The sequence below is a fragment of the Marmota marmota genome, unplaced genomic scaffold, assembly GCF_001458135.2.
Source record: "Marmota marmota marmota unplaced genomic scaffold, marMar, whole genome shotgun sequence".
NCBI classification, from domain to species: Eukaryota; Metazoa; Chordata; class Mammalia; order Rodentia; family Sciuridae; genus Marmota; species Marmota marmota.
In genome coordinates this window covers 20944713-21007291 of record NW_025999960.1, presented here as the reverse complement: position 1 = coordinate 21007291, position 62579 = coordinate 20944713, and the positions used below count along the sequence as shown (strand labels likewise).

Genomic DNA, 62579 nt, shown 5'->3' with positions numbered 1-62579 from the left:
GCTGCCCCGCTTTGGTCGCGGATCCCACTTACTTGGGACTAACCCCGCGTTGGTCGCGGATCCCACTTACCTGGGATTAACCTGGTGCACCACCCCTGACTGCTGAAAGTTCTGGTTCCCGGGTTTCGGCACCACTTGTCGCGACCCCTTGCCCGCAAGGAAGACGCAACTCAGGAATCTTCTTTCAGCAGTTTATTCAGGCCTTGATTCATGTATCTTTTTTTAGTGACCCCGCCCAAGCACAGCCTAATAAAGCCTCCCGCATACCAATCCCAAGCTGCCACGTGGACCTTTCTCATAGGGTGGGAAGGGATTGCATGCCAATTCTCCATATTAGGAGTTGTTTATCACAGGCCACAGTGGAAGCCGGCGCCATCTTCTAATGGCGGCCACGGTCTAATTAGAACGGCTCACCACAAATTGTTTCCATTGGAGTTCAAGTTTCTCAGTTACCCTTCTTAGCCAACAGGTGGAGTTGTCTGTACTTTCCTGGTGGCTTCACCCTCAAGTTGCTAGGGTTGAAGGGTTAGTCCTGGAAGTGGAACTCATGGAGGTAGGGTATAGCATTTGCCACTCCATGCTAGAAAACTGCTCCCCAGGAATCTCCTTTGTGTTCCACTTGAATGATGTAAAAGCCTGATCTTAGCCCTTATGTCACCTGTGGACCCCACAATTCCTGGTCCCTGATATAGTCTACAAACTTGATCTTTCCTGCTCCCACCCTTTTGAATTTCCAGATAGTCACTACTCTCCAAGGTGGTCCTGATGGCTGAGCACTGAGACTTCTGTGCCTGTCTCAGAGAGCTGTTTAGTATTGGGTAGATAAAGACGAGGTGATGAAAGCTGCAGGCTGGCCATGTAGCTGCAAGCACTGGGCTGGGTTGGTGGCTAGGGAGGGTTAGGGGGACTGGGGATTGGTTGCCAGACTGATGCTGAATCTGGCAGGGCCAAGGGATTGGTGGATGTTGGGCTGGGGAGGAAGATGGGGACTAGTGTCAGGGTCCATTGAGTGCTGCCCTGAGTGGGCCCCAGGAACCCAGTTGGTGCTAGACCAGCTAATTGGGTGAGCCAAGAGCCTCTTCTAACCTTCCAACCCACTACAGGCAGCCTGTCTATCCCCTTGCACCTTATGACTTGGGTTTTTGGGGAGAGTCTTCCTGTCTTTAGCCTTTCTAACCTGTGTTCCCCTGGGTAAAATGCTGCCAGCATCTGCCTTTTTTCAGGATTGCTAGACCCACATAGACTTAGCTGCTAACTCACAGATCTGGGTTTCAGTTTCTGTATGCTCCACTATGCTGCAGGCCCAAGGTCTCAAAGTTGTTTTAATTTGCAATGAGAGATACTACCAGGGATATGCTAACATAAAGAAGTGACCATGTGAAGAAGCAACACAATGGTGGCTATTAGCACACCTAGCATTATTAGTCTATATAATTTGTGAATCTTTTAATTTTAAAATTTTAGCATTTTATATGTATGCAAATATTACATACTTAGCAATAAACTTTAGGATCCTAAATATCAAATCTACTTAAAACACATTTATTTGGACTTGCATTTATTTTAATTTTCTTTACTTTTTAATTATATCATGTCCCTTATTGATAATTGTAATTTAAAAAAAAAAAACTTTAGATATAGAAGATTATTAGTGAGCTAAATAAATTGAAGAATATTATAAATATTTTTCTTTTGGGTGTCAAGAGATAGGTGCTCATAAAATTTTTTTAAAAAACCATATAGCATCATTTAGAGTGGAAGAGGAACTGAGAAATCTATATGAATTATTTTCTTAGAAATACAAGTACATACAAGCTAAGCTATTTATTTCCTTGTTGGGTTTTGCTTTTGTTTTATTTTGCTTTATTTTATTTCTTCTTTCTTTTATTTATTTATTTTTTGGGGGGGTAGATTAAAAGTAGTGAACCAGGTTTACATTAATTACAAAAACATTATCACTCCTTTAGATTGGGAACTTAGCTTGAAAAGGGTTTGTTTGAAGGGGGACTAAAGGAGTGAATTTATGTGATGGAGACTATTTGTTCTGGGTGTAAGAAATATTTGAGAAAGTTTATGTGAATTGAGTTCAGATCAAGCATAGATAAATAGATAAGGAATTTAATGGTTTATACTTAGTTAATATTTTATTTCTATATTTGAACATTTTCTTTCCTCTTTGAGACCAAAGCAAGTTTTTTGAAGGAATCACTGAAAACTTGTCTTACCTGTTTGTTTCTCAGAGTGTAAATGAATAGATTCAATATGGGAGCAATGGACGTAATTAGCACTGCCACATCTTTATTGATAGCCACACATTTTTTTACTGAAGGTTTGACATAGATGAAGATAGAGCTTCTATAGGTGATGGACACTACAATCATGTGAGAAGAACAAGAGGAAAAGGCTCTTTTTCTTTGCTGGGCAGGGGGGAATCCTAGATTGGTCTTGATGATGTATATGTAGGACAGAACAACACACACAAGGGTCAGAATGAAGGTCAGCACGGCACAAACAATCACTAACTGCTCTATGAGCCATGTGTCCGAGCATGAAATCTTCGAGATAGGAGATGCATCACAGAAAAAATAATCAATAACATTTGAATCACAATATTTCAAATTTAGGAAGAGAATAAGTGGTGGGAGTATGGTCAACAAACCATCCACCCAACAGCAGAGGACAAGCTTCCTGCAGACTCTGTGGCTCATGATGGTGACATAAAGCAGGGGTTTGCAGATGGCCACATAGTGATCCTAGGACATAATGGCCAGAAGAAAAAAATTCTATTACTCTAAAGACGTCAATAAGAAACACTTGAACGACACAAATATTATAAGTAATGGACCTGTCATTGGTTACTATGTTGTACAAATATCTAGGGATACAAGCAGATGTAAATGAAATTTCTAATAGGGCAAAATTTTGTAGGAAAAAGTAAATGGATGTTTTAAGGTGGGGGTCCAATAAAGTGAGGGATATGATGCTCAGATTCCCAGTTATACTCAACATGTAAGTGAGAAATAGAAATGCAAAAATTGGAATCTGAAGTTGAGAGTCATCTGTTAGTCCCAACAGAGTGAAGGTTGTTATTGTGTAGTTTTTCATTCTAACTATTGAGGTTTATTTAGTCAAACTTCATGTAAAATTTAGAGCTATTTTATCTGACAAGAGTGACATGAAAGCCTGACAGAAATAGTCACTACTAGAGACAGAAAACTAATGCACATATAGTTTCTTCTGTAAGTTGCAATTGATGTTGTCAATACCCTGATGGGCGTGGCTACTCCTTTTATGCTTCATTTGTAATTTATATCTAACTGGATTATTCTGCGTTGTTGGCTTTGGCTCACAATCTCTTGTGATTCAATAAAATTATAAATTCTTTTTATGGTTAAGATCTTCTGTATTTTAAAGGTGAATATTTAAATGTAATTATTTTTTTCCAGTCTTTCCTAGAATATTTGGTCTAAAATGTAAATATCTAACATCTCATCTGGACTTCATGAATAGGTTGTCAGTCCACTATGACCTGAATCTCATGTTTTGCCAACTATGACAAAGCCTGTGTGTATGTAGTTTGTTTTGTATTTTAAAATGTAACTGCCACATTGTTGGCTCACTCCTTTGATTCTCCTTACATTTCTCTGCTAGTGTGTAATTTATTGCAGTGTCCACTGGGATACAAATGGGGCTACAAGTGAAGAAATGCTTGATTGAAGGATATACAGCTAGAAAAACATTACTTGTATACTTTCAGCTTGTTAAGGATCGGAAATATCCTAACCCCTTGATAACAATAAGATCAAGTAAAACATCAAATTCCAAATGCTAAATAAACTCTCCACAGTCTGCCTGTGTACATTTACTTATTGTGATTTTCAGTTTCAGCATCTGCTCTATTGGAAAGTCTTCTAAAAATCTATGTTAACTGTTCATTTTTGTTCCTGTGACAAGTAATTTTTATTTCAATTTGAGCATTTCCTCTGAGAAACTGAGTTTGTTGAAATTAGGATGTTATCTTTTTGTTTAAACTAGGATATCTACCCAAACTAACACAATCCTAGATTTATGATCAGTTGTGTAAGAAATATTGTATGAATAGATACATATCTATATAATTTGCCTACACATTCAAAGCTAGCTTCAGTTCTATTTGGGCTTCATCTTGAAATTACTTTGTCATTGATTTTAATTATTTAAATTTCATATGTCCCGGTATTTGACATTTTTTTTCCTTTGCTAGTGAATAAAGTCATACTGTGAAAGTATCACTCATGTGCTTATGATGTTATGTTCCATGCCAACCAAACTGTTGATTGTCATCTTTTCCTTGTTTTAGCTCTTGAACAGACAAGTGTATCTTTGGTGAATTTTTGTTTTCTTGAGGCATCTGTCAGTAATGTATTCAAACCAGAAGGCAAGAAATTTGCATAGCTGAATTCACAATGTTACATGCTAGTCATCTTAAAATGAATATTTTAAATACTTAAAAAGAATATTTTTACATATCTATAAGTGCAATTAATTCTAATTTCAGCCCATTGTATGTTTGTTATCAGTTTATAAATTTCTTTTTAGTTTTGCGAATTCTTATTTTTTCAAAATTTCACCTATATTAAAATAAACTTAAGAAATATGCCACAAGTTTTAAACCAATTCCTAACACAATATTATACATCTTTTTGTTTCTACAATTGTTAAGAAGTCTAAAATAAGCATATGTTTATAAACATTTCATGATTTGCAAAATACACAATTTCATAATTCTCAGGAATATAATTTCAAAGAAAAATAAAATATATATCTAATTTTCTTCAACTCTGCAACACTCAAAGCACTGTATCATATGGTAGATCTTTTTGAAAAATTATTGACACCTTTAGTTGATACAGGTTTTGGTCACATTTGGTTTTAATTCATACAATTACACCATGGTTAATACTCTATTCAGTTTATATTTAAGGATTTCATCATTGTCTTCTACAAAAAATTTTCCCCTAGATTTTTTACTTACACCTCTTCAATCAATATTTTAATAATATTTCACAATGAGAGTTAAGGAATTTTTAGTTCTTGAATAAAGTTTTCTAGAGATTTTCCTCAGCTGTGACACAATTTTATTGCCATATTCAGGTTAATATCTCCAGTGTTTATCTTATGTAGATGAACGGGAACAGCCTCCTGCCCACCACCATTTTCTAACAAGACTCAATAAGCATATTATGTGAATGTCATTTGTTTTTAAAAATAGTCACTATTTCAAGAGATCAGGGTGGATAACCTCTTAATTATATGACCAGTTACTGCAATTAAATCCCAAGTTTTGTTGCACCACCATTGAGAAGAAAAGCCAACAAAGACTATTTGAAGACCTGTGTTATTCCTATGAACTATGGGACACAATAACTACAATGGATCATTTGTATTGAAGGGAAGGATACTCTTTTCAGCTTCCTTCTTCTCAACCCAGTTGCTCCTAGAGGTATCATATGGTAGTAAGCTCTTTCCTGAACTCTTTCCTGCATGTTAGCCCTTTTCCCCAAAATGTCCCTTACTTATTCCACTCATTAATACGTCTTGTTTTTAAGAGGCAAAGACTAGGGAAATGGTTGTAAGTTTAAAGATTTTTATATTTAAAAATGCAGGTATAACTAATTTTTTCAATAGCAAATAAAATGTCACATTGGATATTTTTAGTGCAGATACTCATTTTTTTTCCTTTAAAAAGGAAAGTTAGGGTGTGAAAATAATAATGTTCCCTCATCTATAATTTCATATTATTGTTTCATAACAATAAAAATCAGCATTCCAAAAGACAACCCAATAAGACCTGTGAATCTTTATATAATAATTCAAATAACTAATCAAATGTAATTTGGTTAAATCATGTCAAACCAGCTTCTTAGAGAAAATCATTATACAAATTTATAAAAGATGAACTTAAATGAAATAAAATAGCCATTGTATTTATTCTTCTGAGACTTAACAATAGCTTGAACTGATTCTTTAGCAAGAGTCCTAATGGCTAATTTGATGAAGATGACTTAATAGCAAAAGTTTATGAATGGTTTTCTTGTCTTAGTGTATGCCCTCTACCCCCATTTCCTATGATTGGTGCTTGGAAAATGTTAGAATTCTTGACTGCTATTTTTTTTTTGTACAAGTGATTGAACTTAGCAGCACTTAAACACTTAGCCACCTCTTTAGTCCTTTTTTATTTTTTATTTTGAGATAGGGTCTCACTAAGTTGCTTAGGGTCTCACTAAGTGTCTTGCTAAGTTGCTAAGACTGGCAAATTACAGTTCTCCTGCCTGAGCCTCTGGAGACACTGAAATTATATGTGTGCATCACTATGCCTGGCTTCTTCAAGTGTTTCATCTCCAACAAACTGTAAAGATTTTCTAACCAATAACTTTAGTCCAATTTTAACTAGGAAATATTTTCTAGTTCTCTTTGGATTAAAAATAAAATATTGTTTCAAGTATTTCCCTCTCTTGATTTCAAGGCATTGGTATTGTGCTCTCTGGATGGGGTGAAGGCTTTTTACACTATTAAAATCTGCATTTATTTGTTAAACCTAAAACTAAATAAATAAATTTCAGAATAAAAATATATTCACATATTGAGGCTTTGATATTAATTTACTAAAGTACTCTCAAAAAGGTTAAACCAAATTATACAGTTGAATTTTATTCATGACCTAGCTATGTAACACACTTAATCTAACACTTATGACTATCTCATGATCACATACAATGTGATAATTTTTCATCAGTTTATCATTTTTAAAAATTTGTTGTTTATGTTGTTATGATGTTTAAAAACTCATGTTTTGGATTTTTTTTATTTTTCTAAACAGTATGGTTTCATGTTAATTTCTATGTCCTAAAGCATAGGACACAGCAAAACATAAGACACAGTAAAAATTCCACATACTTAGAGCTGTCTGATACTTAACAAAGGTGCCCAAATATACATGTTGAAGAAAGATTGACTGTTTCATAAATGGTTCTGGGAAAACTGAGCATCTATATGGACAAGAATAAAATTAGATTTCAATCTCTCACCCTCCACAAAAGTGAAATCAAAGTGGATCAAAGACCTAATTCTGGAATTAAATTAAAATTTCTGCAACTGTTAGAATAGAACAAAGAGTTAACACTCCAACATATTGGTACAGCTTCCAATTTCCTTAACAAAACCACCAAAACTCAAAAAATAAAACCAAGAATCAATATGTGGAATGGCCTCAACTTAAAAGCTTCTACATAGCAAAGGAAATGATTAAGAGCATGAACAGAGAATCTAAATAAAGGGAGAAAGTCATTGTCAGCTTCTCTTCTGATAAGAGATTAATATCTATAATACATAAAGAACTCAAAATGCTTAACAACAAAACAAAATAACCAATCAATAAGGGGGAAAAAGAACTAGACAGAAATTTCTCAAAAGAAAAAACACAAATGATCAACATATGAAAAACTATTTAAAAACTCTAGTGATCAGTAAAATGCAAAACAAAACTACCAGAAGATTTCATCTTACTCTTGTTGTAATGGCAATATCAAGAAATGAAATAATATAAACACTAGAGAGGATGTGGTGAAAAAGGTACAATCATATATTATTGGTGGAACTGTAAAATAGTACAACCACTTTGGAAAGCAGTATGCAGATTCCTCAAAAAATCAGGAATGGGCCACCATATGACCCAGCTATTCCACTCGTTGGTATTTATTCAAAATAACTAAAATAAGCATATGATAATGATATAGTTTCATCACTTTTATAGTATACAATTTACAATAGCCAAGTTACAGAAGCAGTGCAGGTCAACAAATGAATATGCTAAGAAAATGTGGTATATATACATAATAAAGTTTTACTGAGCCATAAAAAAAGAATGAAATTATGGCATTTTCTAGTAAACTAATGTAGCTGTATAACATCATACTAAGTGAAATAAGCCAGACTCAGACAATCAAGGTTGGATTTTTATTTTTATTTTTTCATATGCAGAAGCTAGAGCAAAATAAGAAGAAAATGTAAGGGGTCATAAAGGTATGGGAAAAATTTAGTGGAGGAGAGGAAGATGAGAGAGAGAGAGAGGGAGGAGGGAGAGGAGTGATAGGAAAAGGGGAGGAAATATTGAATGGCGATATGAACTGGGTTCAAAGGGGCTGACTGTATCAATAACTAATAAAAGCGTGAAGAAACCACACAGCACACAAACCTAAGTTTCTAAGGCAGGATGGCTCAGCTCTGCCAAGTGACCCCAAGGGTCAGCTCCAGCGCTGGAAGAAGCAAGACAGCAAGCACACCTGAAACCTTCTATTTATTGGGGAAAAGACATTCAAAAAAGTTCCAGCCAAATAAGGCAAGGTTTCAAAGCAAGCAGTCTTGTTGGTGATGTCTTGTGATCAGCAGTTTGACTGACATCTTTTAAGGCCACACCCATCTCAAGTGTTGTGTGGGATCAAAGGCAGAGTGAGAGAAATGGCACACATAGGTCGCACAGCCCAATTAGGCAACAATTTCAGTCCAGTTCCCTCATACACTGAAATGCGCAGAGCTCACACACACAATCCATGGATGGCTTGCAACAATGTACATGTATAAATATACCACAGTAAATTCCACCTTTATGCATATCTATAAAGCACAAACAATAATAAATAAATAAGTGAGGGAAAGTAAAACCAGAAGGGAAGGAGAAGGAGAATAGGGGAAGGGAGGAGAGTAGGGAATGGGGGAGGGGGCACTCGGGACTGAAGTGGGATAAATTAAATTCCCTGCAGGTATGATTGTAGCAAAATGAACCTATTTACAACTATAATTGACTAATAAAAATAAATATTTTAATTACTTTGAAAATTACCAAAAATAGGAAAGATACATTATTTTTATAAAGTGAGTGCTTTTTCTTTAGCAATCTATCAATTTTTACTACCACTCATGAGCTTTTCCAACCTTTACTACTAACCCATTGGAAGTCAGAAATACTAAAGGAATTGCCCTAAACAGCCTCAGGTGTCAGGGATAGAGGGGAGAAAGAGGTAGAAAAATACTATATCTTGGAAGGCTGGAATCTGAGTTCTATATCATGTGAACTTCTTGTAAAATTTCATGATGGTTTGGTAGATCTGAGTGTTGTTTTATGACCTTTGTGCCTTTATTTATTTTTTAAAATGGTAAGTTTTTATCCTTTGAAAATGATTTGGCCAGGTGAGTGGTACATGTCTGTAATCCTATAAATTCAGGGGACTGACGCAGAGGATGATCACTTGTTCAAATCCAGCCTCAGCAATTTAGTGAGACCCTTTCTCAAAATAAAAGATAAAATGGGCTGTGTTTCAATCTCTGCTATCAAAATAAATAAATAGATAGATAGATAGATGATAGATAAATGATTGGGGATAGTTCAGTCTTAAAGTACCCCTGAGTTGCATCCACAGTGCCAGAAAAAAGAAAGAAAAAAAGCAAGCAAGCAAGCAAGCAAGAAAGAAAGAAAGAAAGAAAGAAAGGTAAATTGTATTGCCATAGATATTTCCGTAGAAAGGAATGAGAACATANCAGTTTTGAACCCATTGCATTTTCTAGGTCAGAAAACTACATATTCCTCTGTGCTTAGTTTCACCATTTAGAAGTTAAGAGAGAGATTAAAAGCAAAACACCCTGAAGTCACAAATTACATTTTCATTAAAGAAACAAGTTATGGTTTCTATTGAAGAAACTTCAATTACTTACAGATGTGAAAGGTTCTTATTTTATAAATATATATTACATTATTGTTACATAGTGGAAAAGTTTTTTAATATACTTCAACTTTATTGTGTATATATTTTCTTCTTAAATAACTCACTCCTTTTTGTTTGACTGTTTGTTACTGATTAAATCTGTGAAGAAATGTGGAAGGAGATGTGAGAGAAGACATCAATAAGTACAGGAGGGGTTCATGAGAGCATCAAAACAATAAACAATTCCATAGAAATTCTTCACAGACCAGAGAAAATACTTGAAGAAACTTTAGTAGCAGATGATCTTTAATAAATAATTAAGGGTGAAATACTATGCTTTTCATTTGCCAATATTAAATAAGATTAATAAATTATGAGCATTTATACAACTTTTATGTTTAATAAGGTGCATGTGATTTTCAGCCTTTAACTATTTCAAGAACTTATTTGTGTAACACATGATATATATCTCCAAGCACTTAACTCATCATTCCAGCTTTCATATCTGATATGGTTTATGTTATTCAATCCCATTTTCTTTAACCCATTACATCAGAATGACTTCTTATTTCTCCTTCAAAGATCAGACAGATCCCTTTAATCATTTAAAATGAAAATTAATAGTGATATTTAATATTTGTAAATAAGAGGCAACAAAACATGGTCAGGACTTTCCAATTCCTTCTTAATGCTTACCATCAAAAATAATATTAACAATGGTCCTCCAAGTAGTTTAGATGAGATGTGGGCAATATATTTGATGCCCAATGTGAAAAAAAAAATCTCACTAAAGAATCCATTATGTTTTAGTGCCTCTATCAGAGCTACCAATCTAGCAGGTTCTGGTCAGGGATGAAGGGGGATAAGAAAAATAAAAACTCACAGATGCATATTTTGAGATAATATCTGGGGTCAGGTGGAGTGCTGCTCTCTGATGGAGAATCAGGTTTAAAGAGTTATGCCAGCAATTTTTATTTATATATGTATCATTATTAGGTTTAAGACTATGTAAGCATTATTCTTTGTATTTAGGAAATTTATAGCATTAGCAACTTTATGCAACTTTCTCAATGTTGCATTCTACAGTTGCAATGTGCAATATTAGAAGCTTTGTGTAGCTCTCAAGAAAGTCTGTTGTCTGAAGTTAACTGTTAGGCAGGCAGGTTCAGGAGCAGTGGAGCTGGTGAAACATTGTGATTGTCTAGCAAGAAAGTTCCTCTATTCCCAGGAGTTGTGTGCCTGACATCAAGGTTGAGGCTAATAAGACTCTAGCACAGAGCGGAGGACATTACCATAGCAGCTAGGTATCCTGCACTTTTGCACAGAAACTTTCCCAGGCACCAAGCATGCCACAGCCATGAGGTCATCAGAGACCCCAATCTCAGACACTGCTCTGCTCTCCCATTCTTTATCATCCCTGTCCACATTGGGTATCAAGGAGATAATTTAGAGTATCAAAGAGATTCTTATCTTTAAAGACTGTGATAAGACACTTTGGTTCCATTTGATTTCTGATTTCTCTCTCTCTCTCTCTCTCTCTCTCTCTCTTTGTAATAATTTTTTTGTTTTGTTTTTGCACGGGGTTCAAATCTTTCTTAGCAATGCAATAACTTAAATGCTACTTTTAAAAACTGTTCAGAGTCTAGGTTAACTCATTAGAGAACAGTCTAATTATTTAATACAATGTGTGGGCAACTCTAGATTATCTTCATAACCACACTAATATGCACTCCTGGCATTGCTTAGGCATTCCAGGCTCTGGGCCATGCCATGGGAGTTGGTTCCTTTGAGAATGTCTGTCAGCATGAATAAAGCAAAAATTCCTCAGGAGCACTGATTGAGTACTTAGAAGACTTATTAGAATCCATTTTTTACTGTTCATCACAATAATTTAGGTGACTTTCTGTAGATAAATAAAAATAATTTATATTTATTAATTTCGGTAATGATGGGCACGTTTAATTCTCTGCATTTGTAGCAGTGCATATAAAAACAACCCATGGGAAAAATAGATTATCAAATAACATATGATGATTATTTCATATATATTAACACTCATATATGTAAGGGATCATACTTTTATTCCATTAATTAGACATCTATAATTTAAACAAGAAAGGAAGGGGAACTAATAATAAAATTATCATATCTAAATGTGCTAAATTTCGCATTTATGACATAAAGCCATTTTTTTCATAGAAAGTATTTGTGCTTTTCTGTTAGAGAGGCATAGATTTAAAATACAAATGTACCATGCAATGGATTTGTTACTTTGAGTTACTTAATTTCATTAAGCTTTAGTTTCTCTCTTGAAAAATGTAGTTGGAATTTTAAGAGTATTTTTGATAATTAAATGAATTATATAAGCAAATGTGCTCCATAAATCATGTGACACTTAGATTCTAAGAGTAGATGTGTTAATTATTTTATTTTTCTTTTAGCCAGAAATAATTCTCAACTCTGGAAAGTGAATTTGTTGTACTTGTGGTTTACTAAATGCACTATTTATTCCAGTGACTGAAAACTTATATTTTATCTCAATTCATATAAAACAATATGAAATTGTTGTCCTTAAAGCTAAATAAAGTATTGAACTTCATAGATATGTAACTTCCTTTAATTCACATAACTAGCAAATGTCAAATATAATCTCAGACTATCCAAAAGTAAAGTCTATATACTCTTAAGCACAGTATTACAAGTTTGTATTTAATTAAAAACACAGAGATACAGATAGTGATTTCCAGGTTTTATCAATGGAAAATGAATAACCTAATATAATAAAAAATACTAATCATTTTATTATAATTTTTAATATATTATTTTAAAATATAACCCAAATATATTCTATTTAATATGATTGAATGTAATATGATTGAATGAATGTTATTGCAACAGTGCTGAAATTTGAGTCTTCTTCTGCCTTCTATATGTTCAATTTACCTCTGATTTTCTTGTAATTTCACTATTACTCAGAATGGCTCTTGAACAGTAGAAATATTAAACAATGCCATTAATGTAATCTAGTAAAACTAGCAGTTCTAAAGTTCTAAAAAATGTTCCCTCTTTCATCAATGCTTTTGGCCATCAATGTTTTTATCTTTGTTTTTCCATTTTATTCAGAGTGCATCTATTTCTTTGGCTTTGGAGATTAAGAAGCAAAAATATAAAATACAGAAAATATCAGAATGTGTTTTAAAATTATTTAGCATGTTTTATACATAAATTGTGTGAAGCATGAGCTACTTAATGTTTTATCCATGTTATCTCCACTGGCTCAAGGGACTCATTCAGTGAGTAAAAATCGGAAGAAGAATGTGCACCATACTCAAAGGACTATAAAGCATAATAAAAATTAGTACTGAATTTCAAAAAGGGAGCTGGGGAACAGTGTCCAATGAGACAGAAAAAAAATGATAACAAGAAAATAACAATGTCGGGGGGCTGGGATATAGCTCAGTTGGTAAGGTGCTTGCTTCACATGCACAAGGCCCTGGGTTCAATCCCCAGCCCCTACAAAAAATAAGAATAATACAACACAAAGTCTGATAATTTTTTCCCTTGATGATATTTTCTGGGATAGAGTCAGCAACAAAATACGGAATCTTAATTCCTACTGTGATTTCTACTCAATGTCCATGACACTTTTCAAATTGAGGAACTGCTATATTTTACTAAATGTATTTATTATATTCATTATTTTTAATCTGTCTTAATTTAATAATTTTAGCTATCATAATAATGTTCATAATTTATATATTTTCTTGTTTATTTGATTGCTCATTAGCACTAAAGATTTTTTTGATTGATTAATGCTGTAATTTATAAGTTAAGTATAATATTTTAAGCTAGTATCCTCTCTGAAACAACTGTAATATAGTCATGCTTAAAAGAAATAATAGTCATATTTAAAAGAAATGAAATGATAGAATAAAAGGAAAAAATAACAGTACACAATATACAAATATGGCAAAGACTGTTTTTATTTGTTTGTTTTTAAATCAGGTTATTTTATTGGCTATTATTGCTCAATAATCTTAAGTAACTGAATTCTTAAAGCATCAATATACATATTTATAAAAAGGACATAACCTCTTCTAAATTGCCACATAACTGTGATGATTGAGTAAGATATGATACAGAACATAGTCCAAAAAAAGATATGAAATAGTGTGTTTTGTAAAATAGCAATTCTTTTATAAATAAATTTCTATCTTATCTAAAAGGAACAACAATAAAAAATAAATAAATTTCTATCTTATCTAAAAGGAACAACAATAAAAAATAAATAAATTTCTATCAGATTTGCATGTTGCATAAGAGCAATGGTGGCAACCTAAACATTCATTTTTTATATACAGATTTGAAGAACAAATATATAAAGGAGAACATATAAAACTGCATAGAACATATACTATCAGGATAACTAGGAAATACAGAATATTTTCCAATTACTTCTAAGGGGAAAAACAAATGCCCAAGTCCATTAGTGTCTGGAAAGATTTGGACAGATGCAGAAAACAGCATGAAAATAGATTGTGACAGACATTAATTTCATAGTTCATGTAAATTTAAAAAGGAAACTGTATGCTTGTGACAGAAAAAAGAAACTTTAAGATTATTAAAACACCATTGAAATATAAAATATTTTCATTATAAGAATAATTAGGGGGGCTGGGGCTGTAGCTCAGTGATAGAGCACTTGACTAGCATGTGTGAATCACTGAGTTCGATTCTCACCATCACATATAAACAAGTAAATAAATAAAGGTCCATTAATAACTAATAAAAATACAAAAAAAGAATAACTAGCAAAGTTATTTAAATTCTACAATTGCTGGTTTTCTATTCAGAATTATAAATCAACGATTACATAGAACCCACAGATAGATCTTCACACATGCTAGGCAAATGTCCATTGGTTGATTTAAATATCCAGTCATAAAACTCAGTACACATTTGTATGTGAGATATATTTCTATTTTTTTTTTTTTTTTGCTTTTCCAATGGATAACCAATTTCCCTAACATTGTTAGGCTTGATACAATGGTAGAGTCTGGAGAGTGAGCTGCACAAGCACCAGTGTCATGTTGTGCTCTACCCCAGGATTTTCACAATAAGATCCATATTCAGTCTTATAGCTGGAGATGGAACTGAATCTATTGAAATATAACTTTGAGCTGAGACATTTATCTTTTTTTTGGCAGTTTTCTTTATTTTTTTTATTGGTTGTTCAAAACATTACAAAGCTCTTGACATATCATATTTCATACATTAGATTCAAGTTGGTTATGAACTCCCAGTTTTACCCCAAANTTCCCTTTTCTCTCCCTTTCCCTCCCACCTCATGGCTCTGTTTAATGTTAATCTTTTCTTCCTGCTCTTCCTCCCTGCTCTGTTCTTAGTTGCTCTCATTATATCAAAGAAGACATTTGGTATTTGTTTTTTAGGGATTGGCTAGCTTCACTAAGCATAATCTGCTCTAGTGCCATCCATTTTCCTGCAAATTCCATGATTTTGTCATTTTTTAGTGCTGTGTAATATTCCATGGTGTATAAATGCCACATTTTTTTTATCCATTCATCTATTGAAGGGCATCTGGGTTGGTTCCATGGTCTAGCAATTGTGAATTGTGCTGCTATGAACATCGATGTGGCAGTATCCCTGTAGTACGCTCTTTTAAGGTCTTCAGGGAATAGTCCAAGAAGGGCAATAGCTGGGTCAAATGGTGGTTCCATTCATAGCTTTCCCAGGAATCTCCATACTGCTTTCCAAATTGGCCACACCAGTTTGCAGTCCCACCAGCAATGTACAAGAGTACCCTTTTCCCCACATCCTCGCCAGCACTTGTTGTTGTTTGACTTCATAATGGCTGCCAATCTTACTGGAGCGAGATGATATCTCAGGGTGGTTTTGATTTGCATTTCTCTGACTGCTAGAGATGGTGAGCATTTTTTCATGTACTTGTTGATTGATTGTATGTCCTCCTCTGAGAAGTGTCTGTTCAGGTCCTTGGCCCATTTGTTGATCGGGTTATTATCTTTATCACTTTTCTGGAAAAAAGTTTCTTTTTTGCAAGGGCTTTGGCCTCTTATCATTTCAGACCATTTCTGTTATAATTGCCTTTTTAAAAAGAATATGTTTTTTTGTCGTAGGTGGACATAATACTTTCATTTTGGTTTTAGGTGGTGCTGAGGATCAAAACCAGTGCCTCACATGTGTCAGGAGAGAGCTCTACCACTGAGCCCCAGTCCCAGCCCCTAAAATTGTGTTTTGTAAGGCTGCAAATATACTATTCTTGAATCTATTTTTTGTTGCTCCCTACCTATCACGAGGTAATATGCCAAAATATGAAGCAATCTTTACATGAATTATTCCTAATTTCATTTTTGTAAACTACATGTGCTCATATTGCCTTAGAAAATTGAATGTTTCATTATAATCTATGACTTCACAAGGAGAAGAAACAAAAGTACAAAGTAACGGAGATTAACATTCTCTAAAGAGCAACACACAAAACAATGACTGGGCAAAGTTTTTCTATTTTAGGGAAAAATTAAGAATTCATTCTGATCATTTAGAATGGCCTAAAACAATCTCCATTAGTCTACATTATAAAAGATGTAAAAATTTATCTTTAAGGTTTTATATTTCCCCTGACTGATAACATAGAAAACTTGGTTATGATTATAATAATTACCATTTATTCATTCAATCATTCTTTTGGAATACTTCTTATGTGTTGAATTTAATCTTAGTTTGTAACTTTTTACTCTTATTAAAAGTAGTGAGAATTTTACATTATTTTTAAATCTCAGATTGACTTCCCCAACTTCAATACATATACTATTTCTCCACAAGTTATCATTGGTTTGACCTGAAAAGTCTTCATTCATATTATTATTTTGAGACTTTTATTTAGTTGGTATTTAACTCAGAGCCCCATATATTTCAAACTCAATGAAAATTTGGATTGATTATTGTTTCTTATTCAAAACACAAGATTACTATGATAATAAAAAGTGAAGAAATACAGAGTGCACAATAAAGAAAATCAACACAAAACCTATATTAAATTCTATGTACATCAAAATAATTTATCAAAGATAAAAATCTAGAACTTGAGTAATATGCCACAAAAATGCTGATATTTAATTACAATTATTATTGTAAGAATATATGATGTTTGTCCATAGGCCTAAATCATTTGTAATCATAAAGTATAGAGGACCTATTAAATGAAGACAAGTAGAAAACTTGTGATAATGTATATGATTGTTTATATCTTAACTTGATTTTTATCTGCAAAGTTCCTATTTCCCAAGATCATCTCCACAGTTTCCAAGAGGGCCTGACTGTCAAAGGGTATTACTAAACCAGTTCAGATTCCAATATCACACATATCATAACAATTTTAAGCAATAACATATATTTCTTTAGAATATAACAATTTATGTGCTTTCAAAATTTTTTAGCAGAATCTTCCTTTATTTTGACATTTTCCATAATGCATTATAGGAACACGCATAAATTTGGACAGAATATAAGTAATTTAATGTAGTAAATTGAGATTAAATACACAATTTACAATAAGATATAACTGAAGGGAGTACTGATGGTGGATTAGAGTAAGGGTGCACTCTCCAGTTGCTCCTCAATTTGAGATTCCAGCAGCAGTATTGCTTTTTGGTGAGGTGAATGCCAGAGAGAATTTACTGAAATTCAACCTTGGACAGGAAAACAATCATAGGGACAAAGACATTCAGAAGTTTTGAATGTAGAGAAATAAATAATACATTAGAGATATACTAGCTTTGCTAGCATTAGCATCAGTGCCATAGTTCACTGCAGAAGGGAGGGATAACCCAGTCAAAAAAAAGAGGAGAACCTTTGGAATAGAGAGGGATCTTAACCAACCCAGAGATAGTTGTCAAATTGATAATTCAAAAGTGATCAGAATGTCTTGACTTTTGAGTGGAGAGTCATGTTGAGAACCATCTACAAGTGGCCAGGTAGGAGTTTGCAGAGGTGGGAGATTAGGAGTTCATAAAGGGTATCAAGAAGAGTATGTCCCAGCACACTCTATTGTAGGATCCAGAATGTGCCTGGACCAGTGTGACTAAACCACTTTACAAGAGGATGATACCCAGAGAAATTCAGGCTTGAGATACGGAGGAGACAGAAGCTGAGTTTCTGATGTTGCTGGAGGCCAATGCAACCAGCTGGGAAGAGACCAGAAAACTGGACAAACAGCTATACTTGCACTCCAGGCCTGATCTTGGGAAAATTCACATTCATGGCAGTGGAGTAAGTGAGAGTTGTGGAGGGTTATTCTGAGAGTGGCATTTTAACAAGATTCCTGAGCCCCAGACATCTGGCAAAGATTGTTCTCTGCCCAGAAATAGTGCATGTGAATCTATCTCATATATCTTCTGACAAAGTTCCAAATGCTGACCAGAATTAAATCCCTCCTAGTGGAATTTCCCATTTAGAGCCCTAAATGATTCATGGTCTAGGAGTTTATTGATATATTTTATCCAGGTAAAACTTCAATTTTCAGTATCCTTTTAAATTTCTGTTAACTTTTCAAATATTTCAAATTTTATTTTGCCTTCCTACCTCATTTTCTCTGCACTTAAGGGACTATAATTTTACTGAATTATTTAATTTATATAATTCCTGTCTCTCATCATTAATGTTGTGGTGGTTATTTATATGGTGAACCTCGTAGTTGACAACTTCTGTTTAATGTTAGATCTAGTTCATAGCTGTTTATTGTTAATGCTGATGTTAAAGCTAAGCCCACCATTTTCATATGACAATTGTGATAAAGATGTCATAGTAAGCATTAGACATTTATTTTAATCTGTATATTGGTTGTTAACCCTTATTGCTATTCTTTGTTTCTTGGTTTTTTGTTTTTTTTTAAGAAGAGCTCGGATGTAATTGGGATGCTAAATATTCACAGTATAGAGATCCTACTACTGAGATACACTCACAACTGAATCAAGTAACAATATATTTCATTCCATTCATAAACTATCTCTGCTTAAGCTCTAACAATACTTCACCACATAGAATAAAAAACACAAATCGATGACCAGACCTTAAGTAGGAATAGCTAGAGGGGATTCCATCCTACTTCTTCACATGTATTCAAACAGCAAAAACAGAAAGAATTCTCAAGAATAAAAATGAAACTGTATACCAAAATTATGCATGCATAAAAAGGAATAGGAATCCATCTCAACAGATTCACAAGTCCCAAACCCCTGAAAACATGGAGAAAGAGACAAACAAGTCTCCCTCCCCCACCAAATGTACACTCTTCCAAGAAAGGAATCCATGAATATAAAAGTGGATGCCATTACAGAAAAAGATAGACATTTGATTATTAAAATGTCAGAGAGCTAGAAAAAGATCTAAGGAATAAATTAAGAAAGCAAATACAGGAGATAATGGATCATTTCAATAAAGAAATAGAAATACTGAAACTAAACTAATCAGAATTGGAAATGAAAACACAATGAATCAAATAACAAATTCACTTTACCCTGTCACCAACAGATTAGATTACTCAGAAAATAAAATTTCAGCCTTGAAGACAGAATATCAGACCTTGAAGACAAGGTAAGTAAATTTGAACACTCAGCATGCAATAAAGGAAAAAAGAACAGACATGAACTCTGGTACAACATCTGGTACAAATCATCCAGACCAAATTTTGGAGTTACTGTGATAGAAAAGAATATAAAGATACATGCTAATGGCATTAAGAAACTTTAAGTGAAAAAAAAGTTCTAAACTGAGAAATGAAATGGTCATCCACACATAGGAGGCATATAGAACCCTAAATAGAAAAGATCGAAACAGGACCTTTCCAAAACACAGCATAATTCTAATGCAGAATATGGAATATAAAGAAAGAATTAAAACATCTGTTCACATTTAGAGACAAACCAATAAGACTCATTTCTGACATCTCAATTCAGACTCTAAAATCAAGGAGGGCCTAAATTGAGATATTCCCAGCTGTAAAAGAAAACAATTGCCATCAAAGACTTCTAAATCTAGCAAAACTGCTTTTTAGAATTGAATAAGACATGAAAACTTTTCATGATGAAAATAAAGTAAACAAATTCATAACCAGTAATCCAGCACTACCAAAGCACATATAGATATACTACACACAGAAATTAAAAAACAAACTCCCAAATGGATGAACTGCTCCAGAAGAGCAACTAACCAGATAAAAATTAAGACCAAATTAATTATGACAAACTGACCAAAATGACAGGGAAAAATATACGTCTAGCTGTAATAATATTGAATGTAAATGGTCTAAATTCCCCAGTTAAAAGTAATTGACAGTTAAGACCAGAAAAGAAGACATTAACTAAATGTTTGCAAGAGACTCATCTTATAGGCCAAGACATCCACAAGTTGAAAATAAAATTAAAAAAAAGAAAAAGAAATCCATACAAATGGAGTCTCATCTCAAAATAAATAGTAGTAGTGACACTTATACCTGATAAAGCAAATAAATAAAGAAACAAATAATCAGAAGAGACAAAGAAAGCCATTGCATACTGGTAAAGGAAACAATCCAACCAGAAGATGTCATAATAGTAAATAACTATTTCACAAATGTCAGTGCACCTAATAATATAAAACAAATATACTTGATATTAATTCCCAGATGGACCATAATATGAAAACACTAGGTAATTTCAATACCCCCTTTCAATAATAGACACGTCTTCCAGACATAAAATTAATAAAGATAGTCTGGCCTAAATAACACTATCAATCAAATGGAATCAACAGATACCTACAGAATATTTCACAGAAAGACAGCTTAATTTATTTTCTTCTTAGCAGCCAGGGTAGCATTATCCAAAATGGACCACATTCTAAGTCACAATGTGAATTTTATCAAACTAAAAAAATGGTATAACCCCATTATCGCATCAGATCTTTATAGAATGAAATTAGAATCTAACAGCAAAAAAATATAGAGAGAGAAACTACATAAAAACATGGAGATTGAACCATACTCCTTTAAGTGAGAAAAATATATAAAAGCAATGAGATAAGAAAAAGAAATTCTTGGTAACAAATGAGAACAGACATACAGTATATAAAAATCTTAGAGATAATATGCAAGAAGTTTTAAGAGTAAAGTTATGTCACTGAGTATTTAGATAAAAACCAGAAAGATTCCACTAAATAACTGAGTGGTACACCTCAAATCCCTAGAAAAGCAAGAAGATACTCATTCCAAAATCAGTAGAGAAGAGGAAATAATTGTCAGAACTGAAATTAATAAAATTGAGAAAAAATATAAAATATAGGTGCAAAAAGTGGTTATTATTTGAAAAGATAAATGTAATTGAAAGAAAACCTTAGCTAAACTTACCAAAAGAAAGGCAGAAAAGATCCAAATCAATTAAATTAGATTAAAAACGGAGGTATCACCAAAGATTCAAAAATCCAGAGGATCTTTAGAAACTATTTTAAAACTTATATTCCAAACAACTAGAAAATGTAGTAGATATGGGAATTTCTAGATATATGACATTCCCAAATTAATACATGGGGATATAGAAAATCTAAACAGACCAATATCAAGCAATGACATTGAGCAACATTTAAAACCCTTCCAACAACAACAACAACAGAAAAGCACAGGACCAGATTGATTCTCAGCTGAGTTCTGCCAGACCTCTGAAGAGAAACTGATGACAATGTTTTTCAAAATTTTCCAAGAAATAGAAATGGAGGGAACAATTCCAAATTTATTCTATGATAACAGTATCACTCTGATACCATAACCAGACAAAAACACATCAAGGAATGAAACTCACACACCAAATTCTTGCTGAAAAACAATGTAAAAATTCTTAATAAAATATTAGCATGTGAATTAAAAAATGCATTAAGAATAGAGTAGTCAATGATCAAAAGGTTTTTATTCCCAGGATGCAAGTTTTGTTCAACATATGCAAATCAATCAATGTAATTCACCACATAAATAGAACTGAGGACAAGAATCACAGAACAATCTCAATAGAAATAGAAAACATTTCAGACAAAATCCAGTACTGATTTGTGCTAAAAATATTGTAGAAACGAGGGATAAAAGAGACTTACCTTAACATTATAAAGGCTATATATGACCAAACCAAAGCCAATATTATACTGAACATAGGAAAACAATGCATTTCATCTAAAATCAGGAACTCTCAATATTTCACTCTCAACACTGCTATTCAATATAGTTGTTGAAATTCTAATCAGGGCAATCATGTGAGAGAAGGAAACTAAGGGGATATAAACAGAAAAAACAAAGTCACATTATCTGTTTATTAATGACGTGATCCTATATGTAGAAGACTCTAAAAATTCAGCAGAAGATTTCTATAATTGATACACAAAATCAGCAAAGTACATGGTCAACATACAAAAATCAATAGTTTTCTTATATTCCAACAATGAATCTGATATAGAAAAAATAATCAAGAAAACTATTCCACTCAGAATAACCACACACACACACACACACACACACACACACACACACACACACTATCTGGGAATAAATCAAATGAAGGAGGCGAAAGACCAAACTTTACAATAAAAACTATAGAACATTGAAGAAAGAAATTGAAGAAGATCTCATGAAATACCTTCCATGTTTTTTGGATAGGCAGAATTAATATTTTCAAAATGGCCATATTACCAAAATCAGTGGACATATTCAATGCAATCCCTTTTAAAATACCATTAAAATTCTTCATAGACCTAGAACAAACAGTCCTAAAATTTATTTGGAAAAATAAAAGATCCAGAATAGCCAAAATAGTGTTGACAAAGAACAGTGGTGATGGATTCATCACAATTCCTGATAAAACATTATACTACAGTTACAAAAACAAAAACAGTATAGTATTGGAAGTGACACATAAAGACAAATGGGAAAAAATAGAATAGAACAGAGATAAACCCACACAGATATAGTTATCTGATATTTGGCAAAGTTGCCAAATCATATGTTGGAGAGAAGTTAGCCTTTTAAACAACTGGTGCTGGGAAAAGTGAATAAAGATATATCATCCGAAAATAAGGAAAATTCAAATTCTTTCTTTCTTATCTGTGTTCCTTTTATTTATTTCTCACCTTTAATTTCTCTTATAAAATTATTAAATAATATAGGGACATAATAGTAATAGAAATATGTGAACCTGAAACTGAAAAAAAAAAAAAAAACAGCAGGCATATAGACCAGTGGAATAGAATACAAGACAGAGAGAGAAGATGCCAAAAAGATACATTAGGGAAAAGACAAGACTCTTCAGCAAATGGGGCTGGGAAAAATGGATATCCACATGCAGAAGAATTAAACTAGATCCTCACTACTCACCTGCACACACACAGAAGAAAACTATCAAAGTGGATGAAAGACATAGGTATTTGGTGTATTACTCCCAAATTTTCAAATGCTATTAAAAATAGGGGAAAGCTCCAAAATATAGGCAAAGGTAAGACTCCTGAATAAGACTCTTATAGCTCAGAAAATATCAAAGATTGATAAATGCAGTGACACCAAATTAAAAATCTTCTTCACATGAAATGAAACAACAGAGTGAAGAGACAGCCTATGCAATTGAGAAAAAAATTGCTCGCTGTTCTCTGGAAAGAGTATTCACAGAATAAACATATGACTCAAAAAAAAAAACCAGAAACAACAAAAATTTTTCAAATCACCTATTAAATGAGCAAATTAACTACAGAGACATTTTAAAAAACATAGTACAAATGGCCAATAATTTTATGAAGAATTCTTAACATTTTTATCCATCAGGGAAATGCAAACCAAAACTACATTAAGATTTGATCTCAAAAAAAAAAAAAAAAAAAGATTTGATCTCACTTCAATCAGAATTGGAATCATCAAGAATACAAACACAACCCAGAATAGCCAAAGCAATGCTTAGCAATAAGAATGAAGCAGGTGGCATCACTATACCAGGGCTTAAACTATACTACAGAGCAATACTAACAAAAACAGCTTGATATTGTCACCAGAATAGACATGTAGACCAATAATACAGAATAGAAGACACAGAGAAAACCCACATAAATACAGTTATCTCAGATTAGACAAAGGTACCAAAAACATATATTAGAGAAAAGATAACCTCTTCAACAAATGATGCTGGGAAAACTGGAAATCCATATGCAGCAAAATAAAATTAAGCCCCTATCTCTCAACATGCACAAAACTCAACTCAAAGTGAATCAAGGACCTAGGAATTAGACCAGAGACCCTGAGCCTAATAGAAGAAAAAGTAAGCCCAAATCTTCATCATGTGGGATTAGGTTCTGACTTTGTTAATAAGACTCCTATAGCACAAGAATTAAACCAGGAATCAATAAATGGGATGGATTCAAACTAAAAATCTTCTTCTCAGCAAAAGAAACAATCAGTGAGGTGAAAGAGAGAGCCTACAGAATGAGAGCAAATCTTTACCACAAGAACATCAGATAGAGCACTAAACTCTAGGATATATGAAGAACTCAAAAAACTTAACACCAAAAAAAAAAAAAAAAACAAATAACCCAGTCAATAAATGGGCCAAAGAAGTGAACACACACTTTTCAGAAGATGATATACAATCAATGAACAAATATATGAAAAAAATATTCAACATTCTAGCAAATAGAGATATGCAAATCAAAACTACTCTAAGATTCCATCCCATTCTAGTCAGAATGGCAGCTATTAAGAATACAAACAATAATAAGTTTTGGCCAGGATGTGGGGAAAAAGGCACCCTCATACATCGCTGGTGGGACTGCAAATTGGTGTAACAAATCTGGAAAGCAGTATGGAGATTCCTTGGAAAACTCATAATGGAGCCACCATTTGACCCAGCAATCCACTCAGTTTATATCTAGAGGACTTAAAAACTGCATACTACAGTGACATAGCCACATCAATCTTTATTGCAGCACAATTCACAATAGCTAAATTGTGGAAGCAACCTAGATGCCCTTCAATAGCTAAATGGATAAAGAAACTGTGATATATATGCACAATGGAATATTACTCAGCATTAAAAGAGAATGAAATCATGGCATTTGCAGGTAAATGGAGGGAGTTGGAGAATGCTAAGTGAAGTAAGCCAATACCAAAAAAACAAAGGCTAGATGTATTCTCTGATATGTGGATGCCAATCTATAATGGGAATGGGTGGGATAATGGGAATAATAGAGGAACTTTGACTAGAGAAAAGAGGAGACAGGGGAAGGAAGGAGGCATGGGAGTAGAAAAGATGGTAGAATGATATGGATATCATTACCCTAAGTACATGTATGAAAACATGAATGGTGTGACTCTACTTTGTGTACAACTAGAAATATGAAAAATTGTGTTCTATGTGTATTTTATGAATTGAAATGGATTCTTCTGTCATGTATAAGAAATTAGAATAAATAAATAAAAATTTTAAAAAGAATACAAACAACAATAAATGCTGGTGAGGATACAGGGAAAAGGAAACTGCACAAAAGATTGATTTGAATGTAAATTAGTATAGCCACTATGGAAATAAGTATGGAAGTTCTTCAAAAATGTAAGATTAAAGAACCCATGATCCAGCTGTACCACTGCTCGATATTTATGCAAAGAATTAAAGTCAGTGTAACTTTAACATATTTTTACAGTATAATTCTCAATAGCTAACTTAAACACTTGAAAAAAGATTTGTTAGAACAGTATAATAAAATATAAAAACATTGGTTAATACTATGACATACACACTGATTTTTTGACATAAAATGTTATTGGATATCAACGAGTTTATAATACACAAAAAATGTATCCCTAGGTGTCCATCTATGCTTGAATACATAAAGAAAATGTGGTATATATGCACAATGGGGTTTTAAACAGCCATAAAGAATGAAATGAACTCATTTTCAGGAAAACAGATGGAACTGGAGGACAGCATATTAAGCAAAATAGGCCAAACTCAGAAAGACAAGTATCAAATATTTTTTCTTACATACAGAAGATAGAAGAAAATAAAAGGACAGAAGGAGACTATTAGGAAAGAGGGAAGAATTTAAGCAGGGTAAGGTAAGGAAAATACTGTATAATGAAATTGATAAAATGATGTTATAGGTATGTACAGATGTGCCACACTGAAACCTACTCTTCTGTAAAATTAATATGCACTAGTAGAAAAATATTTTTCCCCAGGATATTTCTTAGAGCTTTTATAGTATTTTTATTTCTTACAGAGTAAATAAAAAGATTAATGTGGGAATGATCATCATATACAATAGGGAGGCCACACTCTGTTTTGATGACTCCCTTCATTCCTCTTTCAATTGCTCCTTGGCAATAATTAACACAGACAAAATTATAAATATCTGAATTAAGGGAATGAGTGCTCAAAAGTATTTTAAGTTTCTATTTCCCTTTCAGTTTTTTAATTAGGATCCAGTAACTAAGTGCTTCAGAGTATCCAAAATTCCTGGCATGCTAGAAATCAAACTTTCCAAGTTAATGTACGTAGTGAAGCTATCTATAGTTGGATCATTACTATTATTATTTCCTTGGTGTGTAACACATATAAAATATTTAATCAAGGTGAAAATTTCATTACCACTACATATATTAATGGAACTAGCTATACGGTTGAAAAAATATAGCATTTAAAAAATAGGCATCTGTGAATTACCCATAATTGCAGATACAAGGAAGGACAAGCCCAAAGACACATACTAGTTAAAGATTTGTTTGAACAGTATAATAAAATATGAAAACATTGTTCAACCGTATGGCATACACATTGATTCTGTGAAATAAAATGTAATTAGAGATCATTGAGAGGATTTATCCTGAAAATAATTCCTTAACTTCCAGAGCATCTCTCATATCCAGGATTTTCAGGATTAATGATGTCCAAGAGGGGGAAGAAGGACCCTTGGGCAAGGGTACATCACCTGGAAAATGCTACTAACAGTACTTTTGTCATTTTAAGGAGAATAACATTAGTGGTCACAAGAGGTATGAAACAAATAGCAACAATACAACTGTTTGAGCAGAAATAGTAATCATAGAATACCATTTTTCTTTCCTAGAAGTTTTTTAAGAGCCTCTTTGACATCTTTGTTTCTCAGGGAGTAAATCAAAGGGTTCAACATAGGTGTGACTAGGGAGTAACATAAGGAGGCCACTTTGCTCAGTTCAGGAAACCTGTCAGGGGTGAGGTACATGAAGATGACAGCCCCATACAGCACACTCACGACTCCTAGGTGGGAGCTGCAAGTGGAGAAGGCTTTCTTGCGGCCCTCGGCGGAGCGAATCTTTAAAACTGTGGACACAATATACATGTAAGAAACAATAATGACTAAGATGGTTGGCAAGATAATGATGATAGATAAGGTAAAAGTTACCATTTTCTGGACAAAAGGGTCAGAACAAGATAATCTCTCAAGTGGGCGACTGTCACAATAAAAGTGGTCAATGGTCCGAGAAGCACAAAAGGACAAATTAAATGTTGTGCTAGTTAGAAGAACTGAGCTTACACAGCCAAAAAAATAGGACCCAGCCACCAACTGAGTGCAAAGACGTGCTGACATCTGAACAGAATAGAGGAGTGGGTTGCAGATGGCAATGAAGCGATCATAAGCCATGGCTGCCAGGAGAAATCCCTCCGTCACAATGAAGAGTGAAAATAGGAAGAGCTGGGCCACACAGCCTGCAAAGGAGATGGACTTGCTTTCAGACCAGAAGTTGGTCATGGCCTTGGGTGCAATAACAGATGAATAGAAGAGATCAACAAAAGAGAGGTTGCCTAGGAAGAAATACATTGGTGTGTTCAGCCGGGGGTCAGTTATGATAATGGTCATCATCCCAATGTTCCCTAGAAGGATCATGACATAGACAAGCAGAAATATCAGGAAGAGGAGAAGATGGAGTTCTGGGCTGACCTCAAATCCTATGAGAATGAAATCAATAACTTCTGTGTGGTTGTTTCTTCCCTGGTCAACCATGGCAGAAACCTAAGGAGAGGCATAAGGCAAAACAAATTCTCTTTTTGATTATAGTATTTTAAGTGTAGAAATACAATATTTACAGGTGAAATACTGCACATGAAACTATTTTCATATCAACAAACAAGAGTTTGCATTCGATATCCCTAGGCTGCTGAAGTTATAATTCTATCAAGCACCAAAATGTATACGGCATTTTAGGAAGAAGCAGATTTTAATCATTTCATTTTACACTTTCTTAATTTTGTCATAATTTACAGCTAAAGAATTATCTCTATCTAACATAGCAGTATTACATATATTCGAAATCAGGAATATTATATATAATCATACCATGTTGTCTTTAGCCACTATTTTATAACAATGTCAGTATTTGAATCATCACATTACAGTAACAAACAATTTAAAAAATATTTTTACCTTGTTTTGCTTTGATCCATCTAGTTTCCTTGTTCATGCAGCAATTTTTGGAAGTATAAAAAAATGATTTATTAACATATTCAATTTTGTTGCATCAAACAAAATTTAAAGCTAGTAAAGCTAAATAATGTAGAGATATTTTAAAAATAAATGAATGAATTTCCTAAATAAATATATTTTATTTTCTCCTTAAGAAGTATTCATTTTCATTAGTATTTGATTAATTTAAAAATTTCATAATATCTTGGCTCTCTTTTTAAAGTGGGTCAATAAACTGGCAAACAATTCAGTTCTTCCACTGCAAGAGATGTATTTCTAACAAGGCTGAGTCTATTAAGTTAAAGGATCTCACTCTGTAGTCAAGGCAGGCAAAGTCAAAAATCTAAAAAAAACAATTTTTTTTTGAATTCTGGTATATTTATGCATCTTAATATGAGAAAAATGGAATAACCATGGATATTTAAGGACCTTTCCAATCTTGTGTCATCCAGGTTCCATGATTATCTGCCAGAATAGAGGTTGTCATTGAAGGCTTTAGTTATTTTTATTCTATAAAACTTTTTTACAAAGTATTTCATCATAAAAGTTTTGCTCATCTCTGATGGAGTCCACTGAGAGAGGAATAATCATAAAGTCACTTACGTGCAGGCTCTTGGGCTATTGTCCATGAGGACTGCAGAAGCCTCAGATATAAACAAAGAGTCTAAGATATAAACAAAATAGCCTAATAATAATTAAAATACAAAGTTTTTTTTTTCCATGTCTGGTTGCATGTACCCTTTTAGAATTCTCTCTGGACTTTATTGAAAAGAAAATCTTTCTGGTTATTTTCACAGCAAATATTTGATAAACAAAGAGAAATAGATTAAAGAGTTTGTATTATTTAAAAATTATTTAAATTTTGTGGCAAACTACTTTTGAATAATTTAAAAGCCTATTATTCTCCCTGAATTTTTGAAATATTTTTTAATTGAATGTTTCACAAATTTGCATGTCATCATTGCACATGGATCATGACAACATTCTCTGTATCATTCCAATTTTAGTATATGTGCTGCCAAAGCAGAAACTCTTTAATATTTCTTGTTGACCCATCTATTTCTTGATATGGCAAATGCCTTTTAAATCACAAACTCAAAATCAGATGTTTTGCTAATTCATACTTTTTTTTTACTTTAATACTAAATAATTCAAAAATATAATGAAAGATATGATAGCAATCAATGTAGTCATAAAAAAATTCCCCAGTAAAAATATGTCTAAGAGATCAGAATCTATGTGTAAAAATTCCTTAGAAAACACTGTGTAACTGAGACCTGGATTAAAATCACAAGTCATATTAGTTTTAATGAGTCCAATAGTCTATCTTTTCCCCATAAATATTCCCATAAGTTAATTGCAAGGCTATTTTAAAAAATTATTTTTAATTAAAAATATTTCTTCAATTCTCTGAAAAATTTTCAGTGTGAAGAGAAGGATATTGACCCACAGGAGCCCAACCTCCGGCACAGGACAGCCCCTTCTGACCAGCAGACTACCCCAGGAGCCCAGATCCAGCCCAGATCTGCCCACACTACCCTGGTGGGTCCCAGGCTCACAGTACAATCGGATCCATCCCCTCCTCTGCGGGCAGACACCCACCTGAGCCCAGACTCCAGCACAGGAACACCTCTTCCAACCAGTAGACTACTACGGGAGGCTGGACCTGGCCCACATCCACCCCCAGCGACTTGTGTAGGACCCAAGTCCAGAGTAGGTCTGAGTTCCTCCCCTGGGAGCCTAAGCCTAACTCACTTCCATCTTGAGACACTGCATTAATTGCCATTAACTTCCCCACACAGTAAATCCTAACTTTTGACAGCAGAAAGGGCCTAGAAGCAGCTGCTTCTCAGAGCAGGCATCCAAAAGAGAGTGTGAGGCCCACCCTTTCAGCCCTATCTCTGTAAGACATTGCTTCCATCTTGGGACACCTTAACTATTATCTCGAGTTACCTCTGCTATTGCCACCACCAACTTCAGATGCAGTAATATAGATTGAGGGACACCAGCAGGGTCTGGAAGCCCAACATAGAGTTGAGGTACAGACAATTTGCATGGGTACTACAAGAATATAGGGAAGAAACTGTAATATCTCAGATCCACACTGCAAGAAAGGAAGACACATAGACAACATGAGAAAACAAGGGAGTAAAGTGTCCCAAACAAACCAGGACACTGTAATAACAGAACCTATGGACAGCAAAGTAGATGAAATGTCAGAAAAGGAGTTCAGAAGGTTCATAATTAAAATAACCATAATCTGTGAATTAAAGAACTATCTAAATGAGAAAATACAGACAAAAATTGATCACTCCAATAGAGATAAGAAAGCAAATACAGGTAGCAAAAGATTACTTCAAAAGAGAGATAGAGACTCTGAAAAAAAAACCTCAGAAATTCTTGAAATGAAGTATACAAGAAACCAAATAAAAAACTCAATAGAAAGCATAACCAACAGTCTAGATCATGTTAAAGAAAGAATGTCTGATAATAAAGACAAAGTATATAATCTGGAAAATAAAGTGGATTACACAGTGAATATAGTAAGAAACCATGAATAGAACATCCAAGAATTATGGGACAGCATCAAAAGGCCAAATCGAAGAGTTATTGGGATAGAGAAGGCACAGAGTTTGAAACCAAAGGAATGAACAATCTCTTCAATGAGATAATATCAGAAAATTTCCCAAGCATGAAGAACAAATTGCAAAAACCAAATACAAGAGGCTTGTAGGACACCAAATATACAAAATTACAACAGATTTACACCTAGGCACATTATAATGAAAATGCCTAGCATATAGAATAAGGAAAGAATCTTAAAAGCCACGAGAGAGGAACCCGATCACAACAGGGAGAGATCAATTTGTATCTCAGCAGATTTTTCAACCCAGACCCTCAAAGCCAGGAGATCATGGAACAACATATACCAAGCTCTGAAATAAAATGAATTCCGACCAAGAATCTGACATCCAGCAAAGCTAAGCTTTAGATTCGATGATGAAATAAAAACCTTCCATGATAAACAAAAGTTAAAATTTTACAACTAGAAAGCCTGGACTGCAGAACATCCTCAGCAAAATATTTCATAAAGAGGATATAAAGAACAATGATGAAAATCAGCAGAGGTAGGTATTACACTAAAGGAAAATCTAATCACATGAGAAACCAAGTCATATTAAATACCAAAAATAAAAAAAATGGCTGGGAATACAAATCATGTCTCAATAATAAACCGGAATATTAATGACCTAAAATCACCAATGAAAAGATACAGACTACCAGATTGGATAAAAAAAAAGACTCAACAATATGCTGTCTCCAAGAGACTCATCTCATAAGAAAAAACATCCACAGACAGAACGTGAAGGGTTGGGAAAAAATCATACCACTCACATGGATGGTGAAAGCAAGTAGAGGTTTCCATCCTCATATCAAATAAAGTAGACTTCAAGGTAAAGTCAATCAAAAAGGATAAAGAAGGATGTTACATATTGCTCAAGGGAACCATATGCCAACAAGAATTAACCATTACAAATATAATTGTAAATATATATGCTCCAAACAATGGAGTATCTACATTCATTAAACAAACTCTTCTCAAGTTTAAGAGTCAAATAGACCACAATTCAATAATTTTGGGTGTCTTTAACACACCTCTTTCATCAGTAGATTAGGGTCTTCCAAACCAAAGCTGAACAAAGAAACTATAGAACTCGATAATACAATCAATAACATAGTCTTCACTGACATATATAGAATATTTCATCCTTCAACTAGAGAATACATTTTCTTCTCAGCATCACATGGAACGTATTCTAAAATAGACCATATATTATACCACAAAGCAACTCTTAGCAAATATAAAAAGGTAGAGATACTACCCTGCATTCTATCAGATCATTATGGAATGAAATTAGAAATCAATGATAAAATAAGAAACAAAAGGTACTCCAACACCTGGAGGCTAAATAATATACTACTGAATGATCAATAGGTTGCAAAAGACATCAAGGAGGAGATTTAAATAATTTTAGAGGTGAATGAGAATACAGATACAACATATCAAAATATCCGGGACACTCAGAAAGCAGTTCTAAGAGAAAAGTTCATTGCATGGAGTTCATTCCTTAAAAGAAGAAAAAGTCAACAAATATATGAGTTAACTACACATCTCAAAGCCATAGAAAAGGATGAACAAGTCAATACCAATAGCAGTAGAACACAGGAAATAATTAAAATCAGAGCTGAGAACAATGAAATTAAAACAACAAATTTTTTTTAAAAAAATTGACAGAACAAAAACTTGTTTATTTGCAAAAATAAATAAAATTGACAGATTCTTAGCAACGCTAACCAAGAGAAGGAGAGAGAAAACTCAAATTACTAACATGCATGATGAAAAAGTAAATATTACTACAGAAACACAGAACATAATTAGAAATTATTTTGAAAACTTGTACTCCAATAAAATAGAAAATATTGAAGGCATCAAAAAATTTCTAGAGTCATATAATTTTCCCAAATTGAATCCCAATGATATACACAATTTAAACAGATAAATTTCAAGCAACGAAATAGAAGATGCCATCAAAAGTCTACCAATCAAGAAAGACCCCGGACCGGATACAAGGTGAGTTATGCAAGACCTTTAAAGAAGAACTAACTAATATCAATACTCTTCAATTTATTTAAGGAAATAGAAAAAAGAGATAGCACTTCCAAACTCATTCTATGAGGCCAATATCACTCTGATTCCCAAATCAGACAAAGACATATCAAAGAAAGAAAACTTCATACCAATGTCTCTAATGAACATAGATACAAAAATTCTGAATAAAATTCTGGCAAATTGAATACAAAAACATATCAAAAAGATTGTGCACCATGATCAAGTGGGATTTATCCCAGGAATGCAAGGTAGCTTCAACATAGGGAAATCAATAAATGTAATTGATCACATCAATAGACTTAGAGATAAGAATCATATGATCATCTCAACAGATGCAGAAGAAGCATTGGACAAAATACAGCACCCCTTCATGTTCAAACCCTAAAAAATTCAGGGATAACAGGAACATTTCTCAACATCATAAAGGCTATCTATGCTAAGCCCCAGGACAACATCATTCTAAATGTAGAAAAATTGAAAGCATTCCCTCTAAAAAATTAGAACAAGACAGAGATGCCCTCTTTTACAACTTTTATGTAACATAGTTTTTGAAACACTGGCCAGGGCTATTAGACAGACAAAAGAAATCAAAGGGATGCACACAGAAAAAATAAAGGAACTCAAAATGGCACTGTTTGCTGATGACATGATTCTATATCTAGAAGAATGTAAAAGTTCCACCTTTTACATGTGGAACTAGTAAATGAATTCAGCAAAGTAGCAGGATATAAAATCAACATCCCTAAATCAAAGGCATTTCTGTATGTCAGTGACAAATCCTCTGAAAGGGAAATGAGGAAAACTACCCCATGCTCAATAGCCTCAAAATCAAAAAACAACAACTTGGTAATCAACTTAAAGAAAGAGGTGAAAGATATACATAATGAAAATTACAGAACCCTAAAGAAAAAAGTCAAAGAAGACCTTAGAAGATGGCAAGATCTACCTTGCTCTTGGAAAGGCAGAATTAATATTATCAAAATGATCATACCACCAAAAACACTATACAGATTTAATGCAATTTCAATCAAAATCCCAATGACATTTCTCATAAAAATAGAAAAAAAAAGTCATGAAATTCATCTGGAAAAATAAGAGACCCAGAATAGCTAAAGCAATCTTTAGCAGGAAGAGTGAAGTTGGTGGCATCACTATACAAGACCTTAAACTGTACTACAGATCAGTAGTAACAAAAACAGCATGGTATTGGGACCAAAGCAGACTCTAGACTAATGTTACAGAGGAGGACACAGAGACTAACCCACAAAATTACAATTATCTTATATTAGACAAAGGTGCCAAAAACATACACTGGAGAAAAGATAGCCTCTTCAATAAATGGTGCTGGGAAAACTGGAAATCCATATGCAACAAAATGAAATTAAAGTTCTATCACTCACCATGTCAAAAACTTATCTCAAAATGGATCAAGGACCTAGGAATAAAGCCTGAGACCCTGAGTCTAATAGAAGAAAAAATAGGCCCTAATCCCCATCATGTGGTATTAGGCCCCTATTTCCTTAATAAACTCCTTTGGCACAAGAATTAAAATCAAGAATCAATAAGTGTGGTGGATTCAAACTAAAAAAGCTTCTTCTCAGCAAAAGAAACTATCTGTGAGGTGAATAGAGAGCTTACATCTTGGGAGCAAATCTTTACCCCTCACGTATCAGATAGAGCACTAATCTGTAGAGTATATAAAGAACTCAAAAAGCTAAGCAGCAAAAAAAAAAAAAAAAAATAATAACCCAATCAATAAACAGGCCAAGGACCTGAAGAGACACTTCTCAAAGATGATATATAATCAATTAACAAATACATGAAAGTGTTCATCATCACTAGCAAGTAGAGAAATGCAAATCAAAACTACTTTAAGATTTCATCTCACTCCAGTCCGAATGGCAGCTATTGTGAAGACAAACAATAATGGTTGGCGAGGATGTGGGAAAAAAGGTACACTCATATACTGCTGGTGGAACTACAAATTGGTGCAGCCAATATGGAAAGCAGTATGGAGATTTCTTGGAAAATTGGGAATGGAACAACCATTTGACCCAGCTATCCCTCTCCTCAGTCTTTACCTAAAGGACTTAAAAACAGCATACTACAGGGACACAGACAAATCAATGTTTATCGCAGCACAATTCACAATAGCTAAACTGTGGAACCAACCTAGATGCCCTTTAATAGATGAGTGGATAAAAAAAATGTGGCATATATACACAATGGAATATTACTTGGCAATAAAAGAGAATAAAATAATGGCATTTCCAGGTAAATGGATGGAGTTAGAGAAGATAATGCTAAGTGAAGTTAGCCAATCCCAAAAAACCAAATGACAAGAGGAATAGACAAACTCTAGATAGGGCAGAGGGGTTGGAGAGGAAGGAAGGGGCTTGGGATAATTAATGATGGTTGAATGTGATGATCATTATTATCCAAAGTACATGTATGAAGACACGAATTTGTGTGAGTATACTATGTATACAACCAGAGATATGAAAAATTGAGCTCTATATATGTAATAAGAATTGTAATGCATTCTGCTGTTATATATAAATAAAAATAAATAAAAAGAAATGTAATTCACATAATTAAATTGAATAAAACTTATCATAATACATATGAAATATAAATTTATATTTAATGTAAATATAATTTAATATAAAAGTATTATATAAATATAATAAATGCATTTTTATAATCTCTAATTTATAAATGACTAAGCTGAAATGTTGCAATTGTGATTAAGGACAACCACATTTGGTACCACATAAGGACAGTTGTCCTGTTAACACTACTGGGCTTCATACAAGTGAATTATTTTTGAGCAAATTGTATGTAAATGGTTGTATGCTATGTTGTTTAAGATAATGTTAATAGTAACACTTTATTAAGCACTTGGAAAGTAGTGGTATGTTTCTAAGAACTTTTAAGCCTCATCTTAATAAATATTCACAAATACCCTCTGAGAAAATTACTGTTCCTGATTTTCATGTGTGAGAACGGATGATTGAGAGTAAGATCACATAGAATGATCCAGGAGTGAGGCAGGACTTCCCCAAGCTAATCATATTGTTGAGTGTCATTATAATAGTTCACCATTTTGTGTAAGGAAACATTTCAAGTTAATAAAACAACTAAAGTGTGGTACCTGGGAGAATCCAGAATCCCAAAGGGCTTATTGTAGTATTGGAAACAGAGTTTGAAATAAAACCAGACTTTCTGTTTCTTCTGAGGTGTAGAGCCTGCATAAGTTGCAGGCCCATTTTATTATTGGTAGCTAATCACAGCAAGGAAATGCCTGCCCATATCAGCTCAGAGGGTCACAGTTGTCACAACTGGATTCTTCACTACTACCCATTGGATTCCTATGATCAGATTCTCATTTTATATGCAGGAAACACTGGGGTTTACTTTCTGATTCAAGTCCATGCACAAAGCAATCAGGAAAACTGTACAATTTATGCATGTTAAATAATCTGAGATAATGGCTGGTAAATCTTTTAAATAAATAAATTATGTGATTCTTTAAAACACAAAATATAATATGGTAAGAATTAACTAACTAAAGGGACAACAAAAGAAGAGAAGTTTTATCATAGGCTTATGAAAATAATGTGCTCACATTTAGCAATTATTATAGAATTGATTGTAACTCTGGTAGGGTAAAAAGCTGAAAATCCAACCTTCTATCATCATCAATGATAACATTGCCTGGACTATTTCTCCCCATGAAAATTTTAGAACATTTAAGACAGAATCACTCTTTTTCCTCACAATATCCACCAATCCTGTCATAAGATAATTAATGATTACCTGAATTAATAATAATAGAAATAATGGAAATTTCTCTAACAATTCTGGTATTTATCAGAATTTTTTAATACAATATTTCAAATGAAAATCAGTGTATTGGAAATTTATAAATCTGGTTTGTAATATTAGAGAAGTAGATTTATCCCATAATTGCAAGGTTTAATCTCTGAAATATTGAATTCTCAACATCTACTTCACTTTGTTCATTTGCTATAAATTACAAATATCACTACTTATTTTCTAAGGGAATTTATAAAATAAATCCTGCATATAATTTGCTTAATACAAAAATAGAGTAAATAGAATATTATCACAAGAGATGTCATTTCTTACCCCTACTATTAAAAATTCTAAAGTCATTTCTAGACTCTCAATTTCAGTTCTTCAGTAAGTTGTTAAACGTTCACCAATTTATCATAATTCCCGTCATTTTTTCATGTGCAGGTTTTCTTTATTACTTCATATTAATTATACAGAATGATGGGATTCATTATGGTATTTTGTACCTGCTTATAACATGATTTAATCTGATTGATTTTATTTTTCTTGTTAAGTTTTACATTTTATGTTCTCTCATATGTATATAATTTTGTAGTTATTTAATATATCTAAAGAAAAATACCTTGGAGTAATGAAAAATATCAATTATATATACCTCATAAAATTGTTGAAAGAATTAAATGAGTCCCTAGGTTTTATTGAAAAAATTATATCAAAAACTACACTCTAGATTCGTAGGTAATGGCAACTGTTTCAAGAATTAGTGCTCCGCTGCGGGTTTGCTGAGATCTGTGACCCACTGTAGCTGGTGCTGGAGGCAGCGGAGAAGGCCATGGAGTCCTGCAAGGCCGGGGAGTGGTGCCTCATGGAAAGTCTCTCCTGGGTCTTTACCGAGCTCATTCAAGGATTCGGTTACCAAGGGGCCCAAGTAGAAGAAATACGGAGTTTAGAACCTGAGAATTTTGAAAAGTTAAAGTTAAATTTTGAAAAAAAGTTAAATTTTGAAAAGTTAAAGTTAATTTTTCTTCTCAAGTGGCAGCCAGAAGGACCAGGATGCACTGTGTTAAGGAGTTCAGACTTGACACGATATATTTCGCGAAGCCAGTAATTAAAAATGCATGTGCAACACAAGCCATTGTAAGTGTGTATTGAACTGTACCCATCAAGATGTCCATTTAGGAGAGACATTATCAGAGTTTAGAGAATTTTCACAAAGTTTTGATGCAATTATGAAGGGTTTGGCCTTCAGCAATTCGGATATGATTCAACAGATACACCACAGTTTTTTCAGAGAGCAAACATTTGAATTTGATGCAAAGACATCAGCCAAAGAAGAAGATGCTTTTCACTTTTTTAGTTATGTTCCTGTTGATGGAAGACTGTATGAACTGGATGGATTAAGAGAAGAACCAATTGATGTAGTTGCATACAATCAAGATGACCAGATGAGTTTAGTACCACCAATCATAGAAAAAAGAATACAAAAGTACAGTGAAGGTGAAATTCGATTTAACTTAATGGCCTCGATTTAGCTTAATGGCCGTGTTTCTAACAGAAAAAATGATGCATCAGCAGAAGGTAGCAGAGTTACAAAGACAACTTGCAGAGGAACCTATGGACACAGATCAGGGTAGTAATATGTTAAGTGCTATTCAATCAGAAGTTGCCAAAAATCAGATGCTTATTGAAGAAGAAGTATGAAATTTAAAAAGATAGAAGATAGAAAATATCAAAAGAATAATTATCTGTCTTTCATTATGGAATTGTTCAAGACTTTAGCAGAATACCAGCAGTTAATACCTCTTGTAGAAAAGGCAAAAGAAAAATAGAATGCAGAGAAAGCTCAGGAAAGCAAAAGAAGAGACTACTTTGGGATGTGTACATATTTCTGCTTTTACACTTATTATTTTATGGCAACATTAAGTATGAGGAACTTTGAGCAACATCCTATATGACTCAGTGCATGTTTGGCAATAGTACCAGTCTGCCTTGTCTTTAATGCATGATTAATAAACTTTTTCCTTACCTGAATCATACATATACAGTGCATATTAAATATAAGTGACACTGAGATTGCTTGCTCAGATTCCATTCTTTGGCTCTGGATCTGAGAACTCTTGTTGGTATTCTGGATATAGAATGAAACTAGAAAATGCACAAATGATATTTTTTACCTGTAATTGTTCTAATTCATCTTTTGATTTTTTTAGCATAAATACTTTTGATTTTTAAATGTCAGATCTTAATTAAACAGGGTATTCTGTTTCTTCTTATCATTGATGGAAAAAAATCAATATTTCCATCTTTGATATATGTTTTGAGGATCTTAAAACTGAATTTTTCCTCTTAAACCACTTATTTGATTTTAATGAAGTTCGTTTGAAAAGAGCATGACTGCAGTTTCTAGTAATTTCCATTGCTGCCAACAGAAAAGATATGGTTATATATTGTAATTTTATTTTAGCAAAGTTTCTTCAAGTGTTTTGTAGGGAATCTGACCATGAGAATATACAGGGAAGTGTTCCTCTTGTGAGCTAACTCCTGCTGGGCAACTGGCTCTGTTTCCCATCTTTAGAACACCCTGCCGTTTCTCCTAGGAACTAATACATGTGCTATGTCTAGCTGCTGTGGCAATGCCACTAGAGTCTTATCAGCCTTGCCCTTGATCTCAGGCACATAGCTTCCGGGAATAAAAAAACTCTCTTGTTAGACAACCACAATGTTTCACTGAGACTAAACCTGTCCTCATAACAGTAACTTTATACAATGGACTTTCTTGAGAGCTACACAAAACTGCTAACATTGTACATTCCACCTTTGTATGTAACTCAGGAATGAGTTGCATAGTGTTGCTAACTCTATAACCTGCCTAATGGCACAATGAACAATATGTACTAATGATGCCAATGACCTAAAGTAACCTATTGATATAAATAAAGCTTGACAGCTTGGCCTCTTTGTCATTCTCCCACCTCTTTTCCTGTCTCTGCATCTTGTTTCTGCGTCTCCTTTTATTTTCCATAGTTTACCATGGTATATCTGCTTCCTCATTAATGATTGCAAATGCATTGTTACATCAATTATTTTTTCCTCCTTGTGAATAAAGAAGTATGACTTGTTTAAAAAAAAGAATTAGTCAACCATATAATAATACTGAAAAAATTTATTTCATCTTCTCCTCTCATCCTCTTACTACTTCTTCTCATTATTGTCATAATTACTTTTAGCATTAAAATTTATTTTTATTACCAGGTAAGAATGAAAATTTCTGAAGTCCACATTTATCTTGACCCACTTTCCATCAAACTAAATGTCCTTTGTCTGTTCCAAAGCAAACTACTTCTATTTAAAATTACAGTCATTAATCCAGTTTTTCTCCTTTGCCCAAATACATTTGAATAAAATATTTGAAATATTAGAAAATTCTGAAGAAATATTTAGCTTTATAGAATTTATTAAGAACAATATGGGGGAAATTTTAAGAAGGACATGGGGAAGAAAAATCCTAACAACCATAAATGAAGGAAAGTTTGGGGAGGTTGTACATAACAGAAAACATTTATAAGAAACTTATTTTTCCTAACATTACTAATAATTTCATTTACCAGAGAGAAGCATCACTTTCTGGATGGTGGCCTTAGAGGCTTGCTTCACTTGCTGATTCCTCAGTGTGTATATAAATGGATTCATCATGAGAACAACAGAGGTAGTTAGAATAGCAACCCCTTTGGTCAATGATGCTCTTTCTTTTGCAGAGGGATTAAGATAAATAAATATGCAACTTCCATAAGAGATGGAAATGACAATCATGTGAGAGGAACACGTGGAAAATGCCTTTTTTCTCTGACTGGCAAAAGGGAATATCAGTATTGTCCTCATGATGAACATGTAGGATAGATTTATTAATGCCAAAGTGAAAAGCAGAATCACTACTGCAGAGGAAAATTCAATCACTTCTAGAGCCATTTGTCTGAGCAGGATAATTGCAATAGAAAGAAATGGTCACAAGCAAAGTGATCAATGTCATTGGAACCACAGTAATCTAATTGGAAAAAAAGAATAACTGGTGGGAAGATGTTTAGGAATTCTGCCAACCAAGCACAAAAGACAAGCAATATGCAGACTCTCTTGTTCATGATGGTGGTATAATGCAGGGGTTTGCAGATGGCTATACAGCGATCATAGGGCATGGCCGTTAGAAGGTAAAATTCAGTTATACTCAAGAAGATGGAGATAAACAACTGAGCTGTGCAATTTTTTTGAGCTGTGCAATTATTATATGAAATTGATTTGTCCTTAGTAATAATTGTGCCCAGGAATCCAGGGATACAGACAGTTGTAAAGATGATTTCTAATACAGAGAGGTTCCTGAAAAGAAATACATAGGAGTCTGTAGATGGGAGTCCACCAAGGTGAGAGTGATGATTGTCATATTTCCAGTGACACTCAATATATATGTGATAATTAAACAGATAAAAATCACAACCTGGAACTCAGGATCACCTGTTAGCCCTACTAGAATGAATTCTGTGAGTACAGTGTGGTTTTTCATTGTCAATCCTTTTTTTCTCCTCTTTAGAACATAAAAATATAAGTTCCCCTATAATGTAAAAATATTAGCATGAGATTGAAGATAACACTTTAAAAAGATTCATAAAGATGAGTTTTATGTGAAATAAAATAAAACCTTGTGTTCACAGTAACACCCTCCCATTTCCATTGTATCTCACATCCAAATAACTTGTATTAGCAGAAGTTAAATATTGAACTCTCTTCATTGAAAATATATTGTTACAGACCATAGGTAAAAGCTTATGGTGATAATATTTAAATAGAAGCTATATCTTTCAGTATGTCTTTAAAATTTAGTTTATAATTATTTACAAACAAATGTTTAATTCATAAAACTGTTGAAAATATTGTAATTGATGTTTTTCTTTCCTCAATCTTACAAAGCTAGTCTAGAATACAATACAATTGAAAGAAGAGTTTGAAAAGTCTTCAAAGTTTATTTCAGCTTACTTTCAGATATTATATTTTGAGAAACTCAAGCCCATGTACTTTAGGCAACTTTCACAGGTTTAACAACCTGTCACTGTAATAATCATCTACTTTAGAAACTACACGTTTATTTGGAAAATGTGTTAATATTATTTCCTAAATTTCCTATTTTAAGGTTTGGCTAATGTAATTACCCTCTGTGCCTCATTTACTTTTCTGGTAAAAAGACTAAAAGGACAAGAAAGGGAAACTTCTTTTCCCAAAACAAATCATTGCCTAGAAAATTTTTCATTTATAAAATACATGGTTTCGTTATTTTTTCAATATTGCTGTAGCAAATGAACAAGTGGATGATCAAATTAAAATCTGCTGGGAAGAAGATATTCTTTCAGATAGAGAATGCCCACTTTCAGATAGAGGATCCCATTTCTATCACAGCATAACATTGAAACATAAGGAAAAATAAATAAAAAAAAAAAACCAAACCAGGCCTGTTGCTGTGTTCTTGTCTTGGGACGCTGTTGATGATATTTCCAGTAATAAATAACAAATAAGTTTGTTATTCTTTAATTTAATACATATTCTATTTCATTTGTACCTTTCAAAATACAGTTTGCATATACAGTTGCAGATTTAGAACCCTCGTAATATTAAAAATTAAATAATTGAATAATAACAAGCTAACTTTCTAGTCTTTCTTGATGATTTTACATTTTCTGGCAAATGTTGATTTGAACAATATAAAATAAGAACTATTTCTATCTATGTATGCTATACAAATGGAGCTGGCTTATTTTTATCTGTGTCTTATAACTTTGGGAATTCATTAAGTAAAAAAAGATTGCCAAGTAAACTCATCACTAAAAGATATAAATGAACCATTGACATATCTTTTTTAATTTTTATTTTTAGTCGTCAATGCAACTTTATTTTATTTATTTATATGTGATGCTGAGAATTGAACTCACAACCCCAGCCTCAACTGTCTTATCAATATTAATAAAAAAGACCAGGGCTAGGATTGTGGCTCAGTGGTAGAGTGCTTTCCTAACATGTGTGAGGCACTCGGTTCAATTCTCAGCACCACGTATAAATAAATAAAAGAAAGTTCATTGACAACTAAAAAAAATTTAAAAAAATATTGATAAGTCAGTACCTGTATTGATGTTAATAAAGTAAGTATATAAATAACATGTGGTATTGGATGTATAAAAGTTTGATTTAGAATTTGATTCTCCTATGGTTATTTGAACTTATGGCTTTTTTCTTTGAGAAATTCTGGATCTTTAAGAACGTTAGCATATTTGCATTCCTTAAATTTTGGCAACCTCATCAGATCTTCCTCACAATAACATAGGGATATGTTAGAAAATGCTGCTTGAGTTTCTAGTCTGACTTAAGTGTCTTCCGAAATGACCAGTGTTAAGGATCTCTGATGAGAGTTATCCTTCTATCATCATTTACATTTAGGGAGAGAATTCTTATGCCCATATCTAATGTTATAGCAATATTTGGTAAAAGTTACATTTACTTCCTTTCACTGTATCATATACTTTCATTGAATTGTTGCTTATAGTTATAATATGACAACCTCTTACTGCAGGAATAGTTGTGAGCCAAGAAAATAAATAGTTAGAAATCTGGTATTAAATACTTAAACTTATGTATTCAAAATTGTTCTACACTGAGAGATATAAGTTTTATGACAAGAAAAGTATAACATTCATATATCATGCATAAGTATATATGTAACACACATTTTCCATTTAGCAATTTCTTCTTATTTTTCATATATAACACGAATATCACAAGTATGCAAATCATGTGATATAAAATTTCAAAAGTGCAATCACTGATAGGTTAAAATTTGACAGTATTTGAAAGTAGGATAGAAGAGAGAGAATAGGAAAAGTTGAGTAAGCAACTAGTTAATTCATAGAAAAATAAAATAGCACTGAGTTGTGTTGAATTTATGACTAATGGCATGCATTCATCTTTAAATCACAAAAATTCCTAAACATTTAATTTCTCAGAGAGGCATTACTATTTTAATTTCTTGTATTGGAATCCTTTGATTTCCAGATTTTAGCAGACTATTGAGATATAAAGACTAAGAATCCTTTGGAATGTATTAGAATTCATGTAATGATTTTTATTTTATAAATAATTAAAACAATTTTTATATTTACTTTGTAAATTACAGTAGTCCATAAATTTAGAAATAAAGTGTATTAGTCTTAAAGTTTTCTAATCAATATTACTTAAAGAGAAACAATTGAAGTTGAAATTATCCTGTGGTCTAACTATTAACTGATAACTCATGACAAAAATTTAATTATTGAGTTGATGTTCATATGACTAACATAATTATAGTGAATCCTAAATTTATTTTGTGTATTTAATGAGGAACTCAATTTAAAGAGAAAAAGAAAGTGGTGCCCTTCAATTTCACAAAGTTTACAACCCGATATTTAAGATATAATGTAATAGAACATTACATTATATTTAATAAACCAAGATATAGACCATGTAGAATCTAAAAACATTGTGACATTATCAATATTCACTTTGAAAACATGGGAGAAATTACACAGAATTTAAAGTTATGCATCTGAAGTACAACATAGCGACACATGTGCCTTTTATGGAGTGATATACACAGAATTAAAACTCTTTACCATATCATAGATTATGTTTTATATAAATACATACCATTTCAAGAAAATTCTGTAGGGGAAAATTTCAGCATATTTTTAAATACTCAGTAAACAATATGTTGGATATACTTGGGTGTGGGTGTGGAAAAATGGACTCGGGAAATCTCCAGTCAAATATAATGTGGCATATAAAGAAACCATTAGAGAACAAGGATACTTAATAAAGATATTTATGAATTTTGAGATTTTACTAAGTTGTTTCTTACAGTGTCCCTTACTTTTGACAAATTTTCTTTCATTTATTTGTAGAATACCCTGCCCTGTGGAGCACATCCTTGAAGGCTTGCTTTACTTGCTGGTTCCTCAGGATGTAGATGAAAGGGTTCAACTTGGGGGCAACAGAGGTGTTGAGAATAACTACTCCTTTAGTCAGTGATGCCTTTTCTTTGGCAGAGGGATTAACATACATGAATATACAACTTCCATATGAAATAGAAATGACAATCATGTGAGAGGAACAGGTGGAGAAAGCCTTTTTTCTCTGACTGGCAGACGGAATTCTCAAAACTGTCCTGGAAATGTACATGTAAGATAAAACCACTAATGCCAAAGTGAATAGCAAAGTAACCAGAGCAAAGTAGAAAGCAATGTTTCTAGGAGCCATGTATCTGAGCAAGACAATTGTAAGTGGGGAAAATAATCACATGCAAAGTGATCAATGACCTTGGAAGCACAGTAACCCAGCTGAAGCAGAAGCATCAGGGGTGGGAAAATGGTCAGAAACCCACCCACCCAGGCACACAGCACAAGCAGGGTGCAGAGTTTCCTGCTCATAATGGTTGTGTAATGAAGGGGCTTGCAGATGGCAACCTAGTGGTCGTAGGACATGGCAGTGAAAATTTAAAATTCTGTCACTCCCATGAAAGTAAAGAAAAAGAGTTGTGCTGCACAATTGTTATAGGAAATGGTCTTATCCTGGGTGAGAATAGCACTTAGAAAACTACGGATAGACAGAGTTGTAAATGAGATCTCTAAGAAAGAGAAGTTCTGGAGGAAGAAATGCATGGTAGTCTGTAGAGGGGATTCCACCAAGATTAGAGTGATGATAGTCAGATTCCCAGTGACATTTAATATGTAAGTGATAAATAAAAAGATAAAAATTCCAATCTGAAGCTCAGGATAATTAGAAAGGCCTAGAAGCACATTCTGTGATCTCTGTGTGGTTCATCTCTCTCTCTTTCTCTTTGTTCTTGTTTCTTAGTCTCTCCTTTTTCCTCTTTTAAAGGTATTGGGGGTACAACAGAATTAAATAGAGAAGAAAGGTATAATTTATTATGATCAGTACAGTCCTTATTGATATAATTCTAAAATATGTTCCACAATCTGTAACAATTTTGATCATCTTCTTTTCATTATATTTTAATACATATTTGTAATAATATTATTTGTAATAATATGACTATTTAATGTAGTAACCAGGAAACATGTTCACTTACTGATTTATATTATAATTCTCTCAAAATCTGTAAAGTTTGATGTCTTTGATGATTTGTTAGAAGTGTGTGTGTGTGTGTGTGTGTGTGTGCACATACATGCAGGCACACAGTATACAAACTTTTTTTCAGTTTGAGCTTAAAAGAACATGTTATTTATTTTTCACTTTCCTTTGAATCATAATTTCAAAAGTACTTGCCTTAGATTTTAGCAGCTCTGTCACTTGGGTTATAGCACAGTTTATTTTCCATTTGAATATCATCCTTCCTTATCTGATAAGTTTTATGGAAAAGTGTTTTCTTGATTTGTCATTTTGTCTTACATGAGCCATTCATTCCACTGATTCACTCATCCACAAGGATGTCTAGAAGTGTACAGGAAAACATCTTCAATTCACCTTAACCCATTCAGTTAGCCCCCAGCTCTTCAAACACAGGAGAGGTATGCTATTCTGTGGATTTAGTCTGCTAAGTCCTGATAGCTGTCTTTTCCATATTGTAGATGTTCAAATTTCTGCTGTGAAGGACAGAATGTAAAATCATTGCTGTTTTGTCAGACACTAGCAATGTTCACACTAATCAAATTTGATTTTATATTTTCTCTATTTTATGAGGATGGAAGGGAAGTATTTTAGGAAATAAAGATGCAATGTCAAAACTTTCAGAAAATGTGACAATATACTATGTTCCCCTCCACTAATTTTATCTAGAATTTTAAAAAAGTAATATTTAAAGAAAGAACAGAAAAACATATGATAAAATTGGGTATTATGAGTTTAGATTATTAAATCACAATACTGCTTCCAACTGATTGTACATTTTATCTCAAATAGTTTAACTCTACTTGGTTTGTTTTCCAAAGGTTTAATCTCCTGGGAACAAGACAAAGGCCAGGCCACATCTCTGCTGTCTTATCAACCTCGAGGGATTTTTGTTAGCCATCCTTCAGTTTCTCAGAAACCTCCTAACTCTTCTCTATTGTGGATCTCCCTTGAGAATGGTATTTTTGAATTCCACAGAGAATCTACAATGCTGTCTTAGACAAACTTATATTTCCATTAGTTGTGATTACTTAATATTTTATTAGTATGTAATATTTCATAAGCAATAAAAATAACTATGAAGCATACTTTGTTACAAAACCTGAATTCTAAATCAAATATTTAATCATATTTTTAAATATAAAAAATGTCTACATAATCCTTTTTGATTGTTAATACTTTGTTAGATGTTGGTCCCCTGTAAACTAAAGGTTATTCTATAATGGTCAGTTTAAAAATAACTATTATGAAGTACATATTTTTTTCATAATTAACAAAATGTTATTACATACTTTAGCTGATTTCATCTTCATTGTAGACTCCAATTTTTAATTGCTTTGTCAAATTTCCTCATCTTTCTACACATCTTGGCTTTACCTTTATTTATCATCACTTCAATATTTTAATAGGAAATAACCACAAAATGATTAACCTTCATTTATATGACATTCTGGCTGGTGGATTACACATATTATTCTCTTTCACGTTCTTCATGCTTCTCAAATATTTCGACAACGAAAATATAATATCAGATGTGTTTGTTTTTCATTGCTGTGGTTCATATACCTGACAACACTAACTTAAAGGAGGAATGTGATTTGGGCTTCATGGTTTTAGAAGTTCAGTTCATGGTCAGCAAAGGTCATTACTCTGGGCCCCAGTGAGGCAGAATGTCATGGTGAAAGAGCCCTGGTGGAGTAGAACTTCTCACCTCATGGAAGCCAAGACAGAGGAGGAGGAGAAGAAAGAGTGAGAGAGAAAGGAGACAGAGAAGGGGCAGGAGAGGATCTGAGGAAACAAGATAAAGTCCTCAAGGGCATGACCCCTGTGATATACTTCCTCCACTCCAATCCTACCAGCCTGTAGTGACCATTCAGTATTATATTCAAATTATTCATCCATCAAATGTATTAATCCACTGATGACTTTCCAGCTATCATCATCTAATCATTTAACCTCTGAACATTCCTTTATTTTCTTTTATATGAATTTAATGGAACCCTTCATATCCAAATCATAACATTAGATAATAGCACGTATATTTAATATATAATTAAACAAACTAATAACATATAATGTAATAAAAATCATTCAATATATATAAATCTCCCATAGTAAATAGTTAGATTTAGATATTTAATTCAGGTTAATAGCATTTTTCCCTTTGTTCTTTTAAAACTGTTTCAGAAAGGGAATACATGCTTAACAACGTTTTCAATATTTTCTGAGCAGCCCATTTGTGATGAACAGTTGACTCCATTAGTTCATTATGTGCTACAAAATTGTAATATTTCCAATGTATCATTTACCATTTGCTTATTATTATTACAACTTCTAGAGAAAAGATCAGATAAATGCTTTCTCTGTTGTCTATTCAGTATTCTGAGTTGGTTCTCAAGTATATTATGTTGAATCATATGGAAATATGAATTTATAACTTTGAAATTCTATTAGATCACATTAGTATTTGACATAAACATATCACAGAAAATTAAAATTAACAATCTGACCTCTTTGGAGTGCTTCAGTTATGAGCAAAGTGTTGTTTGTTTGTTTTGCTTTTGTTTTGTTCTGTTGATGTTTTTTGAACATACATTTTAAATTTTGACGGCTTTCTTCTAATCTACTACATCATTTTCCAGATTCATAATACAGCACTTTCCTGCTGTCTTCTTACACAATTGGGAATGGTTATCTGAGATAAGACTCTGTCCTTAATTTTGTCATATACATCCTTTAAAATGTTAAGGTAAATTTCTTCTGTCCCTAGTTGCTTCAGCATTTTCAACATGAATGGGTGCTGGATTTTGTCTAACGTTTTTCTACATCTGTTTAAATGTTATTATAATTCTATTTATGTGGCAAATCACATTTGTTGTTTTATATATGTTGAGCCAACCAGAACAATCAGGCAAAAGAAGGAAATTAAGAAATATATATACAGGAAGAAGTCTAATTGTTTCTATTTGCTGACGATATGATCCTAAATCTATAAGACTTGCCCTGGAAAAGAAAGAAAGAAAGAAAGAAAGAAAGAAAGAAAGAAAGAAAGAAAGAAAGAAAGCTAGCTCCACGAGAAAACTCAGAGAGCTGATAAATAATTCAGCAAAATATCAGAATTGAAGACCAACATTAATAAATCAATAGCTTTTCTATACTCCAATGGTGATATTGTTGAGAAAGAAGGAGCTCTATGATGAAAATTATGGAACTCTGTGAAAAAAAAATGAAGAAGATCTTAGAAGATAGAAAAGCCTCCTATGTTCTTGGATAGGCTAATTAATATTGTCAAAGTGGCCATACTATCAAAAGCAACATACAGACTTAATGCAACCTCCATCAGAGTACCAATAAAATTATTCACAGAACTAGAAAAAAAAAAACATTCCAGAAATTCATTTGGAAGACTAAGAGACCCAGAATAACAAAAGCAATCCTGAGCAAAGAATAGCATGGGTGAACAAATCATAATACCTGATCTCAAATTATACTATGGACTTATAGTAACAGAAACAACTTGTTGTTAGCATTAAAATTGACATAAAGACCAATGGAATAGAATAAAATCACAGAGACAAACCCACAAAGACAGAATCATCTGATACTTCACAAAGGTGTCAAAAATATATGTTGGAGAAAAGATAGCCTCTTTAAAAAATGGTGGTAGGAAAACTGCTCAGCCATATGTAGAGTAATGAAATGAGATACTGATCTCTCGCACATCTCAAAGTGAACCAAAGACCTAGGAATTAGACCATAAACTTTGCAACTGTTAGAAGAAAACATATGGTCAATAACTCAATATATTGGTGCAGGCACCAACTTCCTTAAGAAGGCCTATAAAACTCACAAAATAAAACCCAGATAAATGAGTAAGAAGGAATCAAAACTGAATAGCTTCCAAACAACAAAGGGAACAGTTAAGAGCATGAAGAGAAGAGCCCACAGAATGGGAGAAAATTGTTGCCTGCAACTCCTCTGACAGGGGATTAATACCAAGAATATACAAAGAACTCAAACACTTAGCACCAGTAAAACAAATACCTTAATTAATAAATGGGCAAAAGAAGTAAACATACACTTTTCAAAAGATGAAATGCAAATGGTCAACAAATACACACACAAAAATGAACATCTCTAGAGATGAGAGAAACACAATCAAATTATATTGAGAATTCATCTCACTTCTACTAGAATGGAAATCATCAAGAGTACAAATAATAATAATTCTGGTGAGGATGTGCAGAAAAAGGTACACTCTTTGGTTGTAGGTGGGATGGCAAATTTATACAAGGACTCTGCAAAGTAGTATGCAGATTCCTAAAATGATTAAGAATGGGACCTATAAGACCCAGCTCTTCCACTCTGCAGAATTTATCTTAAAGATTTAAAATCAGCCCAAGAGAGTGATGTATGCATACCAATATTAATAGTAGTGCAAATCACATTACCCAAGTGATAAAACAAGCCTAGGTGCCTGTCAACAGATGAATGGATTAAGAAAATGTGATATATAGGCACATTTGTGTTGTTACCCAGTCAGAAAGAAGAATGGATTTGCTGGTAAATGAGTAGAACTGGAGAACATCGTGCTTAGTGAAATAATCCATATTCAGAAAATCAATGGTCAAATGATTGCTGTCTTATACAGCAGGAAAAGCAAAATAATTGGGGGAAAGGTTGTGGTGGGGATCCCAACGTAACTGGCATAAGGTTTTTCATACACACACACACACACACACACACACACACACACACATACTATTTTTTAAAAACTTAATCTTACCATAATGTTCAATGAGAATGGACCTGAAGGACAATATACTTAATTACATAAGCCAATCATTGTAGTACAAACACTGAATGATTTTACCTATATGAAGTATCTAAAGCAGACTCATAGAAGCATAAAATAGAATGCTACAGGACTGGCAGAAAAGGAAATAGGAGTTTCTATTCAAGGGGTGTATAGAATTTCCAAGATGAATAAATTTTATCTGAAAGTGTTCAAAACTATCTCACTGTGTCTAGAGAAAATTATAATAATTGCTGGTAGTAATTACTATAGGTAATTATTCTATGTAATCTACATACACATTTGTTTTCATCCTCATAATGTTATTTATGCTTCATTTATTTGATAATATTCCTTATTTATTTGTGGGGAAATAGGTACTTTGAGGTTACAGAAAGATAGGTTTTTCAAATATTTACTTCCTAACATAAAAATTGCAATTCATTTGGAAGAAATTTAATTTACAAATCATGTACAATGTTCCTCCAAAATTTGGAATCCCTTTTTATCTCTTTCAGCAAATTTCATACTCAATCTCTCAATTGATTATAACATTCAAAATGTACCTCCATTGATGAGAATTACAGTAGGTTTTCTCACATGTTAAAATAATTCTCAGTATCCATATTTTCAAGTTTTTCATACACACAGACACACCCACATCTTTATTAAATACTTTTTAAGTATTTTAAGCATAATGTGTGGAATAGAAATTTTAACAAATGAAATCATGACTTTATATATAATGGAATATTTTTCATTGCAATGAAGCTTTTATTTTTTACAAGACAGAAATTTTCAAAATTTTACTTAAGTATCTACTAAATTGATTATATGCCCTGTTTCTAAGCCCAAAACATGAGGATACCTATACCCATATCTATATATTTTCATGCATATAATATGTTCAAAAGATCTATATGTTAAGAGATTTTATATATATGCATATATATACTTATATATCATTTTTTGATTATTTTCAAGGAGCATATCTATCTATCTATCTATCTATCTATATATATATATATATATATATATATAAACACACACATATATATACACACATATACATGCAAACACAGGCATGCTCATATTCAGAAAAGAGCTTAATCACAATGGAATTTCAGAAAATAAATTTATCCCATGTATCCAATGCTTCAATGCTTATTTCTTCATTATTTTCTATAACATCTGTTCATTATTTCCTTGTATGTGTATATATACATATGTATGCATATATTTTTATGTGTGTCTACCTATGCATCTACTGAGAAATTGTAGGGTTTGTAAATATGAAAGTCTATTTAGCATCTAAATCTAGAGATGCATTATTAATGGTCCATGCTACTTTGTGAATACACAAGCAGCATTTTTGTTGGTTTATTTTAATTTTTAACTTATGAACTATTGTTATTATTATCATTATTTTTGTGGTGCTGGGGAATAAAGGTGGACCTTGCACATGCCAGGCAAGTCCTTTACCATCGAGCTCCAATCCTAGACCATTTATTGTTTTTTAAATGAGTAAAATTTACAGTTTTCATTCACGTAAGTAGCATTTAAGATGTTTCCTAGAAAAAAGTGCAAGGAAATTTCTATAGAATATAAACAGAATTACAATTTATATTTTGGTGTGTATTAAATAAAATATATAAATATTTTGTAATTTGTGTCACTTGTGTATGAGGTATCTTCTTGTTCCGACCACAACTCAAATTGCAATTTTCTTTGTAAAATAATTATTGCTTGAGAAGTTGTAATAAACAAGCACCAGAAAAACATGGTGTCAGAAAGGTATACAAAAATAATTTAAATTTGGTGAGACATATATTAAACAAATGTGACAGTAAACTTGTTAGGAAAAAAGAGTGAATGAACAAGAAGGACACAAAGGGAAATGCTGATTTGAATTGGCTACTGAAATTTCATTCTCTAGTACTTTTAATTATTCATCAATGTGCCTTTACCTCAAGCCACCACGTCTTTCCGTGTACTTGTAAAAAAACACAATCTTCCTTGCCATGTTCATGAAGGCTTGCTTGACCTGCTGATTCCTCAGGCTGTAAATAAAGGGGTTGAGCATAGGAGCCACTGAGGTGTTTAGCACAGCCACTCCCTTGCTCAGAGACACTCTCTCTCTTGCTGAGGGTTTAATGTACATAAAAATGCAGCTGCCATAAGAGATGGAGATGACAATCACGTGGGAAGAACACGTAGAAAAGGCCTTTGTCCTCTGAGTAGTAGAAGGAATCTTCAAAATCGTTCTGATGATATATATGTAGGACAGAATTATTAAGGCCAAAGTGACCATCAGAGTAAACACAGCACAGGAAAACCCCATTATCTCTAGGAATTTAGTGTCAGAACAAGAAAGTTGGAGTAGGGGGAAGTAATCACAGGTAAAAATGGTCAATGATATTGGACCTACAGTAATCAAGCTCTAGCAGCATCATGAGCAAAGGGAAGATGATTAAAAATGAGGCCAGCCAGGAAGCAAAGACCAGCATTGTGCAGACTTTGCGATTCATGATGGTCATGTAGTGCAGAGGTTGGCAGATGGCAATGTAGCGATCATAGGACATGGCAGCCAGAAGGTAAAATTCAGTGACTCCCAAGAGAATGAAAAAAAACAACTGAGCTATACAGTTGTTAAAAGAAATGGTTTTATCTCCTGAAATAATGGTACTTAGGAACTTGGGTATACTGACAGTTGTGAATGAAACTTCCAATAGAGAGAAATTCCTGAGGAAGAAATACATGGGAGTCTGAAGATGGGGATCCAGCAGAGTAAGGGTGATGATGGTCAGGTTCCCAGTGATGCTGAGCATGTAGGTGAGGAAGAGAAAGATGAATATTACCACCTGGAGCCTGGGCTCATCTGACAGTCCCAGGAGGATAAACGCTCTTATTTCTGTGTGGTTTCTCATCTGGTTTTCAGTTGTTTATGTTTGCTCTTGTCAAACCTATAGGAGAAAGTGCAAACAAAAAGCTTGTGTTGATGATTAATAAATATACTAATGTGAAGCTGGAATTTTGCTGAAATATTATGCCATTTCCACCTTCAAGGGAAATGGAAAGCCACCTGATAATGACAACAATTCTTTTAATTTCCACTCTTTTACAGTGAAAAACTCTTTAGTTAAGGTAGATTAAAAACTGCTTTAGTATCAATATTCCAGTGAGGTGTCCTCTCACCACTGTTAGAATGGTTATTGTCAAACACACACACACACACACACACACACACAAACACACACACACACACTCTAGGAAATACTGAGGATAATATGTGGAGAAAGAATTCTTATAAACTGTTGGTAAGAATGTAAATTAGTACAGCCACTATGAAGGATAGCACATAGGTGCAAAAAAACTGAAAATAGAACTACCAAATGATCCAGCCATGCTACTACAGGGTATATATAAAAATGAAATGATGTCATTATACTAAAGATATACCTGGATGCCCATGTTTATAGTGGCATAACTCACAATTGTAAAATATTAAGGGCCTAGATGCTCTTCAACAGAGGAATGGATGTATAAAATGTAGTATGTCTACTCAAAGTAGTAGTATTCAGCCACAAAGAGGAATGAAATCATTTGCAGCAAAATGGATGGAATGAAGTGCATTATTTTTAGTGAAATATGCTAGACCCAGGAAGACAAGTATCACTGTACTCTCTCATATGCGGAATCTAAAAAACCAAACAAAATGAAATAAACAACCAAGTAGAATAGTGATTAGTAGCAATTAGGAAGGATGCAGGGATGGGTTGATGGGACAGTGGAAGAAGGGTCATTGAATATGATCAATGAGTGTTGTATACATCTACAGAAATATCACATTGATTTTCATTAAAATGTATAGTTAATATGTGTGCATAAAATAAGTTTAAAGGTAATAAGAAAATAATTTGGTATTATACAGCTTAAAATGGTAGGGCTAACTAAGGTTTTAGCCAGACTTTTCTGATTCCAAATGTTACGTCTTCTCTTTCATACCTGGGTCTGCAAAATATCTTCCTTTTAGGACAATGCTCCAATCTCTATAGATATTTTCCCTTAGGTAATAGTTTAGTTTCACTAAAAATTACCAAAAATGGAAAAGACATATAATTATTTAAAGTGATTTTTTTATCCTTAGCCATCAACTAACATTTACTAATGCTAAAAAACTTTCCAATTCTTCCTCCTATCTCATTGGAGGTTGGAAATCCTGATGCCATTGCCATAAGCAGCCTAGAAATGAAGGATAGAGGGGAGAAAGGAGCAGGAAACAATGAACACTGGAAGGTTTGAATCTGAGGTTTATTGAATGTAAAGCTCTTGCAAGATTTTATGACATTTTAGTCTACTTGTGTCACTTTTATGTTGTTTATTACTAGTCAACTTATTTTGTTTTCTAATTGAAGCAATATATCCTTATTATTGTTATTAATATTTGAGGATGGCCTCAGATAAATAGATAAGCATACCCCAAGAAAACTTGCCTTAACATTTTTATTTTTATTTTAAAAATAATAAGTTCTAATGCTTTTTTAGAGGTAAAGTTTAATGTTATTACCAAAGATATTTCCATATGAAAGAATGGGAATGTCTGGTTGTAAATCCAATTTACTCTTTAGGTCTTAAAATCACTCCTCAGTGCTCAGGTTCCTTATCTACAATACAAATCAATCTCATTTGATAATTGTAAGATTTAAATAAGTTAATATATGTGAAGCATTTGTAAATATGCTTAACATTTAATGGAAGTTGTATAGACATTTTCTATGCATAAAATATTCTCTAACCACTGAGAAGAATACCTTGGGATTGGGATGATCTTATGAGTGAAAGGCTATCTTAGATAAATAGGAACAAATACATTTTATCCCAGGAGAATTACACAAGAATAACAACAATAGACTAGGAATCACCTGATTGTACACACACTCTACTCCCATCCCTAGCAGGATTTGATCATTGTATCTGAGAAAATTATGTATTCACAGCATATTAACATTATGCATGGCTAGTTTGTTTTTCTGATACTCATTAGTAATAATCTTTCTGGAAGTGATTGTGGAGTTTTCAGTAAGCTATAACTAGCATTGTGAGTGGCTCATTGTAATGACATCCCAAATCACCTCTTTCCATCACAGGAGGAGTATCCATTGTATAATGTTATAAGAACCCCTAGTCCTTCCTCCCAACGCACCACACCTTTACTATGCTGAAGTCTCCTGTGAACTCTGTCCTTACCCTACTCATTCTTGAAAGGACAGGATCTTATCTTCAAAGCTAAAAGAAAGATTCATTCTGTTAATGCTGAGTTTGTTGTTGAAACAAATGCTGCCATCAGGCTCAGTTCCCTATTTTATGTTCTATTCTAGCCTGGGCAGTACTTATGTCTTATTTTTCTCTTATAAGATGTATTTTCACACATTACCTTACAAGATATACTTAAACACTTAGCCCAATGTCCCTATATGGAATGAATTTAAAACAAAAAAAAAGTAAGGGAAATCACATTTTATTGATACATAAATTTTTAAAAACTTCATTAAACATTATTTCTAAATTACTTTTGTAACATTTCTTTCAATTCTCTTTATGCCTCCTCCAGGAATACTACTTTTCCTTTGTGTTTGTTTTTATTGAAATCAAGAGTTTTTCATAATACTTTGAAGTAATAAACTACCTTCCCATCAAATAGACAAGATTTGGTGACAGTCTCAATTTTAAAGTTCTTATAATAACTTACTGCTACGGGAAACTCATACTTTTAAAAATATATTTACATTATTACTATTCCATAGTAAAATGTATGAATGCACTCTATTTATCCTTGTTTCCAACTTTATTGAATATCTATATATCTTTCTAATCTTTGTTAATTTTAACATTTTTGTGAATATTAATAATATCATGAGTCACTATTTTTTTGCTACTAATTAAAGTTCTGAAGAAATGTAGGAGGAGCTGTGAAGGATGATATAAACAAACAGAAGAAGGCTTTATGAGCACATCACACAAAAATGAACATCTGTATAGAAAGTTTCCAAATACCAAAGAAACAGACTTAAAGAAACTCTAGCAGTAGGAGATTGAACATCAATAATTGTGGTATACTGTGCTTTTCTATAAAAATTTGTAAATATTCAATGAATTGTTTTGATTTGTTAATATAAAATGAACATGAAAAAATTATGAGTATTTCTATTCCTTTGAAAGAAAATTAATTAAATACTTAATAAAATATATATGATTCCTGATCCTTAAACTAAGGATGTGTTTATATGGAGGATGATGGGTATCTGCAGAGATCTAACTCATAATTTTAGTTTATTATTTATGAATGTAAACTCTATATTTTCTCCTGAAATAACATGTCTTTGGTTATTTAGTTCTCATTTCATTTTACACATTACATCAAAATTACTTCTTATTTTCTTTCCAAAGAATCTGAGATAGATTATTTGAATCATTCAAAATGAAATTTAATAGTGATATTTATAACTTGTTAAATAAAATTTGCACTTTCCAAATCTCTACTATCCAATGAATATTAATAATGACCATATAAATAAAGCCAATGTGATATGGGCAATATATTTAATTAGAAACACTATACTTAAATATATATTAGGTGTGAAGGATCAAAGGATGTTCTTTAGAGAATGAGATAAAAAAACTTTGGTTCCATTTGATTTCTGATCTCCACCCCACTCTCTCTCTCTCTTTTGGTTGTTTGTTTTATACACACACACACACACACACACACTCATATAGCACTGGGTTGAAATCTTCTTCAGTAATGCAATAACTTTGAGATTCTAGCTTTTCAATATTTCGTTTGCTCAATTCTCTTTTCTTCACTTAAACCCCAGTGGAAATCATTAGTAAAGTTTCATAGAGCATCTGATCCTGTTACACTCTTTATTTCTCCTTTATAAATTTCAGGATCTGTTCAGTGTCTAGGTTAGTACATTACAGAACAAGCTAATTATTGAATTCAACATGTAGGCAATCTCTAGCTCAGCTCTGTAACCACACTAAAATGCACTTTTACAGTTCTTAGGTATTTCAGGCTCTGAGCCAGGACACGGGAGATGATGGTTCCTGAAAAATTCTGTCAGCATGAACAAAGCAAAGACTCCTTAGGAACACCAACTGAGTGGTTGAAACACTTGTTTATGAGAATTTATTTTACTGTTTCTTTCAATTATTTTAGAAAACTTTTGCCTAAAAAGTAATAGAAATAAGAATAATTTATATTTATTAATTTCAGAAATGATGGGCAGATTCAATTCTCTGTAATCATACCAGCTTAAAGAGAAAGAAATCAAGGGAAAAGAGAGATCATCAAATTACAATTGATGATCATTTCATAAATACTAACACTCATGTCAGTGTTTATATTTTCATTTCATTACCTAGTTATCTATAATTTAAACAAGAAAGGAAGAGGAAATAATCATCTCAAAACATGATTAAATTATTCTTTATTACATTAGGCATGAGCTTAGGTTTTAGATGTAGATCAAAAATATAGATGTGTCATGCAATGGATTGGGGACTTTGGATGCATTACTTAAATTCATTAAGTTTCAGTCCTTGCTTAAAATGCAAAAGGAATTTCAAGAGTGTTTTTGAGAATTAAATATAATCATGTAAACAAATGTACTCCATAAATCATGTGGCTCTTAGATTCTAAAAATAGCTGCGTTGATGATTTTTCTTTTGGTTGGAATTCATTCTCAACTCTTGGAAGAGTACTAATAGTAATTGTGGTTTACTAAACAGAAGTTTATTCCAGTGACTGAAAAATTTTAATTTTATCTTAGTTATCATAACACAAGTGTGAAATTGTTCCACCTATTCCTAACGAAGCATTGAGACTCAAAATTGTAAAATTTCCATTAATCCACACAGCTAGCAAATGTGGAATACACTCTCAGACTATGTACAACTCAAGTCTATTCCTTTAACACAGTACTACAAGTCGGTATTCAATTTAAAATACAGAGATATGCATAGTATTTAATCAATAGAAAATGAATAGATTAAGTAAAGCAAAACATGCAAAAACATAACCATTTTATGACTTGTAATATGTCAAGTTCTATTTAACCTTGATTAAAAAGTTGAGCTGTTAAGAATTGAATCAATGCTGAGATTTGAGAGTCTTCCTCCACTCTCTGTATATCCAACTTACCTCTGGCTTTTATCCAGTTTCACTAATAACCAGAATGACTGGAATAAAAAAAAATAGACAATGGCTTTGTTGTAATCCAGGGAAACCAGTATTCCTAAAAACATTCCCTCTTTCTTCTACTGAACTAGTATGCTTATTTTAATTGTTGCAGGTTATGTATCACTTAAAATACAAGTCAATTTTTATATTGTCAAAATTTTTGTCTTATTTTTTCCATTTTATCCAGAGCATATATATCTCTTTGACTATAAATCGTGAGAAAGAAGCAAAAATATAAAATAGAAACAATATCAGAAGTGCTTTAAAATGGTTTGATGTGGTTTCTATAAAAATTTTATATATCATGAGCTACTTAATATTTTTATCCATTTTCTCTGTCACTGACTCAAGGGACCAATTCAGTGAAGACTGCCAGAAGAAGAATGTAAACAAAACTCAAAGGAATATAAACATAATACACATTACTACTGAAGTTCGAAAGGAAAGGTTGGGGGACAGTGGGCAATAAGGGGGTCATAATTTACTGTAATATACAAATATGGAAGCAATACTTTAGAAATATTTGCCTAATTTTAAACACATGTATATATTTAAATTATATGTTTAAACATGTATATATTTAAACACATGTATAAATTTATATGAGACAGTCACAGTATGTGAGTGTCTCATAAAGCAAAAAATAAACAAACAAAAACAACCCAACTTTTAGCTGAGCTTTAGGAATTATGCTACAGATTTAAAATCATAACTAATTACAAAAAGTCTAGTTTATTCATTTGGAATATTTTATTAACTTATGTCTATAATAAAATCACAAAGCTTTCTGTCCTAGTATCCCTAGACTTTGAAAGTTTCTCTCCACAGGACAGAATCCTCACTCTGTTTAGAGAGAGTGATACAGGAATGAATGTGCCACTGTGCTCACATATCAGGCCCTGGGGCATAACTCACTCACATTCCCTGTAACTGTATCAGGAATAGCCCCCCAAAATTTGAGAATTATATTCCTGTGTCCTTGGTAAATTTACTTTTTATTATACATTTTCAATTGGATCTCCCAGGAATGCCTTCCAAGTGTGAAAGTAGAAGTGTATGTGAACTCAGATCAATAATTACTTGTGCCTCAGTCCCTTTATTCCATAGTACACACCAATTCTGTCAAGGACTATTTCATTTTTCAATTATGACAATTTTTTTCATGTCATCTAGAAAAGTATTTGTCTTCAAATTCTAATTTTATATAAATCTCTTCTCCACTTTCTAAAAACCCAGTATACATCTGTTTTAAATTGGGTCTCCTTAGTTAAAAATGAGAGTAGACTCTATTTTGATAAAATTATCTAATGATGGAATATATCTTATTCTAATTAAGACCCCATTCTTGTGTAGGGGGTCAATGGTGGAGTTCACTTAGGTATTTTAATATGTGTACTTAGAAAAATTATATTAGATTGATTCTACCTTCTTCCTTATTCCTTTCCCAACTCCCTTCCTTTCATCCTCCTTTGTATAATCTACTGAGCTTCTCTGATTCCCTTCCCACACATTTGTTGTGATTTAGCTTCTACATATCAAGAAAAACATTCAACTTTCATTTTTTGGTGGGATTCGATTATTTCACTTAGCATGATAGTCTCCAGATCCATACATTTACCAGCAAAAGACATAAAGTGATTCTTTACAGCTGAGTAATACTCCATCATTTCCTTTATCCATTCATCTGTTGATGGGTATCTAGGTTGCTTACATAACTTAGCTATTGTAAATTGTGCTGCTATAAACCTTGATGTGGCTGTGTTATTGTAGTACACTGATTTAAAATACTTTGGATATATGCCATGGAGTGGGTCAATGGTGGTTCCATTTCTAGTTTTTGGAGGAATCTCCATACTGCTCTCCAGAAAGGTTGCACCAATTTTCAGTCCCAACAATAAAGCATGACTGTTCCCTTTTTCCCACATCCTCACAATCATTTGTTGTTACTTATATTCTTGATAATTGCCATTCTTTCTGGAGTGTGATGGAATCTCTGTAGTTTTCATTAGCATTTTTCTAATTGATAGAGATGTTAAACATGTTTTTATATATTTGTTGATCATTCAAATTTCTTCTTTTCAGAAGTGCCTGCTTTGTTCTTTTGCCCATTTGTTAATTGGGTTATTTGTTTTTGTTTGTTTTTATTTTTTTTCTTTTCTAGTTTTGTTTTGTTTTGTTTATTTGGTGTTAAGCTTTTTGAGGTTTTTTTTTTTTTTACATATCTTAGTAATTAATACTCTATGTGAGGTGCAGGTAGCAAGGATGTTCTCTCACTCTATAGGCTCTCTCTTCATGCTCTTGATTGTTTCTTTTGCTATAAAGAAGTTTGTTAGTTTGATGTCAACCCATGTATTGATTCTTTATTTATTGTGCTTTAGGACTCTTGTTAAAGAAGTCAGTTCCTGTGCCAAAATGTTGAACTGTTGGGCCTACATTTTCCTCTAGTATGTTCAGTGTTTCTGTTCTGATTCCTAGGTCCTTGATCCACTTAGAGATGATTTTTGTGCAGGGTGAGAGATGGGAGTTAACTTTCATTCTATTTCATATGGATTTCCAGTTTCCCCAGACATTTGTTGAAGAGGCTAACTTTTCTCAGTGTGTGGTTTTGGTGAATTTGTCTGGTATAACTGTATTACACATTCCTAATTTAAATTATAACATCATTTGATTTTCAGTGTAAAAACACTCTTTCATGTGTTCGTCTTTGCTCATGTCCCATGATCTCTTAACTTTCTTCACACTTTGTAAGTGTGTTTGTATTATTAGGATCATCTACATATCTTCATTTTATCATCATGTTTATCTACTTCATTGTCATGATCACATTTCAAAGATAAATGAATGTGAAATATGATATATCAAGAACTATGTAATGTTTTGAACAGCCAACAATAAAAAATTTAAAAAAAAAATAAGATAAGCCCCATAGTCGTAGCCACCATGTTATTCTCAGTGAAGTGCTTAACCCACAGGAAGCACTCAGTTTCTGTTTACCATTATTATCACTTAACCAAAGGGTGTTGGATCAAAGCTGAATGAATGTATTTGGCAGAAACTGTAGATTATCTGTAATAGTCTTTGGGTCCAAGGATAATTCCATTCATCATTCTGCTATTAGTTTTCTATTTAATCTGCTGTTTTATTTTTCGTGTGAGTGGCAGTGACTACATGATTAAAAATCACCAGATCAGGAAAATGAATTTACTGTCTTTGGTAGTCTTAACGACCACATTAGATTAACTGCAAGACTGATTCAACTGTGCACAAATTAGATATTAAGATAGATGAAAAGAATCCAATTTGACCAAAAATGATTTTGAGACTGTATAGATCAAACTAATTTTCTTCCTTTGTGCAATTCAGTTCAGTGTAACCCCTCAAATGTGTGATGCAAAGCATTGCAGAGGATTGCAAGAAAAATCAGCAACAGCCTTTGTTGCTAAGGAGTTTATAATCAAATGTGAATACCTTATGGGTTGGAGGTAGAGGGAACATGAAGGCAGTACAAATTTCCCTAATAAAAGGCAAGAAGAATAAGGTTTAAAAAAAAAAAGAAAAAGATAAATGAATGCATGAACAAAACTGATCTGAGTT

The 62579-nt window shown here is 32.9% G+C and overlaps 1 protein-coding gene, 1 non-coding gene and 5 pseudogenes across 2 annotated transcripts; 1 reads left to right on the top strand and 6 right to left on the bottom strand.

Annotated features, from left to right (window-relative positions):
* Positions 1–2150: 2150 nt before the first annotated feature.
* On the bottom strand, positions 2151–3105 carry LOC107148903 (annotated as a pseudogene).
* A 23759-nt stretch (positions 3106–26864) lies between these two features.
* Positions 26865–27806, bottom strand: LOC107148902 (olfactory receptor 9K2-like). The gene has a single exon (XM_015493629.2). It carries the CDS (start codon positions 27804–27806, stop codon positions 26865–26867), a length of 942 nt encoding a protein of 313 aa, XP_015349115.1.
* Positions 27807–29183: 1377 nt separating this feature from the next.
* Positions 29184–29292, bottom strand: LOC125616692. Its single transcript, XR_007347438.1, has one exon. It is a non-coding gene; the product is annotated as a U6 spliceosomal RNA (small nuclear RNA).
* Positions 29293–37817: 8525 nt separating this feature from the next.
* Positions 37818–38647, top strand: LOC107148778 (annotated as a pseudogene).
* Positions 38648–40353: 1706 nt separating this feature from the next.
* Positions 40354–41308, bottom strand: LOC107148901 (annotated as a pseudogene).
* A 3401-nt stretch (positions 41309–44709) lies between these two features.
* On the bottom strand, positions 44710–45642 carry LOC107148900 (annotated as a pseudogene).
* A 7064-nt stretch (positions 45643–52706) lies between these two features.
* LOC107148777 lies at positions 52707–53673 on the bottom strand (annotated as a pseudogene).
* Positions 53674–62579: the final 8906 nt, after the last annotated feature.

What these genes read in the sequence shown, in the direction of transcription:
- LOC107148902 (XM_015493629.2), bottom strand. Translation starts at nt 27,806, where the DNA reads ATGGTTGACCAGGGAAGAAACAACCACACAGAAGTTATTGATTTCATT.